We start from the raw sequence: 71,567 nt of genomic DNA on the forward strand, positions 1-71,567 counted from the left end.
ACTTCCAGTGCAGAGTAGGTGGAGTGCAGTCGTCGTTGCAGCTCCAGATCAAGGAGTGCAGGGGCAACGATCTGCAGGGAAGCTGCAGGACGAGCAGAAACTGTGGAACTTGGAGCCATCCGACTTTGTCGAGGGTTTTACATCATCCTCCAGAAACTGAATTGCTGACCGGGGAGTATGGGTCGCAGGCTCAGGAAGTGATGCATAGATGTGGACAAAGCAGTATTAGTCTTGGCAATCTATCTATCTATATATATTCCCAGGCTTTGTCCCACCAAGGTGGGGTAGCCTAGACAGGGCTCACAATTTTAACTCCCTCCTTCTCTTCCCCAAACCCTCCTCCTTCAGTGCGTGTGTGCGTGCGACTGGTCTGAGATCTGGTCTAAGCCACACCACACTGCACCAGGGTCAGCTGCACAGCCCAGTGTGGGCACCTCCACTGCAGGGCCTCAGCCAAGGCTGGTTTCCCCTTGCCGCTTCATCCCAAGACCAGACCTCTACCACACCCATCCATTCATCCATACACAAACTCTCTCCACCCATCCCTGTCCTGAGCAGCCTATCTCCCCTGCACCACAGTCATCCCTCTTGCATTTAACGCTCTCCTTACACCCTCTGTCCATCCCATTCGCGGTCTTCCTCTCATTCTCACTCCACTCACATCAGATTCGTATACCTTTTTCACCAATCGCTCCCTTTCCATTCTTTCAACATGTCCAAACCATCCCAGTGCCTTTTGCTCTGCTCTATAAGCCAACTCTGACATCACACCAGTTCTCTCTCGGATAACTTCATTTCTCACACGATCCATACGCGGCACACCACACATACTCCTCAAACATCTCATCTCAACTACATTCAGCTTCCTCTTTTCCGCCGCTTTCAGACTCCATGTTTCAGCTTTTTTGTTTTCAGACTTCATGTTTTCCCATGTTTCAGTTCCCCAACAGGAACACATGATGACCTGACCACAGAACATTTGGAGAATCTCCAAGAAAAAACTCTCGGAGAACCAAAACAAGAGCTGGGAGCTCCTCTGGAGAGGAGAGGAATGAAGACAGAGGATCTGTGTGGGAATGAGAGGAACTCCAGGGGAACAGTGCAGCGAGGTTCTGGGAGCACAGACGGTGGAGGACATTAGGGTCTGGAGGTGAAGAGGGCTGTGAGAGCAGTTTGGAACGGGAGGAAGAGGAGGAAGAAGGTGTGACTAAGGGGGGGGGGAGGAGAAGACTGTGGTGAGAGCACCCATGTTCTTGGGTTGCAGACAGAGCTGGAGGTTTTTTCTGTTTTTATGGAAGTGTATCATATGGAAATATTATTGCATTTCATAAAAATAAAAAAACGAGTGATCTTTATTCTAACTTTCTGTGATTTTCATTCTGATATTTTAAGAACTACAAAAGTGAAGAACTCCAAACATGGTGGGCTCTGACCTCATCTGTTAATGAAAACTGGAAGATGATCTGCTAGTGTCCGTGTCACAGACATGATTCGTGTAATAATAATAATAATAATAATGGATTGAATTTATCTGCGCTTTTCTAGACACTCAAAGCGCTTACAGTGTGTCCATTATTCATTCACTCCTCATTCATACTTGGTGATGGTAGCTACAGTTGTAGCCACAGCTGCCCTGGGGCAGACTGACAGAGGCGTGGCTGCCATTTCACACCTACGGCCCCTCTGACCATCACCGGGATCATTCATGCACATTCACACACCAGTGGAGCCACACTGGAGGCAAGGAGGGTGAAGTGTCTTACCCAAGGACACAACAACAGTTGGCTGGGGGGGGTGGGGATCGAACCGCCGACCTCTGTAGTTTATGTGTTGGTCACCACATCACCATCTGTTCTGTTCTTCTACTGACTTTATCCACAAACACTACAGAGGAAAACGTTGGATGGAGTTCTATTGACCAGCATGAACTGTTTGTTTTTGTTTTTGGTGATGTAGAAAACGACTTCCAGACAGAGTTTAGCTTGATGTGAAGCTGCAGAAACAGGCAGGGAGCGTCAATAAAGTACAGGAAAACACCCCAGACAACAATAGCAGTAAAAAACTCTTTACAGTATTGTTCAAACTAACTCCACAGAAATCCCTGATATCATCCCTGTCTCTCTTAAAGTGAACCAGCATAAAGTAATGCAGGGGGGTATTCCAGAAAGCAAGTTATGCTAGCTCCCATGGTAAGTTTGAGGCTAAGGAAGTTGATAACCTCAGTTTTTGGTTCCAGAAATGGAGGTATGTTTCAGGGTAGGTCAAGTTGCCATGGCAACTCATGCTCTGAACATAACCTGGTCGGGAGCAGGTTTAGTTGAAGGTTAGTTTGTTTTCAGAGAGGTGAAGCAGCATGGCGTGTCCATTTGAAGATGATTTAGTGGATGAAGAAGCTCAGATAATACTTTTTCCACCGTGAGAGGGTGATAAGACCACATATGGATGTTGGAAAATTCAACTTTTTCACTTTTATCTAACATAGTTATTTGCTTCAGTTAAGATAAATCATTTGTTTGTTAAGTCAATTTAAAAATAACACTCAGCTTTCAGACAGTTATTTTACTTTCATTCAAATTAATTCAATTAAGTAGATGTAACTTTGGTCCTGCTGTTAGAGCGGCACCGCAAGGGATTGTGGGATACTATTTCCTTTGCCTGTCTGGATGGATTTTGGTTTAAGTGTAGCTTTGTGACCAAATGTGTTTAGTTGTTTAGCTGTTTTACTGTGTTGTGCCATGTTTTGCTGAGTTGTTTAGTCCTACTGTGCTTATGTCTCTGCACCATGAGTGAGAGTGAAGGAGAGGATGATGAGTTTAAATAGCACGTGTACAGGTATTAACTGTAATGTCAAGAATGGAAAATTCTTTAATGAATTTGTGCGCAATTAGCTTTTTTTCTCCCGTCCTTTTTATTGTTATAAAAATGAGCATATCTGCCGGCTCATACTTAGACATATGAGAGATCAAGAAATATAAATAATTAAGATGGAAAAATATTAATTGAATTGGAGTGATATGACATTTCGTTAAATAAATACATAAATTATTTATGTATTACGCATAAATAATTTATGTGTATGTATTATACGCATTTATAATTTGAGTTATATATGCGTCACAAGGAAAATGGAAATAAGATCAGAAACTCGTGTGTTTACTTTGTCTGTTCTTCTACTACAAGCAGAAACTCTTTCTTTTGATGATGCAGCCGTGTTACTTTTTTGATGGTCTTATAATCTTCATACGCCATCATTAAAACCTCAGACTCCGTCTCACCGAAGTATAGCGCTTTCTTTTTTTCCACGCGTTTCCAGGGTGACGCCAGAAATCGGTGATCCAGTGAAAATGTCTTTATTTACCTGCTGTGCACGTGCATTAACCCAGGGTTACCAAGTCGAGCGTAATTACGCCAACTCATATCCAGTCTGTTGGAACCGACATACCCAGAGTAAGCGAGTTCAGGCGGATTTCAGCCAGAGTTCAGGGTTAAAGTCAGAGGAGTTTAAACATGCTTCCTGGAATACCCCCCCAGGTTTTAGACGCGTCGCTTTAGGAATTCAACTGTTGTAGTCCCAAAAATTAAAGGCAAAAAAACTGTTTTTATCATCTGAGGAACGTGGAAAAATTAAAAAGTATTCTGTCTAGATCTGACCTGGAAACAGCTATCCAGGCTTTTATTTCTTCTTGTTTAGATTACTGCCGCTCTCTTTTTACCTGTTTTAAGGAACGTTCCCTAAACCGTCTTCAGCTTGTCCAGAACTCTGCAGCGAGGCTTTCAACAGGAACCAGTAAACGGACACACATCCCTCCTCTGCTGTCTGCTTTACATTCGTTACCTGTCAAATTTTGAATTGACTTTAAAATCCTACTTTTAGTCTTTAGAACCCTGCATAGTCAAGCTCCAACGAACTTATCTGATCTTTTAACCCCGTACTCTTCGGCCTGATCCTTGAGGTCTTCCAACCAGAATCTTTTAAGCGTTCCAAAAACCCGCTTTAAGACAGGAGGAGATCTCTCCAGTCAAGCCCTTGCTCCTCGTCTTTGGAACTCCCTCCCACTGTCGTTGCGTCAGATCGACTCCATTGAGTGTTTTAAATCTCAGGTCAAGATGTTTTTATTTTTAGTTGATTTTATTCCTTGTTTTGCTACGTTTTACTGTGTTTTGTTTTATTATTATTATTATTATTATTATAGTATTTCGTTACTATTTGTGTTTTGATATGATTTTATGCTCTTTGCAAAGCACTTTGTGATTCGTTCTGGGAAAAATGCTAAATAAATAAAGTTATTCTATTCTATTCTATTCTATTCTATTCTAGAGAATTCAGAAAAAAATATTAAAAAAATTACATAAAAATGTAAGCAACAATGGAAAACCCTAATAAAAAAAACAGGACAAATGTCATGTTAGCAGAATGAAACGTCACGGATCCAGTAGCTAGCAGTCTGGAAAGATCATGGAGACAGAGTGGAGGATAGTTAGTTTTATTGTCCAGGTGGAAAATAGTGAACGGGAATGGAGATCTGTGGCTGTTGGATTGGAGCAGACTGGGAGGAGGAATCTGTGAATGATGGGAGAGTTACCAAGGAGAGGAGGAAGGAGGCGCAGGATGCAGTCCAAGCAGGTGAGCAGGGTTTTCCTTTCTTTCCTTAGTGGCGTTTAGTCCATGGATGGAGGGAGCCGGCAGCGTGGCGTGGAGGCGTGTCCTTGAGTAGAACCAGACTGAGGCTGTAGTGTGTTGGACCCAGCTTGGCACATGTGATCCTGAAGACAAGAAGGTAGGCGTGAGTACACAGAAAACTTCAGGTGGGAGAGGTAAAACTTCATGAACTTGGAGATCAGCCAGAGTACGAGGCCGAGTTCTGCACCAGAGAAGGTAAACGGATGCTGGTGGAAGCTGGATCAGGCACAGCCTAAATGGAGGTCCAATCAGGAGTGGCCACGCCCACAGTGTAGGTCACAGTAGTACTGCAGAGTAACCAGAAAGGATGAAAACAGGAACCTCAGGATGAAAAGGAGGAAAGAGAAAAAAGGGTAAAACCCGGGACAACATGACAAAAAATTATCTTGAAAGAAACAATAAAAGCCACAAACTTGACCTCATCCACAACGTGATGCGTCCAGCAGGTCACCCACATCGTTGGGATAGACTCACAAAAAAAAAAGAAACAAACAAAAAGGGCGCTTTGTTGCATGTGAGTGCAGTTATTTTTTTTAGCCAGCAGAGGGCGCTATGCGAAAATGTAATGACTTTTTCTTCTTTAAAATATTAATAACATCTCACATGTAGCTTTAAAGAATTTTAAAAAGTGTGGAGCCATCCCTGCCCTGCCAACATCAAGTTTAAAATCATAGCAGCTCAAAAGGTGTCAATGAACTCAAGACTAAAAGGAATACAATACAAATGGTAAATGAGTACAAGTGTAACACCAGCAGATTTAAATATGTAGAACAGAAATATACCAGATGTTTGCCCAAAATATATGGAAACTAAAAGAACATACTTCCACTGTGCATCCAAATGTGTACAAAAATTTTGGGAAGAAGTGAAAGCCACAATAGAGAAAAATACTTTAACATTGTGTTTTATGTCATCAAGATGAGAGAAAAGTTGGAGAAGATGTCTGCCCTTGCTCAGGAGCACATGGTGATGTCTGAAACAAACCAGAAAACCTGGTGTGATGAAGCAGCTCACACCACAGGTCAGAAAGTGTTGGTGATGCTGCCAACAGTGGAGAGCAGTTACTGGCTGAGTGGCTAGGGCTCGATTCAAAAATTGGGTCCCACCACTTCCAAAATCAGAAGAAAAACACACAGTGACCTTCATAGGGAGCATGGCTGATGAGGCAGTGGAAGAACAATATCTGCCCACTCTATCAGCCACTGCTCTAAAACTAAGCCACCTGTCTGAACAACAGCAGCTACTCCAGGTCAGAGCTCTGTGTTCACCAGTTGTGTTCAGTGAGAAACCAGGATGCACCAGTGTCAACACAAAGCTGGAAATTCCCTCAGCTTTACTTAGCAAAACTCCACCCCTCAATGACAAATCTCTCTGCTGGTTCAGCTTAGTCTGTGTTTTCTAAATAATTGGATCAAAGTTTAATTGGCATCTTTAGAAATGATGATTCCTAGGTAGGTGATGGACTCTTTCACTGGAATATTGAAATAGAGAGGATGTCACAGTGTTTGAGAGCAAATAATTCACATTTTTTATGTTTAACCCTTGTGCTATCCTAGGCACTTTAACGTTGGGAGGTGGGTCATCTAGACCCACTAGACAGTGCTCTGAACCTTTTTTCTTCAATGATTTGTGATCTTCACTGGTGTCCATGGATTACATGAAATCTTTCCACCTTTATCCACCTTTGTCATGGTAGGGTGAACACGTCACTGTAAGGGGGGGGGGTCATCTAAGACAGCACAAGGGTTAAGCAGAGTCCAGATGCAGCAGAGTAATTATTGATCAGATCAATAACTAACAGTACCTGAGAATGATCGTTTAGAAACAGTGTGGCGTCATCAGCGTGTTGGCCGATGATGAAGGGGGGGGTCTGCTATTGGGATACCTTTTAGTGGACTGAGTTTTATAGTCAGTGAGGAGCTGGCTACAGAGGAGGAAAAAATAAGGAGAAATGGGCTTCCTTGCCTGACTCCTCTTTTAAGTATCGAGGAGAGGTCCCGGCATGAAGTTTGATGGAACGGTTCCCCGGCATACATCGTTTTAACAGCTCCTCTAAAATGTGGACCAAAACCAAATTCTTCTATGAAGTATTGAGTATGAAGTTGTGTTTAAAGGCTTTGTAAAAGTCCAGAAAAGAATGAAACTTTTGTTGGGGCAACAATCAGAATAATTCATTAAATGAATCTGATATAATTTGAGATGTGTCTATTTCACATCAAGCCAGACTGAGTCTCATCTATTATATGATCCAAAACCTTTTTTATTCTTGCAGCAAAGATTAAGGCAAGTATTTTATGATCATTATTAAGCAGACAGATTGGACGCCATATGTCACTGAGGAGTAAGTCCTTTTATTAATGTAAGGTATTAATGTTATAAGGCCCTGGGATAAAGTAGGAGGAAGGAAATTGTCTAAGCTTTCCAAGAAAAGATGGAGAAGGAAAGGAGCCAGTTATTTGGAGAATGTTTTGTAGAATTCAGAGGTTAAGCCGTCTGTGCATGGAGATTTATTTCATTTCAGGTGTTCAATAGCTAGGGTGTCCAGGGTGTCCAGGGTGTCCCTTGCCTTCGCCAACAAGTGGCCGGGATAGGCTCCAGCAGCCCTGTGACCCCAAAAGGGATAAAATGGAAAAAGATGAATGTTCTATGGCTGATAGAACTTCTTGTATCAATAGTTGCTTGTCACAGGATTCCTTCAAATCAGCATCAATGACTTCAGTTTCTGTGAGAGATTCTAAGAAGAGATTGGTAGTTTCTTCACAATCTTCAGATTCATCACATTTTGTGTAGAAGTCAGAGCAATAACTAGCTATTTTTTAAAGATTATCTGTAACATTCCCATCAACATTTCCTTTTTTATTGAATTCTCCTCAGCTTTTTAAACTGATCCTAAACTGAATCCAAACACCTTGAACTGCAGCCGTAAAGGAAATTCTAAACGTCACTGGATTGTCTTGATTGATTGATGGCGCCCTTTTGTGGTGGTAAATCTATCCAATGTGTTTGTTGAGCGTCTGGCCGGAAACTCAGACGCAGATTTGATGACGTATTTTTCTCCTTTCTCTCTCTGTCAGATCAATGACAGTGTTTATTAAAACATTTAAATTTAAAAACAGAAATCCAAAACATTTTTCAGTCGAATCTCAAATGTTTGCACTTTCAGCCTCCAAAAGAAGCTGCCAACAAGGATGAAGATAACAGAGACCCCTGCCTGTCTCTGTTCTGGTGGTGGTGCCGGACGCACCCTGCCGACCTGCCAGGACCCGAGGACTGGCCTGACCCGCCACCCTTCTTAGCCGGCTGCTCGGTGGAGGCTTACGTTTCTGTTTCCGCCATGGTCGACACATTGGTGAACTCTGACGACTGGCACTTTTTGTTTTACAACTATTAGGCAAGGCAAGGCAAGGCAAGTTTATTTGTATAGCACAATTCGTACACAAAGTAATTCAAGGTGCTTCACAAAACAGAAAAGTGCATTAAAATCACAATACATCATAGAAATAATCAACATAAAATTTACTTTAAAAGAAAAGGAAGAAAAAAAAAAAAAAAAGAAAAAAAAAGATTTAAAAAGAAAGGAAGGAAAGAAAAGTGCAGATAGGACCTTTCAGTCATATACACGGCTAAACAGAAATGTTTTAAGTCTAGATTTGAACATGAACACAGAAGAGGCCTGTCTTACGACTTCAGGGAGGCTGTTCCAGATTTTAGCTGCAGAATATTGAAACGCTGATTCCCCTTGTTTAGTTCTGACTCTGGGAATCAACAGGAGGCCGGCCCCTGAGGTCCTCAGAGTACGAGATGGTTCATATGGCACTAACATGTCAGAGATGTACTTTGGTGCGTGGCCATGGAGAGACTTGTACACAAGCAGAGCTGCTTTGAAGTCTATTCTTTGAGGTACAGGGAGCCAGTGCAAAGACCTGAGCACAGGACTAATGTGATCATACTTCCTGGTTTTGGTCAGGACTCCAGCAGCAGCATTCTGGATGTACTGAAGCTGTTTTACAGCTCGTTTGGAGAGGCCGGTGAGCAGGCCGTTACAGTAGTCTAACCTACTGGAGACAAATGCATGAATAAGTATCTCCAGGTCTCGCTTTGAGATTATGTTTTTGATTTTGGCAATGTTTTTCAGGTGGTAAAATGCCGCTGATGTTACTGACTTGATATGGCTGTTAAAGTTCAGGTCAGAGTCCATGATTACCCCTAGATTTCTGACTTGATTTGAGGGTTTAAGAGACAGAGAATGAAGGTAGCTGCTGACACTTTCTCTTTGTTTCTGTGGGCCAAAAACAATAACTTCGGTCTTGTCTGAGTTTAGCTGGAGAAAGTTGTTCTGCATCCACGCGCTGATCTGTTGGAGGCAGTGGTTGAGAGAATCCACCGGCCCATATTCACCTGTTGTCAGTGACATAGATCTGAGTATCATCTGCATAGTTGTGATAAGATATGTTATTACTGCGTATTAACTGCCCTAGTGGCAGCATGTAGAGGTTGAACAGAAGGGGTCCCAGGATCGATCCCTGGGGCACACCACAATTCAAGCCCATGTAGTCTGAGACACAACTCCCAATTTCAACAAAATATTTCCTGTCTTCTAGATAAGACTTGAGCCAACTTAGGGCAGATCCAGAGATGCCAACCCAGTCTTGGAGTCTGTGCAAAAGGATCCCATGATCAACAGTATCAAAGGCAGCGCTCAGGTCTAGCAGGATTAAGACAGAGACTTTTCCATCATCAGTGTTCAGGCGGATGTCATTGGTTACCTTGATAAGAGCAGTTTCTGTGCTATGATGGGGTCTAAAACCTGACTGGAAAACATCAAACGAATTGTTTAATAAGAGAAAATCAGTGAGCTGTTGGTAGACAACTTTTTCAAGGACTTTTCCTAAAAATGGCAGATTAGAGATAGGTCTGTAATTATTCAGTACAGTGGGATCAAGACCGCTCTTTTTCAGGAGGGGTTTAATGACTGCAGTTTTTAAGGCCTCTGGAAATATTCCAGATTGAAGAGACATGTTAACTATTTGAGTAATTGATGGCAACACACTGTTCAAGACAGACTTTAGAAATCTAGTGGGTAACACATCAAGGCAGCATGTAGACGAGCTCAGACGGGTGATGGTCTCTTGGACAGTTTGGTCAGTGACAGGTATAAAGTGAGTCAGCTTAGAGTGAGTAGGTGGCCGTTCGATAGTTATATGTGTTGTGGAGTTGATGGCTTTTTTAATGCCCTGAACCTTGTCATTGAAAAATACAGCAAACTCATTACATTTAGGTGTACAAACCAATTCTATTGGTAGCTGGGTTGGAGGGTTAGTTAATCTGTTAACTGTTGTGAACAGGATACGAGAGTTGCTGCTGCAACTTCCAATTATTTCAGAGAAGTACCTTTCCCTTGTTCTGCATAAGATCTGGTTATAAGCGTACAACTCCGCCTTATATATTCCATAATGAACCTGGAGTTTTGACTTGCGCCACTTTCGCTCGGCTCTGCGGCACTGTTGTTTCTGTGCCCTGACTAGATCATCATTCCTCCAGGGAGCTTTCTGTCTATGTTTTCTCAATTGAACTTTCATAGGGGCAATGGCATCCAGAACATTCAAGATGCTAGAAGTAACAGAATTCAGCATTTCATCAACATTGGCACCAGAGGTGTTTTCAGGGTTTATCATTTCTACAAACTGTGCCCTAGTGCTCTCATTTATTTGTCTCCTTTGGACAACTGCAGGGCCAGGCGGTGGTTTGGGAGTAACAGACAGGTCAAAGAATACACAGAAATGATCAGAGAGGGCGACATCAACCACACTGACCTTGTAAATATTAACCCCCTTTGTGATGAGCAGGTCCAGAGTGTGCCCTCTGCTGTGGGTGGGGCAACTCACATGCTGAATTAGATCAAAGGTTTCAAGGACAGCATTGAGCTCTTTTGCATTTCTGTCATTGACATTATCAACATGAACATTAAAATCACCTGTAATGACTAGACCATCAAAGTCTGTGCACACAACTGAGAGCATTTCAGTGAAATCATCAATAAAACTTTGGCTGTGCTGAGGAGGTTTGTACATAACTATGCAGAGTAAGGGAGGAGTTTGTTTTAGCTCAATCTTAAAGGACACATACTCAAATGATGAAAACACACCAAATGATAGTCTGCGGGTTGCAATATTATCTCTAAACAGTGCAGAAACGCCTCCACCCTTTTTATTTTCTCGTATTTCCGATTCATGTTTGTAGTTGGGGGGAGTTGATTCGACTAGAACTATGTTTCCTGTGTTTTTGTCAAGCCATGTTTCAGTTAAAAACATAAAATCAAGATTAAAAGAAGAGATAAGATTATTGATTAAAAATGATTTGTTGCATAAAGATCTGACATTGAGTGCAGCAAGTTTGAGATTAGTTTCCTTGGGACTGGTCAAAACCTTCTTGCAAGGGATGTGAACTAGATTTCTTTGATTGGACAGTCTAACTGCCCTTTTTTGCATTCTACGTGGTGCAACTACAGGTATAGCACCAGAAGGAAGCTGTTCATCACAGGGCCCCAGTTTGACATAACCTTTCCTAGGACACTGGGGGCCCGTTTCATCCTAGCTCCGGGGAATAGTACGTCTAGAGGCGCGCAGGAGAGGTTGAGTTGAGGGTAGTTTGGGTGATGGACCAGGAGGAGTGGGAGCTGGACGGGATTTGGGTGAACGACGGAGGGGGCGTGCTGGAGGGGGTTTGGATGAAGGCCGTGTTGGAGGGACTTTGGGTGAAGGATGAGGAGGGGGCGCTGGAGGGGTAGGAGAGCTCCTGTGTGGTGTGAGGCTCACAGGTGTTAGGGGAGCCATCTTAATTCCTGACTTGATGAGGCTATCAAAATGGCTAGGTAGGGCCATGGGTGAAAGTGGGGGGGACGAAAAGGAAAGTGAGTCTTCACTGGGAGTAGATGTAGCAGGGGGCGCCCACAGCTGGTCAGACGGTGGAATTTCTGGGGCCAAATCTGGTGGTTGTTGTGGTTCTGCAGCTGGGTCCTTAGCTGGCGGTAGTTGCTGTGGTGCTGGTGCAGGTGAGTCCTTAGATGGAGGTGGTTGCTGTAATGCTGGTGGAGCTGAGTCCTTAGGTGGAGGTGGTTGTGGTGCTGGTGCTGCCGGATCCAAGTCATTGACCGGTGTTGGTGGAGGTAGTTGTTACACCCCTTTGACTTGGAACCACCTGCCTCCTCACCTCTGCATTTCAGGTCCTTCATCCCCCCAGCAAACGTGACAGATGTAGAAACTTCAAGATCAAACTGATAAGAAGCACAAAGAAAAGTTTCTGTGTTTCGGTGTGTGGCTCTAAACTTTGGAACGGGTTCAGTACTGAGCTCAAACAATGTTCAGATATCCAAATATTAAAGAAAATGTAGAAAAAAACTCTGATTTCAGGATATGAAGATAAGAGGAATTAAGGATCAACAGCTGATTGAATAATTCCATATACATGCGTGTAAAATGTGTAACTATAGATTTTCTTTATTGATCTGCAATGTGTAGCAATAATTACTGGTTTAATGTGATCATGTGTTCTAATGATAATCAATGATTATTACATAACGGTTACTGTTTACTTAAAATCATGAATGAATGTTTCCTGAAGATAATCAATCATTAGACACTGGATTTAGTAACTTGAAAAGAACCTTTTGGATCAGAACCGGATTAAAAAACTGTAAAGCTGTCAAATGAATGAACTCAGTAGGGGGGGGGGGGGGGGGGGGTTGTATAAACTCACTTCTTCCAGATCCTTTTCAAGCAACAAATCAAGCTTGACTTTAGTTAATGATCACGGTATTTAATTAATCAAATGTGATTAAAGTGTCTTTGTTTTTCATCAATGCATTTCACCATTTCTTCAATGCGTTTTTATTGTATTGACTACAATTAATGCTTGAAATGTATCAACCAACCAGTCAAATTAATCAATAGAGAGGCCAGAGCTTTAAAACCGACGTGTTTATTCTCTCAGAGACCAGTTTGCCGCCCAGAGTGAAAGTGAGAAACAAACACATCAAACGTTCACAAAACAAACGAAATAATCTCCATAAAACAGATCATTTAAGGCTTCTAAATGTCAAAAATAAATACACTAAAAGGCGTTTTTTGTAAAGGAAGAAGTTTTGAAGACATAAACTGAGTGGAATAAATGCTGAAAAAGCAGTGGTGCACGGCTCTGGGGGGCATTTAGACTAGAAATGTAAACTTCATTTGCTTCTGAACCCAAAGCAAAGATGTCATGAAAACCAAAGAACATGCATGTTCCAGCACGGCCAGAACCCAGAACCCATTCAATCCGGGCTCTCCATTCTTTATTTACATTCACTGTTGACTTCAATTCTCAAAGACTGCTTGGTTTGGTGCAGAAAACTGTGATTTCAACTGATCAAGGGTGGAAGAAAAAAGGATTTTGTCCATGATTTTTGGATTTGGTTTGGCGCCGTCTATAAACTCTGACGCTGAAGTTGATCCAAACAGCTGACAGGACACAAAGTTTGATCCCAAAGAGAAAGTCTCCGGATAAAAGACGTGTTCTCAGATTTTGAATTTACATTTCATCCTGAATTTAGCATCAGAATCAAACGGTTCAGGCTGAGCAGGAGCTGGTGCCGGTCATAACAGTCACTGATCTGTTGTTAAGCAGAAAGAAATCAAAAACAGTTCTTAAGTTACTGCTGAATGATTGAGCACCATCAGGTCACACACAGAGCTTCATTCTACCAAAAGTCTGCAGTCATCTTTGTAAAAGCATCTTTTCCAGTAACAATGAATAAATAATCCCCAGTGGACACACGTCAACACTTTCAGGCAAAGCAGACAGATCAAACTCAGATGGCATGATGGGAAGCAGTCCTCCTCCTCATCAGGATGAAGAGCAGGCCAACAGGAAGGCGGTGGGAGGACTCAGTGGGTTTTCCTCTTCCTGGAGCGGAAGCGTCTCTGTCTCTGCTTGTACAGATGTCTGAGGTTGATGAAGAGTCCTGAGAGGAAGCACAGCCTTCGTCAGAGTCCAGTGGAGTTTCTCACCAGACAAACATCCTAAAATGTTCCACTTGTTGGATTTGGGTCTGCACACTTTTAGTGGTGCTTTTCCAAACGCTTCCACTGAACTTCCCAAACTAAACATAAACACGTCAGTCAGGCTGTCGGCGCCACCAAATCAAACAACGACACAGATTAATATCAGTGCTGTCAAGCAATCACAATTTTTGATCAACTGATTGATCATGACCTGTAAATAATTCATCCGTTTTATTTGCTGTGAAAGGCATCAGTTTAATGTATTTTTTTAAAAATGTGTGATATTGTGAAACAGGAAAAGACCAAAATACAACCAAAACGTGGCATTCTGAAGTTCCCATCATAACACGGTTCCAACCTTTACTTTTATTGTGAATTCAGAGAAAATTACAGCAACCACAGACTTTGCTGCTTTATGGCTAATATTGTTGTCGGGATTGAGTCTCAAACATCATAAACAAATAAACAGTTCATCCTGGTCAATATTAAAGACTTCCCCAGAGTTGTGCTCTGTAATATCAGACCAGTGTTTTCAACCTTTTGTCAAGGTTCAAGTGTGCCTTGGCTGAAAAAAGTCCCGCGGCAACCAGCATCCATACATTAAAAAGGAGAAACTCATGTCTGTATTGATGTTCAGTCCCTCCATGACCTCACGGATATTTTTGTGATAATTGTGGCAGAAAAAGTTGGAAGTTGCAGCTGTTTTTTCTAAAAGTTGTAATAAAAGTTAAGTTAGTTTTCAGTGATAATTTTACCCTGATAGTTATTTTTCCCTCCAGTTTATTAACATGCAGTTTTATGTAACCTCACAAAAAAACAAATATCTTCTTTCTAGACAGTGATTTATTTTTTATGATCAAAGGCAACTGTAATTTTTGAAAAATTATATGATCACAATATGTTTGATAAATTTACACAAAAAGACTGACATTATATTTATGTTTTCTGTAGCTGCACTAAAGTGAACATGTTGAAGTTTTATTAGTTTTTTTTTTGTCTTAATCAAAGCTGAAGTCTTTGAAAACTTTAACAAAAATGTTTTATTTCTTTTTTGATGATTAAATTGCTTCAATTTAGTTTAATTGTGTCTGTTTCACCTTCATCCTGTTTCTTAAATGTTGTTCTTACTTCTTCTTAAGTTTAACATCTAAAATAATCCAGACGTTCTTAGAAAAGTGTTTCAGTCAGAAAGATGACTTGGAACAAACTCTGGGATGTTTGGCTGTTAAGAAACACAAACCTGGAAGGAGAACTAAACTATTGACCTCTGACCTCTGATTTCATCAAGAAGATTGAAAAACTGTTAAATGTGTGTTTGTTGTGGTTTAAGACGTTTAACAGGAAGACTCATTGTGCGCTGAGACGCTGTCACTTTAACCCAATGCATCATGGGAGATGTAGTGATGTCAGACAGACTCTCTTCTCTGAGCTTCATGGTTTTGTTCACTTGTTCCACGGTCTGACACCGGATTCTGTGGAAAGCTACACCGCTAAAGACGAGCTTTAGCTGGTATTTCTGTTGGAACTGAGAGACTTTATGAGCAGAATCAGAACAAGGAAGTGAAGACTTGAACCACTTCTGATTGGTCAGACTGATGACATGGGATTGAGCCTCCAAGAATGATTGGTGGAGACAGTTAAAGGGGCGGGACTTTTCCGAAAGCTGCGGCTAAATCACGGTACCGTCATTCTTATCAAAGTGTCTTAATAGAATCAAATAAACACAAAGAAAAAGTATTTTATGATCTTTCATATTCCTCACTACTCAGTGTTTTATCAGGGCCTGTTTGGATGAACACAGAGCTGATTTCCTGGAGATGGAAAATGTTTTTAGATCAGTGAATAGACAATTTCCCGCTTTTTTAACACCGGTTAAAAAAGGTTTAGTGAATAAAGTAGGACGAACAGAACAGACTGGTGATGAACTAAACAGATCATGCATTGCATTGTTTAATATATGTATGTACTGTTTTGTAAATATGTAATTTTATTTTTATCTTTTAGGGTGATTTTAACATCCACTCAGGGACTGCAGATGAAAAATAGCCCTTTGGCAAACTCTGGCATATTGACAGAAATGTTTATTAATATGCGCTGTCCCCCTATATTAAAGTAAAATAAAATAAAAATGCTGTGATCATCAGCTAATCTTGTAGTTTTCATGGGCAGATGAGGTCAGAGCCCTCCATGTTTGTAGTTCTTTTTGTAGTTCATATGTAGTTTGTAATTAAATTCTTTCTTTGAGGACAGGGATCCCTGGAACGGATTGACCTGAAAACTCACCTGCATCTGAATTTTGGGCCGACTCCAGTAGCGGCTTTAGGCACGGGCCGTACGGGTGATTGCCCAGGGCGCAAATTTAAAGGGGGCAGCGGCTCAGTGCTTGGGGAAACAAAAGGTAAATGGGGCTTTTCTACCTGCCCAAAGTGCTTTACAGTCACAGTCCCATTCACCCACTGATGGCAGCTCTACTGCCCAACACAGGTGCCAACCTCCCTCCAGAGGCAAGGTGGGGTTCAGTGTCTTGCCCAAGGAAACTTTGACACATGGGCGGGCAGGGCGGGAATAGAACATGGAATATTCCGATCGGAGTTCGACCGCCTTACCGCTGCACCACAAAAACAAATTTGCTGCACTTTTTTTCTTTTATTTTCTATTGGTTTTCTATCATCTATTACTGTAATTTCCGGATTATAAGGCGCTACTTTTGTCACACACTTTCAACCCTGCGGCTTATTCAATGATGCGGCTAATTTATGCATTAAAAAAAAAAATTAATGCATTTTTTCTAACGTCCACTAGGGGCGCTCGAGCAGAAAGGGTAATATATGTGTCGAGGAAGACGAATAGCACGAAGAATGAATAGCAGGAACAGACCCTCATCATGGAAAATGCAGGAAGAAACGCAGATGAAGCAGCTTTCAAGTTCAGAGCAATCGTTAAATCAGTGTGAATAAATCCACCATCACAAACGGGTTTGGAAAAGCCGGTCTGCTGCTGACGGAGAGGACAGAGCAAGAACAGGAGGGAATTTACCTCAGAGTGACACTGATGACAACGAAGGAGAGACTGAGAGAGAGAGGTGAAGAATGTCTGACGCTATTCCAATCCCACACTGAGGAGGAAGACTTCCATGGTTTCAGTGCACAGGAGGAAGATGAAGAAAGCTCTCAGTGACTTTTACGTTCATGTTTGTTAACCAGCCCTGTTGGTGCTGTTACTACCATGTTGCTGCCGCGTCACAGGCTCTGTTTGGAGTAGAGCTGTGACGGTGTGGGACTTTGGATGAAACAACAGGAGTCGCGGTGGATGGAGGTTTTTAGAGGATTTTTACTGTTGGTGTTGCACAAAATTAGAAAAATGTCAAATATGTTTGTAGTAATCAGTGATGAGTTCTATGATTTAGTTTGTAATGTTTTATAGACCTAAAAATGACATTCACAGTAATAGGTTTACAAATCCAATCCTCTGATCCGTTTCACAAAGACACACTCAGGACGTCACACACCAAGAAATGAACTGATTGTTAAAAATTATGCAGCAGTCCAGCTGTAAAAAAACGACAAAAGAGCAAGGAAACGAATGATTTGATTTATTTCTAATTATTAATATTTCCAGGTTTTGTTTTGTTCTGCAGCATCTTCATATTTGTATAATTTTGACATTTTATGGAGAGCAAAATGTTCAATGTTATTTAAGGTTTATCTAAATTTATTCTGGATTAGTATTCCTGTTTTTATTCATATTTGTGCTCAAATAGTTCAGTTTTAAAGGTTTAAAAGTTCAGCTTTAGTCTGTTCAGTAAATATTAATCTTGTTCGGCCCAAAACCTAAATGTGTTTTTGATTAAGTTTGCCCCCCTTTAATACGAATTTATAAAATTCATGCATTTTTCATATAAAATGGGCAAATAAAAAATAGGGAACACAAAAGGATGTGTGTGTGTGTGTGGGGGGGGGGGAGTTACCCATCTCACCCAGAAACATGAGGACCAGGTAAATCTGCAGCGTGTAGGAGAAGCTTAAGGAGCGGCCTCTGAAACCAGGAAGCGGGAGGCTGAACAGACGGGTGTCATCAAAGATGGGGAGGGACTGGATGACCGCCACCGCTGCAGGAAACACACACATCAGCAATGCAGACAAAACCGCCACCCCCTGCAGCAGGACGCCACAAACCTTCAGCGAGGACGGCGAGCGGGTACAGAGGGATCCACAGGTTGTATCTCAGCCACGTTAGGAGCTGCCACTCGGTGTCGATGTAGGCCAGCATGTAGAAGGGGTACCTGAAGATCTCGATGGAGCTCCAGGCGTAGAACACGAAGAAGACGATGGATCTGCTCTGCATCTCCTCCAGACAGCCAAAGATGACAAACAGCACCACGTTCCTCCCAGCAACCTGAGCAGAGAGAGAAGAGTTCTAACCAAAAAACCGGATCCGTGTTCCCAACGGAAAGGTCAAAGGTCAAGGCAAAGAGCTGCAGCATCAGCTGCTGCTTCACACCCAGGGGGAATCTGACAGCAAAGCCGTCTTTCCCCATCAGAGCCTCAATAATCAGCTGCCTGTTTTGAATTCATGTGACGACTAAAGGATGAAACTCCGTTTCCCAGCTGGTCGAAAATAAAATCCTTTCAGCAGTTTCAATCAAACGACCATCCATCAATACAATTCCTGACTCGGATTTTCCAAGAATTCAAACTACTTTTACTAAATTAAATACGATAAATAGTGATTTCACCATAAAATTCTTGGAAAAAAATAAAATAATAAAAACAAGATAAATAGTGATTTTGGGGCTGCTTGGTGGGGCAGTGGTTAGCGCTCTGGTTGGGGGGCCTGACCCAGAACATCAATGGGGGACCTTTCTGCGTGGAGTTAGCATGTTCTCCCCGTGCATGCGTGGGTTTTCTTCCTCCCAGCGTCCAAAAACATGCTTCACATGTTCAGTGGTCACTCTGCAGTGTCTGTAGGTGTGAGTGTGCGTGTGCATGGGTGTGTGACTGTGGCCCTGTGACAGACTGGTGACCCGTTGTGACGTTGCCACACATATTATGCTAAGCAGCTGTTAAGCTGTTAAGTATTTTATTATTATTATAAATAGCTGCTTTTTGTGCTAATGTTTCCTGGCCAGAGCTTTATTGGGACTTTCTGTTTCTAATGAATATTTGTAAACCTGGAATTAGCGGCTGAGTAGCTCGGTTGGTAAGGTGAGCAGCTACCATGCAGGAATCCAGGGTTCGATTCCCGGAGGGGAAGAAACAATGGTACTGGGGGCAATTACCATATCAATGGCGAGCAGTTAACATCACTCAGTGAGGCAAGGCCCTTAACGCTACCGCCTCCCGAGCGCAGTTCAGTTGCAGCTCACCGCTCCCCCAGGGGATGGGTCAAATGCGGAGAAGAATTTCCCCATTGAGGGATAAATAAAGTATACGAAAAAAAATTGCAGCCGGCGCCTTTAAGAAACAGGCGCCGTCTGGGAGGAGTGAGGCTGTTAATGACGCGAGGACAGCGAGGGAAAACACCTGCTGCTTTAAAAAAGGAAAAGACCGGAAGCAGCAGCAACACAAGGGGGGAGCCGTGTCTGAGGACTACGTTGGATGTCCCAGAGCCGCTCCGTTTTCAAGCTCCACATACTGGAGTATTTTTTCCCATTTCCTGGTAAACGGATTATGGCGGCCTTCAATGGCTGTGGCCTTCCCGGGCGTTGGCTGGGTCCTTCGTCGAGCGGCTAGGTCAGATGGTAACGGCTGTGAATTCGGACCAGTCTAGGCTTTAGATAGTTCCAGCTGTTAGATCGGCAAATGTCCTGTCGCCTAGCAACCGTGAGTCCCGAACAGAGAGGAGTCGTGAACCGGGTAAGGAGCTGGAAATGTTCCTGGTTTATTTCACCCAACTGTCAATCTCGGAGGAGTAATTACAAAAAGGTGTAATTATTTCCAACTACGAGTCCTGTTCCACAGTCCGCCATTGTTGTCAGAAAATCTTTGGTTTCAACCACAATGCATCTTGGGATATGGACAGCATAGAAGGAGACCCCCAATGAGTTCTATCACTACAGGAGACATCACGTGATTCCTCATGGGAGGAGAGCACCGCCATCTTGGTGAGGTCAAGTTACTGCTGCAGTGCAGCATGTGAACACATTTATTGCAAAATGCCAGTTCGTTGTGCAAGTATTAACTGCCAAAATCAGAGAAATTAGTCCATGAAGGAGGAAAGCAGAACATTTCACAGGTAAATACTATAATTTTTATCTTTCAATGCTGCAGGGGCTTCATTATTAGAACACATGTTTACATGCATGATGCTGCAGGGCTGTTATCTACGTGCTGCATGATGTACGGATAATTTGCTGTCGACATAAATCTACATTTTATTTTGCTAAACCTGTATACAGTATACTAGGACTAGGCTACTATAGTAACCTAGATTTATACATTTCTGACTCAGTGACTGAACTTTTCTGAACTTAGATTCAGACTTAAGGAAAAAGTGGACCGTAGCTATCACAAGAGCTAACCCAGATGGATCACTGTGGTACCAACTAGTAATACAGTCTGGATATGTTAGAAACATTTTTTGTAACCAGATTTTTATAAAACTGTTCGCTTGAAACCCAACACCATAGCATCTGTGTTACACAAACTGATCACTCACATGAATCAGTAAATATTGTTTTTCTTCTTTTTTTGTAAGGGTAAATGTCATGACGTCGCAGAGCAGAGTGCTGGGGGAGGGGGAGGTGAACTGACAGACACCGTGACAGTAAATCTGTTATTGACTTTTGTCTTAACATTATTTTTAAAAATTCTTGGTAATAATGTTTTTTGTAAGAAGTCCTGCAACTATGTATTTTTTATTAAAGTTTGAGGTTTTAAGGCTGCCTGTTTCTCTTATTTAACAACAACAAATGATGTCAATAAATGATATACATATATATTATATATACATGTATAAATATATATATAAACATAAATATATATATTATATAAAAGCTACTTAGATGCCACCAAAGGCTATAGAAATCATTGTCATGTGGGCGCTGTCGACCTCACCAAGATGGCGTAACGCTCCGCCACCGTCGGCCAGGCTTCTCAAGCGGGCGTGTCTCCTCTAGCGATATAACTCATTGGAGACACCAGACCATCCTTACAATCTGGAAAAAGGATGCATTCGTCTGCCGCATCTGAAGGAGTCGCTGAACTTGGACAGCACTTGTCGCGGCGCTGTGACCTAAGCAGCACAGGAAGAACGCAGCCCCCCGATTTGGACACGCCCACATACCTGTTTGTCACCGCAAGGCGACCAAAACATTATATTTTTGCTATGGAGATAAAACCAACAGAAAAGCCACCATTTTGAACAAAAAGTGTATTTTCCATGAATTTATCGTGTGCAGCTTTGAACAAGGTAACGGGGGGGGGCAAAAGGGGGGAGTGAGGGGCATGTGGCAGCCGCTCAGCCAGTGGGGGTGGGTCGGGGGCGAGGAAGGATAGCGCCTGAGGGCCTTACAGCTTTCAGATGAACCGTTTTTTTCCTTGCTAGGTTTGGTGAAACAGTTCTGGTTAAGCCCCTCCCCCCTCTTGATTGACTGAGGTAATTGGTTCTTTATGTAGTGTTGGTGTGTTTGACATTAGAGGCTCTGGGTTCTGATAAGTTTGTAAATGACCTGTTCTGGTTTCCCTGATCCGTGCAGCACAGAACCCAATAAGACCGGATGCTTACAGTGCTGCTGTTTGATGCCCAACATGTTAAGCAGGAATGATGGTTTTTCGATTCAAACAGAAGGAAAACTGTGTCGCTGAGAAACCTGGTTTGAATCCGTTTGCGGGGATGTTCTGAGACTCCTCCCCCTTCAGAGTCTTACCTGTATCATAGCAGGATATAGTCCTGTCTTAACCAGACCCAACAGGGGGTTCACCACCTCGAACACGGCCAGTATCTGACAGAAGTACATCATGTCCGCCGTGGTGTGGAACGTGTCGTAGAACGAGTCTGTGGAGGCAAAGACAGACGCCGTTAGCCGGCGTGGCACAAGCCTTCATCAATTCCTCCAATCATTTGCAAAACAAATTCTAGCTGCAGGTTCCCGTTTCTATTCAAATCAAATCTGTGAATCAACAAACCCACAAGCCCCTTCTGTCTGTCCGCTGGAGCTCCTGTTTGCTCGCTTTCACTGAACCATCATGCTGTTTGTGTTCGTCTCTTCTCAGCTTGTGCGTTCTCTAGACAATCGAAAACAGCAGCTCATTATTTCTCTGTCTTTACAATTTCAAAGCTGGGAAACTACAAAGCCCCGTCTCAACGCTGATGGAGGACACGCTGTCACAGTCTGAGATGTTTTCTCATCAGACTTCAGCCAAGCATTTTACTGAAAGTGACACTGCAACCAACTCACTGCAGGTGCAACCAGAATGCCTCTTTTTAGGAAACATTCAGTCTCCTCCAACAGTCCATGGGAAAAGCTACCTTCTGCTTCGTCCATCATGGCGGTTTTCTGCGGTCAAACATGGAAACGTCTGCAATGGTTTGGTTCTTCCTCCTGGAGTCTGAATCTGGATTTGTGGTGTTGCAGGGCTTAAGACTAGATCTTGGCACTGGTCGCACCGACGCGTTTACACGTTTTTCTTAGGTGCACCAGTACAGAGGTTTGGTGCACCCACCTTTTTGACCACGTTGCCTTTAACCCGCTGTCAATAAGGACTTGAAAATGAATGATTTAAAACCTGGGGAACAAAAAGTCCTTTATTTGAAACAAAGTTGTACAGGAATGATGTGAAAAAATTGGCGTATAAAGTCCCACTCCAATGAAATTCAGGCTTTTAGTATTTTTCAACATGTTCTTGTGTCATTTTTCTCATGATGGAGAACATTTATAAAAGAATTTTACATAAATGTCTAAAATACATTTCTGGGTATTTCTTTATTTAAACCAGGGCAAAAAAAAAAAGCTCAAATGTGTGACCCAAAAAGAAAAAGGAGTGGACCACAGTGTCCCTGCTCTGCTCCATTCTGATCATCCGCTGTCAGACTGATGGATCCATGAACGTCTCTGTTTTCCTGGTCTGAGCTGGAATCTGGATCAGAACTGGACGGAGGGAAAGCTACGATGTTGCTGCTATTTTTGTTGCAGCAGCAATGTTAGGTTGAAGTTGTGAGGGGCAGTAAGCTAGCAAGAGAGTGAGTAGACAAAGGAATCATGGGATATCAGCAGAGGGTTACACCAGTGCAAACAGTCCCGCCCACAACTCAGAGGTAATGACCTCCTGCTGCTCTGCAGGAACTACGTCCAAGTAAACAACAGTTTGCATAAAATGCATAATCATGATTTTAAGACCAATGGCAACACTTTAACAATGAACAAAAGTATAGTTTGCTTCACTGAGCTGAAATTTAAGCTAAAAAACTGGTGGTTGAAGGCGCTTCATCTCTAATAACTGTCAAAATGATGGACAAACGTCATCATCAGATCAGCGATATCCCATAATTCCTACTTTGTCCTGTTTCATCTTTGCCTCATTTTTAACATTTCATTTTGATTCTGAAAATTACTTTTGTTCTTTTTTGTTTGGATTTCTAAAACGTATGTCTTTTTAGTATTTGTTTTGCTTTTTTTATTGTTCAAATCAAATCAAACTTTATTTATAAAGCACTTTTCATATAAAAATATAACACAAAGTGCTTTACATTAAAACAACAAAATATAAAAACAAGCAAGCATTAATAAATAAATAAATAAATAATAGGGCCCCCCTCCCCGTACCTAGCCCCCCACGCCTTTCACACCTCCCACTCTCTAACTGATGGAAAATGACAATGAAAAATAGGCTGTAAAACATATGCTGAGCACAAAAACATGATGCGGGAAACGCTAGTAATTGGAACCTCCCCCCCTGTGAACAGCCGCATAGACAGCCAAATGAAACATCACAGGCGGGGACCGCTCCACCACAGCTAAGCGGTGATGCAGGTCCCCACCCAGAGCCGCAGCGGCTGAACAGCAGCAGTCCCAGAGGGAGAGGTTCCAGCTGAGGAAGCACCGGAAATAAAAATGAATAAAAATTGAGAATCAAAAAATAAACATATTGATAAAAACGATAAAACATTGAAATAAGGTAAATTAAAATAACACGTTAAAAATCAGGTTCAAGTTCATAAAACAAGATAAAATGGATAAAGAAATAAAATAAAAATAGAAAATACATATAGATAAATAACAATAAATTAATAAAAGTAGTAAAATAAATAAATAATAAATAAAAATTAGCTAAAAGCCAGGTTAAAAAGATGGGTCTTGAGCCTTTTCTTAAAAGTATCAATGCTCTCTGCGGCTCTCAGGCCCTCTGGCAGACTGTTCCACAAACGGGGGCCATAGTGCTGAAATGCAGCCTCTCCGTAGGTTTTAGTTTTTACAGTTGGAATGGTTAACAGACCAGTGCCAGAGGATCTCAGGGTCCGCGAGGGTTCATATCTTACTAAAAGATCTGATAAATAAGAAGGCGCAAGACCGTTAAGACATTTAAAAACTATTAAAAGTATCTTAAAATCAATCCTGAAGCATATGGGGAGCCAATGCAGGGATTTTAAAATTGGGGTGATGTGAGCTCGCCTCCTGGTCTTTGTAAGAACTCGTGCAGCAGAATTCTGGAGAAGCTGAAGGTTCCTAATATTTGTTTTTGGAAGACCAGCAAGCAGGGCGTTACAGTAATCAATTTTACTCATGATAAAAGCATGCATTAGCATCTCCATATTAGCAAGAGAGAGTAGTGGGCGGACTCTAGCCAGATTTTTGAGATGATAAAAACCAGTTTTAACCACCTGTTTTATATGGGGGATAAAAGTTAGCTTAGAGTCAAAAATAACACCCAGGTTTCTGACTGCCTCCGAATGACTTAAGGAAAGTTCCTGTAGCTTCAGAAACTGTTTCTCCCTCTTGGCTTCAGGACCAATAACTAAAATTTCAGTTTTTTCCTGGTTGAGCTGCAGAAAATTATTTGCCATCCATAATTTTACATCTAAAATACAGTTAAAAAGTGCTTCTATTGGTCTTGTGTCATCAGGAGACATAGCTATGTACAGCTGGGTATCATCAGCATAGCTATGAAAACTGATGTTGTGGCTCCTGATGACATTCCCCAGAGGAAGCATGTAGCATTGTTGTGGTCTTTCTGAGGTTTTTTCGTTGAGTGATTTGAACTTCAGGGCCTCCGTCAATCATGTCCCAATGACACCTAAATAACACGGCTTCTTGATATTCTGTAAATCATCAGCGCGATTCCTGTGACTCAGCTGACTCTGCCGCAGTTTCTTTCTGGCTTCACACCGACATGCAGCACATTACCAACGTATAGAGCTGCGGCACAACGCCGCTCTGCTCTGCTGATAAACCCGATTAATACTTGCCAACGGTGCAGTGCTGCATATCGGTGCACGGCTCCTTTACTCCACTTCAGAATCCACTGGAAGGCTGTTGATTGCGTTAACGGTTGAAACGTAACGGTAGATGAAGACTGTAACCACTGCAGCTGAAGCTCTGAGGTTTCAGACTTTTTTCATCATGCAGCCAGCATCAGGCGTGTGTGCACAGGGTGCATGTGTGCACGGACTCAAACCCAACGACTCAGATGTACATTCTTACACACAAAAACAATCCTTCTTAGCCCCTGTGCTATCTTGTGGAGTCCAGATGAGAGGGGTCATCTGGACCCCACAAGGTAGCACAGGGGTTTTTTAGGCGTGTTACACCTGCACACATACAGGAATGACATAAAAATATACCTATATATCCCCAGTGCGACCATGAATGTTTTTTTTTTTTTTTTAGGCACACCACTGAAAAATCCAGTCGCACTCCTGGGGCCTGTGTTGCATTATCTGGATTCTTTAGTTTGATTGATGCAAGAACACCATGAACTGGTCAGTACGTACGGGAAAATGCGTGCATCATCAGGAATGAACGCAAGCCGTGGAAGCCCGCAAAGTGCATTTTCTGACCAACAGAATGGCTGAGTTACAGCTGTTTATTTCTCTATAGAGGTCTATGGGATTTTGGTTTCTTGGAGCCACTTCCTGTTTGGAACACCACGGGGGCATTGGTACTGTAATGGTGCAGTAAAAATGCTTATTCAGCACACAAAAATCTGTGCGTTGATGCTTTGTGCGTGTTGGAACAAACCTTGGCCCAGGATGAAGAGCCGAACAGTCATGTTGACAAAGATCCAGGAGAAACCCAGGAACTGAACCAGGTTGTACATGAACAGGTAACCTTTCTTCAGCCCGAGATAGGCTTAGGAAACGGAAACAAACCATGACGATAAATAAAAATGGTATTTCAGAAACACTAAAACATTAAACACCTGCCAGACGGACTAGCCTTTGAAAAAGAAAAGGGACTCACGGTCTTTACGAACTCTGGACTCCACATTTATCTTGCTAATCTTTTGCTCCTCCTGAAAGAAAAACTTTGGTTACTTTCTAGCACAATGTTTCAGACACGTTGCCATGACAACACAGATATAGTCAGTGATAAAATGAAAGTTGTATGTAAAGCCATTCAAGAATGGGTGAATTTTGGCCACATGACATGGTTCCGGTTACATTCAGAGTCTTCACAAAGAGACCACCTGGAAAAATGGGCGTGTCCTCTTCACCAACCTACTGATTGCTGCTGCTTTCAAAGAAACCCTGGAGGTCCCCTTGGTCCTTTGTTCCACTAAGCCACCTGGTGTAAGGTAATGCTACGCTCAGGGTTGTTATCCTGTTTGTGTTTTTCCCTGTGGTGTTACAGTTCCACTTTCCACTGTGACGGATTTCAACAGATTTCCAATCATTTCAAATGTGGCCCTTTGCGTCTGCCTCAGTGTTGGGTGGGAGCACGACTTTAAAATGCAACTTCATTGTCTTTTCCAGACATAGATGCTAGATCCAAGAGCAGCTGCAAACCCAGTTGTGGTGGTGGGCTCAGCAGCAGCATCTGCTTCTTCACTTCTGTCCGGCAGCAGCCCGTCAAGGAGGCAGGTAAAGATGCCGGTCAGAAGGGCCGGCCCGTCACGCCTTTTTTTTCCGCTAAACACCAGCTTTTAGCCATCAGCAGCAAACCATTTTTATCACATTTAAATAATATAACAGGCTTTGAAGTAACACTCAGGGTTTGACTTTGTGCCGTCTGTGATGGGACGTTGACACCAGACATGCTATATGCGGTTTGATAAACGTACATTCAGCCCGTGGTGTTCACAATGGACAAGAAGGGAGGGGCTACCGTCTGTATACCTTGTATACACATTTGTTCTCTTGTTGTGTACTGGAACTCTGTTCATTAAATTGCAAAATGCAAAGATGCGACTCATGTGTCACTACCAGAGCCGACTCCCCAACTGGTCAAAGTTCAGCTGTTCAAGCAGTCAAAAGCTCAACTGATTGAACTTTCAACGGGCTAAAAACGCAAGAGTGTGGAAGAGTTTTCATTGAAAGTGGTCGCTTGAACGCCAGCTGTGTGAACGTAGTTTTAGGAACACTATTGGAACCCCTGCAAAACATCTGGACATCTTCAGCCGGAGGCATGAGCAAGGAGCACCTCTGGTTCAACAGGTTCCAAGAATTCCAGACTTGGACAGTATTCCCCCCGTATTCCTGGGGGTAAGGGACCAGAGACACCCGCGAATACGGAGAACCCCCTCCCATCCACGCAGCCGAAGAATGTCCGTCAACGATCCTTACTCATCAAAAATCCAGCTGCTGTGGTTTGCTTTCACTTCTGATGCACTTTTTCTGGGTTTTCTACCACCTGAAGCGTCGAATTTTTCTTGACAATAGCCAGGATTTTCATGCTTTAAGCTCTTTGGTGATGTTAAAAACTCACAAGTAGTTATGTTAGCCAGTGATGAAAGTCAGGCAAGGAAAAAATCCCTGAACTTTTCTTTGAGCGATATGGCGGGCACAGAGCGAAATTTTGGAAAAATACGTGGTCTTAGATGCATTCTGGTGCATTCTGGCAGCTAGTTATTCACTTCTTTATCAAGAAACTAAGACTAATTGGAGCATCATGATTTGTCATTCAAACCCCTAGTTTGACTCTCCATTAAGGACTTGCTGGTCCTAAAAAAGAATTTGGAAAATTGCTCAAAGTAACACAATCCTACAATCTACGCTTTTCCTTAAAGCTGCAAAACATACAATTGCTAAAATATAGTAACATCAAAGCCCCAAATGGCAAAAAGAACACCAGTAACTATGATATTCTATGAAAATACCTCAGTTATTTATACATTATTTCTGCTTTAGAAATGACTGATGTACAACATCCACTTGCACTGTTTTCTCAAACTATAATTACATCAAAATATGGGATCTGCTTTAAACTATAATTCTATAACATAATACATCAATTCTTTAACACCAATACTAAGTAATCTGGGAAATATCAAAACAAACATACAAACTAAACTAAACATTGTAAACATTATTTTTTAAGGGAGTGCGGGTCCAAACCATCAAATACTTATAATTAATGTTAACTATACTGAACTAAATCATGGTAATTAGGAAATACAAATAAATTAGATAGAGAAATGTATTCAAAATAAAAACTGAAACTCAAAACTAAAATTGAAATTATTTCAAAATGTGGTTTTGAGATTATTTTACACAAAAAAGTATTTGACCTACACTACCTTAAAAATCTTTTTTTTTTTTCCAGCCAAGACCACTTCAATTTGTTTTTTATCGTCTTCTCACAACTGAGGTCGTGACCACGCTCAATAATGACGATGCCTGCCATTATTTTAACACAAATTTGATCGCAAACTCTTCAGATGTGTTTGTGAAAGTTTAGCGTGGGTCCGCCAGTTTTGGTCTCTAGGGAAGCAAGTCACGCTGACCACGTGGTGCAGACAGAGCCAATCAGACCCGTCGACGCATCCGAAAGCAACTAAAACGTCCCGTCATTGGTCAATTAGGCCGGGAAGACGAAAGATGGCCACGACCATAGAGGAAGCGATCTGCGGAGAAATATAGAAAATAAAGCTAAAATTAGCTGATTTCAGACCATTTTCTAATCCAGAAAGCGATTTGTCCGTAGAGATCAGGTCTTTATTTCCCGGAAAGTACGTTCGGTTTGCTCAAAAACCCGGATTTCCGGGAATTCCCGGAAGACTTTCATCACTGGTTAGCTAAACGTTGAACATGTGTAAAGTTTTCATTTTTAAATGAAGTGGGTCTGAAGTAACCTGAGCCTGGAGCTCCGTCTCTGCATCGGACTCGTCCAGCCAGCGGTCAAAATCCGGCGCCAAGAAAAGAGGCTTTTTCTCCTGAAGAGTCAACCGGTCCCACCAACGCACCCTCTGCTTTCGGATCTTGATGTCCACCTGGCGCTGAGTGGATTTGTGGTCAATCTTAGAGAACAGAATTAGAAAAGAAACGCGTTTTTGTAACGTATTTATGCATACGTGAGCACCCCGCGTGATTGACCTTCTGCTCTCACAGACACCTTTTCCAGCTCTGCAGACACGATGATTAGTCGGCTAATTGAATCAGGCGTGTCAGACCAGAGGGAAAAAGGAAAAACCTCCCCTGAGTCCACGCCTCAGTCTGGTGGGTTTGGTTTGTTCTACTGCATAGGGCTGGGTTGATAAAATGGAATAATCGATCTGAATCGATCCAAGCTTAATAGATCAAAAACCGATCCATAAGAGTAGAGATTGATCTTTTATGCCTTTCCTGTTCCGGTGACCTAATGCTACTAAGCTTTAGAACCAATGAGTTATATCACTAGAGGAGACATCACGTGGTTCCTCATGGGAGGAGAGCACCGCCATCTTGGTGAGGTCAAGTTACTGCTACAGTGAATGCATTTGAACACATTTTTTGCATAATACCAGTTCATTGTTTGTGTTTCAACTGCCAAAATCAGAGAACTGAGTCCATGAAGGAGGAAGTATATCATTTCACAGATAAGTATTATAATTTTTTTCTTTTAATGCTGCAGGGGCTTTATTAATAGAACACATGTTGACATGCATGATGCTGCAGGGCTGTTATCAACATGCTGCATGATGTACGGAGAATTTGCTGTCGACAGAAATGTACATTTTATTTTGCTAAACCTGTATACAGCATACTAGGCTATTATAGTAATATAGATTTATACATTTCTGACTCAGTGACTGAACTTTTCACTATTCAGACTTAAGGAAAAAGTGGATCTTAGCAATAAAAAGAGCTAACCCAGATGGATCACTGTGGTACCAACTAGTAATACAGTCTGACTGTTCAAAACATTTTGTGGAAACACATTTTGATGAGAGGCCAGACTGTTTGCTTGAAACCCGACACCATAACATCTGTATTCCACAAATTGATCCCTCACATGAATCAGTATAAATCTATAATTTTTCTTTGTTGTTGTTATTTTAGGGTAAATCTATTGTTCACTTTTGGACTTCTTTTGAATATTTATTATTATTATTATTATTATTAATAATAATAATAATAATAATAGACTTATATTTTATTATTTATTGACTTATTATGTATGTATTGCTATTATTTATTGTTTGTATTGACTTACTATTGATTTATTATTATTATTATTATTATTATTATTATTATTATTATTGACTTATTGTTGGGTTTTTCTAAATAATTTAAATTACATGTCAAAGAGGTCTAAAACTCCTAAATGTTTACAAATAATTTATTTAAAATTCTTTGTAATAATTTTTTTATTTGTAAGAAGTCCTGCAAAAATGCCTTTTCATTAAAGTTTGAGCTTTTAAGGCTGACTGTTTCTCTTCTTTAACAACAACAAATTATGTATCTATATATATATTATATATATAAATATAATATATTTACATATATGTATAAATATATATAAATTGTAAAAACATATATAGTGTCATGATTTGAACTTGTTGTCTTGTTTTTGGTCCTTGTTCTGTCTTGTTTCTGTTTCCTGTTTTATTTTGAAAGTATCCTGTCTTGTCTGTTTTCTTGGGTTTTACTTCCTTTGGTCCCCATCTGTCCTGATCATGTTCACCTGTGTCTTGTCTGCCCTGTCTGTATATAAGTCTTGTCTCTGCCTTCCTCCTGTGTTGGTCCATTATTCCTGTTCTGGTGTTCATGCCATGTCATGCCCTGTTCCTCGTTCCTTGTCCCTCGTTCCTTGTCCCTCGCTACGCCACAGTGAGTTTTCGTTTGGTTTTTGTCATCCTGCTCTGCAGCGCTTTTGTTTGTGTTTGTAATTAAACCCCTTGCCCCGGAACTTTGTGCCTCCTGCCTCTGCATTCTGAGTCCTACCGGCTCTCGAGCCACCCCTCCACCGTGACATATAGTATATAAAAGCTACTTAGACACCACTAAAAGCAATAGAAATCATTGTCATGTGGGCGTCGTCGACCTCACCAAGATGGCGTCGCGCTCCGCCACCGTCGGCCAGGCTTCGAAAGCGGGCGTGTCTCCTCTAGTGATATAACTCATTGTTTAGAACAGTCATAGTGTACAACTGTAAAACTGCTAGACACTTTACAAAATACAATCAGAAGGTTCATGGAATTACATACATTTAGAATATAATTTTAACAATAGTTGCAGTAAAACCAAAGTTTGCTAGCTTTATGCCAATGTATAATGTAATTTCCCATAGGACGGCTAATGCTAACGCTCGACATTGCTGACTAATTGAACAGCTTTATTTACTCACGGGCAGGAATTGTCCAAACTCTTTTAAGGAAACCTTTTTTAAAGTAGACATACGTAGTCTAAAGCAGCGTTTTTTTTGCTCAAATCTTCTGGAATAAAGTGTACTGCTATAGCGAGAGCCCCAGCCGGAGCCCCCGAATGGAATGAAAGAATTGTGAATGGTGTTGATTCAGGCTGTGGTGAATGGCATAGATTCTGGAAATGATTGGTGATACTCAGCCCTACTACTGCAGAAGACTGTTCCCTCCTTTCCACTTCTCCACTGGTAAACTTGCAGCATTAACCGATTGGGGGATTGAGATAAAACTTGATTATTGGGATTCAGGCAGCAAACATTAGCTTCTTTCAGACTTCTCTAGATGTTCTGTTTCGTAGATATTGGATTATATTAAATTCTTGCAGTTCATCATTGAAGGATAGTGTTCTAAAAACGTTTCACTCTCTTTCAGATTGAAGAGCAGTCCGGTTTTCCTGGAGGCTCCACCTCCTACAGACCAGATAGAAATAGTTTTTAATGTTTGAATGGGAATAAAATACCGGCTTGTGTGATCTCAAAGTCTTTGGATTTATTGTGTTTAGTTCTCACAGCCAATCATGCACTCACATCCAAGAGAGGCTAAAGGAAATTGATAAGACACAAAGCAATAGTTGTAAAAAGATCAATACCTCGGGTCTGACAGGTTCCAGGAATTCCAGACTGAACTTGTACTCGTTATCCCCTTTGGCTCCGTGGCCCAGTGCTGTCCAGAAACATTCTTTTAGCATCAGTTTGAAGGTTTTAAAAACAAGAATTTTGCCTTGAGCGAAACTTGAAAGACAGCAAACCTCTGAAGTGAAGCGTGTTGTTTTGGTTCAGGCTGATATCAAGATTCTGAAAAACACAACAGGAAGTGGTCATATCCAGGAAGTGGAACGCTGGACATCAACATCAGGAGCAACTCAAAGGTTCAATCCAACAAAACGACATCCGTGCATTTGAATGATGATGAATGTAAGCAGTTTGAATCTCACACTGGGAACACAAAAGTTTATCATTCATAAACTGTAAAGATTTGCCCACTGAAGCAGCTGGAATACTTGGCAATAAAGATAGAAATCTCAACAGATATCGATCTAAATGTACCAGGCTGCTTTAGACCACCTTCAGATCTTTCAAGGTCTGTCAAAGCAAGATCAGCAGGTCAGCAACATTCAGAACATTAAAGCCGCAAGCGGCGTTGTATGGCCCGCAGACGCAACCCGCCTTCCACGCCCAACTCTACTCACAACGCCTACCTCACCGCCCTAACAGCCCACAAATTAAAAGCTAGTCAAGGCTGCATTTGCTAATTATGCTAACTATGCTAGCTATGCTAATGTGGCTTAAAGTGCTAGCATTGCGATCAGCATCATCAACTCTCTCAGAAAAACACATTGTTCAAAATGCTAATTATGCTAACTATGCTAGCTATGCTAATATGGCTAAAAGTGCTAGCGTAGTAATCAGCATCATTAACTGACTCAGAAAAACACATTACCTAAAATGCTAATTATGCTAACTATGCTAGCTATGTTAATGTGGCTAAAAGTGCTAGCATAGCAAGCATCATCATCAACTGACTCAGAAAAACACATTCCTCCATTGGTGAGAGCTATACGTCATAAGTTAGTAAAAAAACACTTTTTTAAAAATGGCGGCTTTTCTGTTGTTTTTATCTCCATAGCAACCATTTTATGTTTTGGTCCCCTCAGGAGGACGAACAGATTGACGTCAGTTTCGGACATATCGGTAAAAGTAAACTTTTTGTCGTCCTTAGCAACAGCGGTTTTATGCAAACCACGCCCACATTCCTTATATGTCCATATCCAGTTTTTTTCAATGTATGCAGTTTCAGGCATCATTGCATGCATTCAAATTTCACAGTAGTCCTTTGAAAAACATAGGAGTTATAACAGTGCGCCACTTTGCTAGCTCGCCACGCGCACGCCGTTTAAAATCTACAACTTCTAATTCCAAAATTTTTTCCACAGTAGCTTGCCATTGATGCCCAACCTTGGTTATTGGTTTCGTTAGTCGATTCTCAAAAAAAAAGTTCCGAATTTTTTCGTTTTTGCCGAGTCGGCACATTTTTTTGCGACGGTTTTTTGCTTACCACGCCCACATTCCTTTATCGATCTTGTCGTGCGTAGCATCGTTTTGTTCAGCGCGGGCCAAGGAATCGCATATTTCCTCTTCACGACATTCCGATGAAAAATGTGCGAGCTAGCCAAGATGGCAACGGTTGCTAGCTCGCCACGCGCACGCCGTTCAAAATCTACAACTTCTAATTCCAACATTTTGTCCATAGTAGCTGGCCGTTGGTGCCCGAAAAGTTACGAGACGATTGATGAAAATTCCAACGACGAGTTTTCGTTGGTATCTGGTGCTAAAGGTGCTTTTTTGAGAAAATTCCAGATGGCGGCCTTTTCCCAAGGTCAAAGGTCAACGACACTTCTGGGGTGTTTGTAGACTGGAGCTGGCAGCAAGTGTGTGCAATTGCGTGAAAATCGCTCAAACAAAAGCGTCTTTTCCCCATATTGTGGGAAAACACGAAAATCGCCAATTCTCAGAGTTCGCCACAAAATGGCCGCCAAGCCGTAGGTCGTGTGGCCGTCCCGTAATGATTTCAAAACATCTTTGGGATATCCCCGACACGTGTGTCTTGGTTTCGCGGCTGTATTTTGAAGTACATTTTGTTCGGCCCCATACGCGATTTTCGGCCCATTCATTTTTTTGACGGGATCGCTGGCCGTGATGTCATCGTCTTCGGGGGGGTGACGTTGACTTTGTGGAAAATTCATTTGCAATTTATCCCAGGTGTGTGCACATTTTGGTGACTTTTCGAGCATGCGGCGGGGGTCAAATTCTCGCTGAAAGGCGGCGAAGTCGTCGTTCCAACTGCGAAAACAATATGGTCCTTGCAGTCAGTGACTGCTGCTGCGGGCCATAATTAAGAAAGAGATGTTCCTCAATAATAAATAAACATAGGCAGAATTTGATTTAAAAACAAAACATTTTTGGAAAACAATAAAAACTATCTACAAAGGATAAAGCGCAGTCCTTGCCAGCTTATGTTATAGACAGACAAAAGATGTTGAACCATTTTATCAAGTGGACCCTAGGGTTGTGCCGATGGACGATACCATGTGCCTTTCCATCACGATGGAAAGACACAATCTGGACAATTCCTAGAAGTATAGAATTTCTTATCTGACTTTCAATCAGGATACAGGAAGATCATTTTGATGACGATTTAACTTGCGATACACAAACAAATAGCAAAACGACTAAATACGTCGTTTCCATTTCATTGCAACAGTTTAATATAAATAAAAGTCAACATAACAAATTACATTCCAAAAGACCCTCGTCTACATGGGAGGCAGACATCTAACATCAAAGGGGACCACCCGATTGGTCAAATGCATTAATGGATTTATTTGATTTGTCAAATACATCAAGCTGCCATAGGATTGCTTTAGCACATTCAAGGTTACCATCTTTACAGTTTTTGCGAGATGTGTTTTTGCACAGCTTGATTTTGCGATAACGACACATTTGTGATTTACTGTGCTGGGCTAGCCCTAATCAATTATTTCCAGGATTAAATAGATAGAACAACACTGGTGCATTCAAGGCACACTGTTGCACACAGTTCTATGCAAAACGTTTCAGGAACAAGCAAACGGAGGAAACGGACGCTGCAACCCGAGCTTTCAGGTTGAACAGGTGGAAGACGGCTTCAGGTGTGATGGGACCAGCAGGAATGAGAGGATGTGAGGCTTAGGCTACGTTCCCACTGCAGGCTGAAACGACCCAATTGCGATTTTTTTTGCCCCCATTTGACCTGTATCTGATCTTTCCATGACAGTCTGAACGACACAGATCCGATACGTATTCGATCTTTAGAAATGTGACCTCCGTCTGAACGGCCACATGAATCCGACCCGTACGCCATCGGTACACTACAAACGTCATCATTATGCGTTGAAGCAGGCGGGAACGAGAACATGAACATCAATCATGGCGGACGATGCTGCTGAGACAGGTCACTGATTGGATTCATATTGGGGGTGATCATTCTATTCAGGCCAAACTCCAGGACTCTTATCGCAACCAGGCGGTTTTTGAAAATATTTCCAGCGAAATGGCAGAGCGTGGTGTTGAACCTTTCCAGGGATGACTTTTTTTCTTTCTCCCCTTTCCGACCGTGGTCAGAAGCGCGGGGGACCCAAGGCGGATCCTCCTCCTCCTCCTCCCCGTTCGTTCATCCGTTTGTCACGATTCAGCGGATCATCACGCTGCGAGAAACCCTGGTCTAGGAGGAACACAGGCCAGACAGCGCATGCTGGCCAAACTACTGACTGCATATGAGAACTGGACTGAGTGAATGAGACTTCCTCCAGAGAAAGTGGTTTACTTCCTGCTCCAACCAAGTGAAGTCAATTCAGTCGCCATGACAACATGACAGATAATGTCATGTTGGAGCCAGATGTTGTCAGTAAACATTTGTTGGTCCAAGTAGGTCCAAGTCAACATTTCTATGGCAACTGTTCTCACCAATCAGGAGTGAGCTTTTTGGAAGGCCACTCCCCTACCACTTCAAAGCAGGCTATACAAAAATCTGTCAATCAAAGGTTGAATATTTTGACTAATTTGAACTAACAAAAATGTTTTTTTCTTAAATTGAAGATTATCTAGAAAATGTTGACAAATGTATCAGATCAAAGAATCAATAGGGGGACTGAGTAACAGCTGTTTATTTCTCTGTGGAATGGGAATGTTGGCTTCTTGGAGCCAGTGGGTACTTCCTGTTTGGAACACCAGGGGGGAGGGGGTCACTCAGTCCAGTTCTCATATACAGTCAATGGGCCTCACCCATCTGGGCTCTCAGGACGAGGTGTGTCCGGTTTGTCATGGCTTGACAGTTTGAAACTTTCGCTTCATTTATAGAAATTCAGCTGAACTGCTGATGCAAATCAGACTGAACACCTGTGCAGGTGTGCAGACAGGTTAGATATCCCATCATTCATGCAGGAAAATGTAAAGTTACAACAAAAACAAGGATGTTGAGATGACCATTTCCTTCTAACTGAACACAAATACAAACATGTTAAAATTGCACATGTAATGATAAACGGACATCCTTTACTTCTTGTCTTCACTGTAACTTGTCCTTTGATCTTCTGAAGCAAACCATCAATAAACTTCAGCTTATCCTAAATTCAGCTGCTGGCCTTTTTACCAGAATCAAAAAGGAAAGAACCAACAGTCCCATACAGTCCCCAATGGTTCCCCAGTCCCTAACGGTCCACAACCATCCCTAACAGTTCCCTACAGTCTCTTAAGGCCCGTTCACACCGGGACGAATTTTGCCCGCGATATTCGCCGACGTTTAACGCCTCGTGACTAAACAAAGGGCACCAATGTGAGTGTGCACACCGAGGCGAAAAAACGCCACGCGTCAAAGCGTCACTTTTTAAAAAACGCCTCGGGTTCGTTCTTTTGGTTCGACGCGCCGCGTCTAAAACTATACGACCAATGAGAATGGCGCTTTTGCACACGTCTCTGGACCTTCTGAAGTTACAGTAAAAAACAACTTGGGGGCGCTCAAATATCGAACTGCCTTGCTGAGCACACATACCAGCGAAGAAGATAGACGCCGAGTAGCGTCTACACTGCCGCAAAGAAATAATGACGGACATTCTCAAATATCCCTGAACCAAGTACCAGTTGGAGCTACTGATGCTTGAAATATTCATGTTTTCTTTGTTCGATTCTGACAAGCGCGTAAATACTTGCTCTCTTCTTCTGAGTGAAAAGCGACTTTAAGAAGCGTAAAGTTGCGCAGCGCCACCTTGTGTACAGGAGTATTTCTGTTTTACATTAAGCGCCATCTAATGTCAGGGAATGAAATTGCATGTTCGCTCGGCTCATCGTCAGCGAAAATCGCCTGGGTGTGAGAACAAAAAACCGTGTTGAAAACGCTGGTGAATAACGGCTGGCGAATATTCGTCCCGGTGTGTACGGGCCTTAAGAGGCTCCAACCATCCCTAACGGTCCCCAACAATCCCTACCGGTTCCCTACAGTCCCTACCGGTTCCCTACAGTCCCCACCTTGCCTCTAGTGGAATGTTGGCGCCAGTGTTTGGCAGCAGAGCCACCATCATTGTGTGAATGGGACTGTGACTGTAAATCGCTTTGGGCCTTCGAAGAAGGTAGATAAGCGCTATTCCAGTATACAACATTTTACCATTTACGGTCATGACATCACAAATGTCCTCTTTGTCTGCCATTACATGCAAAGTCTGTCACGTGAAGCACTACAGGGTTTTGGGTGCAGTTTGTTGCTACTGCCACCAAGATCCCCAACTAGAACAACTAAGTTCTTTTAGGACAGGAACTTCTTCAATCCCAGTAGGCGGGCACGCTGGCACCGTCTCTCTTTGCGCAGACTAAATTATTAAAATGACCAGTAATGTGAAGGAAACCAGGAGCTAAACCCCTGAGAGCCGGTGAGCAGTTTCTCATATCTGCCTCACAGAGGACTGGTTTAACTCTTCATCATCTTAAAAACTATGTCCACATGACTGGCAATTTAAAGAGGGCGATAATTGAATGAAAACAACAGACAGAAAGGGTCCCTGAGAGCTGAATGTGTGAATAAATATCGACTAGTCTCTTTTTTGTCCAGTGCGGGGATCCGTCGGAGCTCTAAACAGCCTTGAACGCGGACAATTAGCTTACAGTCAAATTAAAACAAGCACAAAACGCCTTTCCAGGTGGACATTTCAGTGACATTCCTGGTTAACAGAGGAGAAGCCAACATGAGAAGTGATGATGATGGAAGCGATGCGGATGCTGCTGCTGGAGGAGCGGCACCGGCAGAGCTCCGTCCTACCTTGGCATCGCTGAGTTCCACCCGCAGGAAGATCTCGCCGTGGCGCTGAGCCCAGTACACGTGAGGGGTGAGGATCTGCATCTTCACTGCCAGGTCCTGCTACATACCACAAACACCAGAACGCTGCTGCAAACTTCAAAATGAGTCCAAGCAAAGTGCACACCGCAACGCACCGCGCCGCGCTCACCGGGGACTTCCGGCCGAGGCTCGTTTTCAGCTTTTCACAATAAGAGCGCATCATTACAGAGGCTAACATTGCATTCAGATTTCAGAGATTTGAATAGATCACGTGTCCCTATCAATCAGAGGTACCCCACCCTTTTTTTATTATCAGTGATTTTTTTTAAAGGAAGAAAGAAAGAAAGAAAGAGACAACAGGAAAGATGATTCTTCTTTAAACTAGATATTAAAAAGATGGGGTTTATATGTTCACATTGATATTTACGTAATTCGTGACCACGTTGTTACCCCGCAGTTTAAGTCACGGACTTAAAACCTGGATTACTAAACTAAGTTCCACGGGTCTCGAGCTTCCGATAACCGACGTTCTTGAACGCACCACAGTACTCGATCGCCTCCATTCTGGGAGGACTGCTTCCAGACGCGTTCAGGTAAAATCCCGTCATTTTGCCTTTTTTGTGTGAGCCGAAAACCAATATAGTAGTGGACATAATCCCGAGGATTCCCGTTAAAGCGGTTGATTCCAGAGCGTTACTTGACTTTTGAGAGTTGGATGGCATTGTTTGTGTGTGATTACAGAACTACCGGGATAACGCCGCCTCCGGTTTCAAAGTGCAACTCCCGGAAGATTGAACCGTTTGTGTGAAAGTTCACAGGGTGAAAGTTGACGGTGGAACAGAGACGTTTTGGATCACCGACCACAGCGCAGCATCCCTGCTCCTGTTTTCTGTTTGATCTGTTCTCAAGGACTCTACGTCAGCGGGGCTGCAGTCAGAGTTGTTGGAAAGACAAAAACAAGAAAAATGCAGCTCGGAAAAGAATTGCAGGACTCTGCCGGTACCGGGACATCTGCGGCCAGAACCACCGGCCGCCGGAAGAACACCGCAGTTATTTACGTGACGTTTCTAATCCTCACTCTTGATCTGAGCATGATGTTTTTGCAGTTCTCCGTGACACCAGTAAGTATGTGACGTCAGAAGGGAAAGCTGAAATGTCCGTGCAGGCCGTGAACTCACCCAACGTACAGGGCTGATGTGAAGAAGATCTTTGTTTTTTTTGTTTTTCTGGCAGCTTTTTTCATTAAAGTCAGAACAGTTATGTAACATTATGGGTGGACTCTTGTAGTTGTTAGATAATAGCCGAAATAAATCAAGCAAAGGCTTTGAAATGATGCCTTTATTGTGGAAAAGGCATCGACAGGACAGTCTGAGTCCTCAAAGTTGACAGAAAAGTTATCTAAGTCTAAAGATGTCTGACCTCATCCTCTTATTCAGACTTCCACAAGAAGATTAATGAAGTAAAAGTGAACCATAAGGTGATTATGCTTAGTTTACACTAAGAAGAAAACTCAAAGATTAACCATCAAAAGTTATGAAAACGGATCACATATAGAAAAAAGACTCACCTGCTGTCAGGTAATAATCCCAGAAGTTCAAATCATGTCATGATGAAAGCCTAAGAGAGAAACAAACGGCAGCAACAAACAAATTGTTTTTAGTGTCCTGTTAAAGTTGCTGAGGATTCTGGGAGTTTTTTTCCACATTATCAGAGCATAGTAACTAGAGATCGAGTCACTTTGATACCCCAGGTTGGAGCACGGCCTTGGGCTGCTCAGCACGGTGAGCGCCTGTCAGCTAGTCCAGCCACAAATGCTGCTCAGCACAGCGTTTAATGGCTGAGAGCAGCGTCCTCAGCAATGGTGATGAGCATCGGACGCTGGATGGCTGCATCCTTTGGCCCTAATCATAGGCCTTTTGTTCAGCTGCTGATACCCGCTTTGGGAGTCTCACAAGCCAGGCAGGCTTGATGGGACTCCATCTTCAGGTTGACTCCATCTCGACTTTTGGCGACCCCCATTGGGTTTGTAGCTGGCCCAGTAGGTACCTGAGACCCTAAAAGCACAGATTTGAACTGCTTTTTTGATGGAGGTTCAATGGAGAGACTCAATGTCTCCAGCCTTCCTGAGGTAAGGGTTAATGGCCGACAAAGTGTGCATTATTAGCATTAACGCACGATATGGAAGCCTGAAAGGTTCCGGCTTCCATATCGTGCATTCATTTCTGATAATGCACACTTTGTCTGCCATTCTCCTGCTAATACCATGGTCACTTACAAAAGAAATAAATATTCCACCAGTTTTTAGTCCTTCATTCTTGTTATCTTTTCAGTTGATCGCTGAAGGTGGACTATTTGTAACGTGATGCGGCGTGCTGTCACGTTACTCTGACAACACGCCCCTTTGCTGGCTCAGCCGGCGCAGGCCTTGAGTGCAGCGGCAAGGAAAGCGATATCTATGCTGACGATCATGATGTGTTAAATAAAGCATCAGATCATTTCCTGCCCTGTGTCGAAGTGTCCTTGGGCAAGACACAGAACCCCACCGTGCTCCTGGTTGTTATAGGTTGGCGTCAGCGTTTAGCTGCGGAGCTGCCATTAGTGTGTGCATGAGTGAATGGGACTGTGACTGTAAAGTGGTTTTGGCCTTCTAAGAAGGTAGTAAAGCGCTATAAATGCTGTTTACCACCAGGTAGGGATTGGTTGAAAGCACTCCCCCTCTTGTCTCTGGGTGTCCCAGGCTCATGGCCAAAGGTCAGATGACACAACCACAAAGTCAGTCATTGACCTCCTGTCTAGGGTGTTCTGGTGCCATGTGCACCGCTGGACACCCTCATGCTCAAACATGGTGCTCATTAGGGACAAACTGGGGTTGGCATTGATGTCAAACATCATTCCTATCAATCACTCCCTTTCAAGAATCACTGTCTCTGCTCACGTTGGTGATGAAGTCTCCCTGTATAACAGTGGAGCTCCTGGCCGGTAGCAGCTTTTATTACTCCTACTTGAGACTCTAAACAGGCTGGGGGGCTAAGAGTCAACCCACACGAGCCAGCATCCTCTTACAATAGACAACACAGCGGGGGATTCCAATTCCTTACAAGTAGTTCAAGTCCAAAGTGTTTGAGTGGAAGTGAGCCCAGCTATCTATCTCTAGGTGGGACCACTCAGGCCCCACACAAGCTGAGGCTCCAATCTTCTCAGTGAGGTGACATTTTATGTCCGATGGTTAGATTCCATTTCTGTGGATGGGGCCCTTCTCTTGGAGGGGGTCTGGCCCTGTGATCCCAACCCAGCACCTGGTCCCAGAATGAGGCCATAGTGACATGATTCCCAGAGATGCAGTGGACCTCGTTTTTAATGAAGCAGCCTCAATAATTGTTTTGATTTTTTTAAAGGTTTATTTTTATTCCAGTCTAACTATTTTTAGCCCGGTAGCAAAAACTAATTACAAATGAGGTCCTTTTTTTGGAGCAGAAATCTTATTGTTGAAATGAAACCTTTCATGTTACGAAAGGTTTCATTAGAAATTAAGAAACTCTCCAACTTTTCTAGAGTTTAGGTTTTACTTCCAGAGGTTGACGTGTGCGATGCTGCATCTGATATGTTCATCTCTATTCATTACAGTACTTGGCGAAGAAACTTGGCTTTGACACTTTATGGTTTGGTTACCTGCAAACTACAGTTGGTGTTGCTCAGCTGATTGGGGGTCCTGTGTTTGGAAGGTAAGGGCCCGTTTCCATGGATACGGTAATGACCTGCCTGCTGTGTGCTGCTGCAGACGGTGACTTGTGCTGATCTTGTGACTGTTGTGTTTCTATCCTCAGGTTTGGAGACCTTTTTGGAGCACGGGCAGCCTTGACTCTCGTGTGTTCTGCAAATGTTGTTTTCTTTGTGCTGCTGGCATTAGCCAACCATCCCATTTTACTTTTCGTTCACAAAATCCCCACCATCTTCATGCACATCGTGCCTGGTGAGCATCCTTCATGTTTCATGCAATCGAGGAAAACTTGAGTCTCAGGACGTTTCATCTTATGAGCCAGTACTCACACTTTACTAATGACTAGAGTGAGGCGTAAGGACACTGTACAAAAGCATCACCCATAGGTCATAAGTGCGTTCAACTTCCATTAGCCTTACGAATACTTCACGAAACACTTACCACACGCACAACAATGGTACGTTCCACTTTCATGATGTCCGTTGAGATGGTCGTACGAGCCTTGAGGGAACTGCAGGACACGCCTGTGCTCCCCTTAAGACACAGCCGCCCCTCTCTGCGACCCGGACAACCCAAAAACGGCTCAACCCCTGAACAGGGTGCACAAAGGTGCTAAGGCTTTAGGTGTGGAAACATTCCTTATATCTATGCAGTTGAATAAAACCCAGTTTGGCCCCCAAATGCCTGCCTTTGATCTGACTGAGTTTCTATTGTGTTGCTGTAACGGATAGGCGGGACTTCACGCGGTCTCTTTCTGTCTGCAGCTTGTCAGATGGTCCTCACGGATCTTTCAGAGCCGGAGAAGCGAGCTGATGTCTTGTCAAAGACAGGCCTGTGTTTCGGCATCAGTCTGATCCTCGGCTCCACTTTAGGCGGGCAGTTAAATGCGCGCTTTGGGTGAGTGTATCGCCTTGTTGTTTATGTGTCTAATGTTGTTACAACAATACTTTGAAAGATGGGATACTGCCAGTTTGCCAACAAAATGGACTAGAATTATAATCATATTATCTCATTCTCATCTGGAAAGGACCAAAAGTTTTTGTTTCAGACACATGAAACTATAGAGCCTGGATGCAATGGACCCATTCATAAAGCATTTATACATCCTTTGAGCTAGCAATGAAAACGTGTTTCTGAAGTTAGTAGTTTAAGGTAATGTACAGAAGTTGAAATAAACCTAATTAACCTTTAATGCCTCTAACAGAGAAGAAGTCAGTTTTGTCAAAATATAACATTAAAAAAATATTGCTACATTTTAAAAAACGCTTCACTGAACAAGGCAATTTCAAAAATGTGTTTCTGTTACTAAAGTTGAATAAGTGAAGGAAAGTAATTATTGATATAATGACTTCAATGCAAGTGTGTCCTTAAAAATTTAGCTGGACACCACAATTAAGCTGTTTTTAGTCACTGGAGAAAGGTGTAATACGGAGCCCTTGACCTGACATGGGTAAAAAAATTATTAAATCCTTACCACAAATGAATTGGTATCATGTGTCTAATACACAGTCTTCAGCTACAAAGCCTTTTGTAAAAGTTGTTAATTTTATTTCTGTACTTCAACCCCAACATGCCTTGAAAAAGCAAGTTTATCAATTTTTGAGGTAATACATATTAAATTAATGCATCAAACATTAATAAAAATATACATAAATGACCCAGACTAGCATGTTTGGACCACCTTAGCACCCACAGCCTGATTTCTCTCTATGAAAATGTGATCACTAACCTGTGAAAGGAGATTCCTCTCCATCGGATTATTTTCCTGTCCTGTCCCTTCATGACTCGTTGTGTGTTTGGACCTCGTCATTCCTTCACTAGACTCGGTGCACAGTGATGGCGCATGTGTGTCGCGTCGTATGTCACGTGACGGCCAATCCAGTGATATGTATCAATATATATATAATTTTAGCTTTGAGATTTAGATTTCTTAGAGTTGATAAAGAAACCTGCGAAGACGATGGAGATCCAGCAGGAATGTCATTAAAACTGTGCTTCACTTTAGCAAAGACTTCACTCACTTTGTCATAGATTTAGATCACATATCCAAGTTATAAAGGAGATTTTAAAGAAGATCTATAGTCTTTAGCCCCAAACATTGTAATCAAAGGTTCATTAAAATATTCTTATATTTCTTTAAGCATGAGATGAAGAATTCAATGGATTCTGCTTAGATTTGGAACCACTGATTGGCTGAAAGGCTAAATGGTCCTTGTGGCCTTGCCTGGACAGGACTGGCAACCTGTCCAGGGCAAACCCCGCCTCTGTAGGTGGAGCATCATCCAGCATCCCTGCTGGAGACCCTGCTGGACAGGAGTTAGCAGGTGATGGATGGAAATGGAAAAAACGACACGCTGAACAAATGAGTGGAGGTTAAAGGATCTGAGCACTTTGATTGCTTTCATTCACATTTTATGAAAAAAGGCCAAACACAAATAAAAGCAACCTTTATAAAGTACATCAATGTTTGTATTTTTTTAGCTTTTTGTCAGAAAGACATGATCCTCCCCACTCTCCGAGGTCCTCCAAAATAAAAGCAAGTTGTGTGTTTTCCAGCTAATGCTGCTTTTCTCCGACAGGGAATCGTTTACAGCATCTGTTGGTGCTGCAGTGAGTGCCTTCAATTTGCTTCTGGTTTTATGCTTCATCCCAAAATTTACAAAGACTGAGGCTCCTAGAAGCAGTAATAAAAGTAAGACACTCTCTGTACTAACACCCTGATTCACATGAGGCCGACGCCGTCCTGGAAAGTGTTAACGTGGCGTGAAACGCACTCGCTGACGGTTTCTAAACAGTTGGGTTCAATAGAAATCTGTAATGTGAGTTTTTTTAAATGTTGGTCCTTGTTTTCAGAAATGTGTAAAACTTTGACTTAAGGACTCGGACATTAGCTATTGGGAGCCATCCAGAGCAGTTCGTTTAGTGAGGAGGAATGGAGAAAGACATGCTTTCCATGAACTCGTGTGCTGTGATATCAGTGCAGTGGGAAGGAAATTGTTATAAGCTCAGACTAGAAAAGATTCTGCAGTTCTTTCCAAGATTTCCTTCGATTTCTCTGCAGCTGAGAGCCAAAAGCAGGGCGTCTTCAATGTCAGAGAGATCACACGGCTCATGAAGTATCCACGGGTGATGCAGATCTTTCTCATCAAGGTGATAGGAGGTTTGCCAGCAGGTGAGATTGAAGTTCCAGCTCTGCATGCAGGTGTTTCTTACTGACAGTCAACGGTCTAACGTCTCTCTTCTGAAGGGATATTTCAGGTCATGTTCTCTATCGTGTCAATGGACTTTTTCCAACTGCAGCCAGAGGAGCACAGCTACCTGATGGCCTTCTTTGGGATTGTTCAGATGGTGAGAAAGATTTGGTCTTTTGGTGGGCGAGTTGCATTCTGCAGCACCAGAAGGGGGCAGTAAAAGCAAGTGTTTGTGCAGGTCATTCAAGGAGCTGTGATTGGTCGACTTGCAAACAGATTCCCTGAGAAGACGCTGCTGCTCTTGTCCATCGGGGTTGCTGCTTTGGTGGGCTTGGTTCAGGTGCGTGAATCACACAGCGACATTTTCCTTTCCAACCAATGCATGTGTAGGAAACAGGATTGCCTGTGCTGGCAGTGAACCAGCAGCTGCTGGTTCAGTTCAACTTTCCCATTGGCTGTTGTTTCTCAGGCCTGTGTGTGGAGCTCCTGAAAACTGAACGTAGGTGCCAAAACTGAAGGTGTGTCTATTTAGTTGAATGCAAGTGATTTCCTGTTTACACTGGTGTGGTGGGCGTGTCACTAGATAGCAGTGATTAGAAGTGGATTCACCTGTGAGTCGAGGATGTATGTAGTTGTAGAGTTAGATAAGTTTATTCTTCTCTATGAGTTCTGGTAAATCGCCTGTCCGTCCTGGGGGAGGATCCCTCCTTCATGTGGGCACCCCTGAGGTTTCTTCGTTTTTTCCGGAATCCGAGTTTTTCCTTACCGCGAAGGGGGGTCTAAGGGCAGGGATTCCAGTTTAGTTTAGTCAGTTTGTTAGTTCAATTTAGTATTTTCCTATTGAATTCTATGTATTTACAATCCTTTTGATTTTATGTTTAACTTTTTCAATTATCGATACGAAGCCCATCGAGACGACTGTTGTTGTGAATTTGGGCAACACAAATAAAATTGAATTGAATTGAATTGAAACCTTTGGATTACCAATTTCAGCATCCCCTTTGAAATCGCTTTATAAATCGTCCATTACTATTTACACCAGGGGTGGGCAAACTTTTCCACAAGGAGTTGTGAAGTGCTGTATGAATCAAGTTTCATACATTTATGATCATTTAAAGACGATAAACCAAACTATACTCCATCTACCATCTGAATGTGGCAGCAGAAATGGAGACTCATCAGACCAGACAAGGTTTTTCCATCTTCTATGGTCCAGTTTTGGCGAGTCTGTGTGAATTGTAGCCTCAGTTTCCTGTTCTTAGCTGACAGCAGCGGTACCCGGTGTGGTCTTTTGCTGCTGTGGTCCATCTGCCTCCAGGTTGGACGTGTTGTTCTTTCAGAGATGCTCTTCTGCAGACCTCGCCTGGAACCAGTGGTTCTTTGAGTTCCTGTTGTCTTTCTATCAGCTGGAACCAGTCTGGTCATTCTCCTTTGACCTCTGGTGTAAACGAGGCATTTCTGTCCACAGAACTGCTGCTCTCTGGATACTTTCTTTTTTTCTGACCATTCTCTGTAAACCCTGAAGATGGTTGTGGGTGAAAATCCCAGTAGATCAGCAGTTTCTGAAATCCTCACACCAGCCCATCTGGCACCAACAACCACGTTCAAAGTCACTTCAATCGCCTTTCTTCCCCTTGCTGATGCTCGGTTTGAACTGCAGCAGATCGTCTTGACCATGTCTACATGCATAAATGCATTGAGTTGTTGACGTGTTTGGCTGATTAGAAATTAGCGTTGATGAGCAGGTGGACAGTGTACCTGAAAACGTGGCCAATCAGTGTCCAATGACTGATCAATAGCTGGTTAATTCTCTATAGAAGTCTTTGGGATTTTTACGTTCTGTTTGGAACGCCAGGGAGGAGGGGTCACTCAGTCCAGTTTTCTTATACAGTCACTGGGTACCACTATGGCCTCAAATAACAAAAACTAATGAGCATGACAACTACATTTAAAAAAATCATCTGTAAAACATACAGACACTGGTGGGTATTTGCATGCAGTGGAGCCACTACACAGAGTTGAACCCGTTCATCAGCACATCCACATCCTCACCATCACAAATGGCATTTACAGGTTTTGTTTGGACCTGCAACCACATGATGGCGTCCTTTTCCTTTTCATTGTTGACATGACGTAACTTGACTTTCTTTTTTCCTTTAGGCAGCAGCTTAGCTAATCAGCTACTTTCATCAGATCTTTTCTGATCTTTGCTCTCCTGGTTACTCAAACAAATCCCTTCATGGCTCTGATGGACAAGAAAACTACAGTTTTCATCCCCTCATCATCCCATATGTACATTTGTTGTTATGGAGCATTATTTAGGTTTTGCTCTACAATAGAGCTGCCAAGGCGCCGCAGTGCAGCAACCTTTTGAACCATCCTTCTATACAGTAGTTTCATCGCAAGAGCAGATCTGTTTAACATGCTTGTTCCACCACTTTGGTGCTCTTGAGCAAGGCATGTGACGCAAACGCCTCCAATGGAGCCATAACTTTGAAATCCAGTTGAACGGTTTTAATAATGTCCTCTGGTACATTCTATGGGCCCCTTCGGTGTCTCCTGTCATGAGGACTCCACTCTTCATCCCCTTCAAAACTTCGAAGAATCATTTGTTTTCATTTTGAATGATGATCTGCTTGTTTTTTCTGCTTTCTCTTCTGGTTCATTCGTCTTCTTTCTGCTGTCTCTTTGTGAAAAACTCTGTGATGTTTTGGACAGTGAGTTTTAAATAAAGTATTTAGAAATGCCTCTTTCTTCCCTGTTGCAGACCTACATGGAGACGGTGTTCCAGCTCTGCATCTCCATCACCCTGATGATGTTCTCGCTGTCTGTGCTGAACGTCATCACGGACAGCATCCTCACCAAAAGTGTGCCTTCCTCCGATTCTGGTGAGCCCCCTCCTCACCGTCACATGTTGCACGGTAAAGCTGCTAAACACGGCTGTGAAGCTGGACCTGCTCTTAGGACTGGGGGCAGATCTGTAGCAGCAGAAATCTCACCAAGTAGACGTTATGCAGAGAGCTGTCAGTAGCAACTATTGATGAAAGCAGGAAGGGGTTGAACGTTCTCCTCTCTGTCCTCAGGAACCATGCTGGGACTGTGTGCATCTGTGCAATCCCTGATTCGCACCATCGGACCGACTGCTGGAGGCTTCCTGTACGTGAATTATGGCCTCTCCTCTCTGGGCCTTCTGCAGCTCATCGTGAACGGAACCGTGTTTGTTTACCTGCTGTCCCGACGCCTCAGGAATTCAGCGAAAGATGACTGAAACCTGTTCTTTATGTCAAGAAAACATCTTCCAAACAGTCGTTTGTTCTTTAAAATGCAGGACATTCAATCCAAAACTGAAATCAGATCAAATCATAGGAGTTTGTTTCAGTCTAATCTTCTGTTTTACAAGTGAACGCAGGCCAGACGTTGACCACTAGATGGCAGCACACTGTTGATTGTGGCTCCGCTGTGAATCAGTTTGCTGCTCTCAAGAATGAATTGAAAATGATATGGACTGAGCAAAACCCATTCCTGAAACATTCTCAGATTTATTGTGAAAGGAATCTTACTTGAAATGTTATTTTTGGTAAATCTCTTGAAAGTTTATTTGTGTAAATTTCAGTGTAAGTAAAGTTTCAAAGTGATGTGAAAGTCTGACAAACTTGTTCCAGATGACAGCAGCGTAGTCTTTAGGGTGTTCATGCACGTTTCTGCAGAGCTCATCAGTCCCAAACTGCCGTTTCTAAAACACTTAGCTGTAATTTCAAGATAACAATATTTTATAGACATTCGTTGGACAACAATGTAAACCCATAATCAGTCTTCAAACCGTTGTTTTCTTTGTGGAAAATATAATCCCAAGTTTTCTCCTATTTGTCAGTTTATGATCATTTCTGAATTCTTCCAAATAGAACATATTTTAGATTATTTGTTATCATTACTTAAAGTGATCTCTTTTCTTATAACATGACCACTTAGAGTTGTAATGAGCAACACGACTCCTGGATTTATGTTTGATGGAAGCCAGACGTAAAGACTGATTGACGATCCAAACGTGTCGGTTCACATCCGACCGGGCTGGAAAGAGCAGCCATTCTAAAGTGATAAATTTACTCTCAATGCGTACAATGAAGATGATGGACGTTTCAGTCTTCAAGATGAAGGTCTTTTTACCAAAGGCTGGATACCTGAACCCTGAAAGTTAAAGAAGGCTGAGGTTCAAGTGCAACTAAAGGCTGGCCAGAAGGTTCCTTGTTTCAAACCCTGGCTTCTTCCCACAATTTGGATCATCCGCTCCCCAATCCTGGCCTCGAGGACCGATATCCTACATGTTTTCCAATCAAGCTGCCATTGAAGCTCCTTATTGGCTAAACACACCTGATCCAGGCAATCAGCAGCAAATCAGGCAGGATTTCTGGAAAACCAGCAGGACGCCGGCCCTCCAGGCCTGGATTCAGTGTTTTAAAGTGTTTTGGCAGATTTTTACGCCGGATGTCCTTCCCGACACAACTCTGTGCATTGTCCGGGCTTGGGACCGGCACAGGGAGACCCAGACTTGGACCCCTCGTGGCTACACAGTTTCCTCCCCAAGACCCTCAATTGTACTCTATAAAGTATTTTTATGACAAAAAGAAGTACTTCATGTTAATAAAAAAATACAATGAAATCCTGTCTGTGCAGCAGATATTTGTTACTTTCACAAAAACCTGTGTTTGAAATGTTTTCTGCACTAAGCCCAGACAAACATGATTTTATTTGCGCAGTGGGGGGGGTAGACCATGCTTTCTTGTCACAGTCCCATTTGCACTGATTACACTGGCACCAACCTATAACCACCAGGAGCGATGTGGGATTTAGTGCCTTGCCTAAGGACACTTCGACACATGAGAGGGCAGGAACGGACTCAAACGATCAGAGGTTGACCACTCTGTCAGGGTTCTGACTTCTTCTTTACTTCAGAGAAGAACCACAGGAGATGAGAACTTTTGACTTCTGCAGAAGGAGAATTGGTCTGTGACAGCACAAAGCTGTAACAGAGGAGTTCTGCCGTCCCAGTTGATCCAGTTTTATTGGTGGCTGGGGTTGATAACATAAAAGTGGGTCATTCAATCAAGCAGTACAGGAACATCATATTCCTGTATAGTCAGAACTTTTTACGTCATTGTTTTCTTACTGAAAGATAGAACTGAGACAATCAATTTAACCCTTGTTCTATCCTAGGCACTTTAACGTTGGGAGTGGGGTCATCTAGACCCACCAGACAGTGCTCTGAACCTTTTTTCTGCAATGATTTGTGATCTTCACTGGTGTCCATGGATTACATGAAATCTTTCCACCTTTATCCACCTTTGTCATGGTAGGGAGAACACGTCAACGTAAGGGGGGGTCATAGGATAGCACAAGGGTTAAGGTGTTAATAGAATGTAAGCAAATGATAATTACATAACCCTAACACACTTTACCACGGCAGCCCTCATTGGCTCAGATTCCATCAGTGTAACATGTCATTAAACAATTCACATGAACAAGGAGAATTTTGCATTTGAATTTTACGTTCTGTGTAAAACAGACCAAAGACGAGACACATTTCCTGTCCTGACGAACGCTGACAGCTGAAGTCTGGTCAAAGGTTCAAGGCCAAGCAGGAGCTGACGTCTTTTAGATGGATTACTTTCATGAAATAAAGGGTTGCTGCAGACGTGTAAGCTGCTGTCAGAGTGTCTTACCGGATATTTCAAAATAAGGTTTATCTGCGTTTGACGTTCACTCATGGACACCGTGAATGATTGAGGTACCGTCAAACCAGCTGACAGCTTGTTGGAGCTTCCGTTGTAGCTCATAGTCACTGGTTTCATTTAGTACTCGTCTTCAGAGTTTTGTCTCTTTACCTCAGTGTTGACCGGTCTGGATCAGAAGTACGAAGAACTATCTTTACTTTGCTGTTTTCTGGGTGGGGTAAGGTGAGGCCTTCTCCACCAGGTGGATGTAAAGAGGACTGACGGTTCTGGAAGGGACTTGGTTGTTTAAAGAGACTGGAATAGTTCTGCAGCAGCTGGAAGCGGGTCAAAGAGGCCAAAATCAACATTGGTCTTCATGGCTTTATTTCTCTCTTTTATTAATATGTTTTATTTTGTTTTCAAATAGACAAAATCACAGGCAAGCAAAACAAACAGTTCAGGTGCTGCTTCGACCATTACAAAACAGAATGAAAAAATAAAAGTATATAATTGCCAGTTACCTTCTATTCAATATGTATCTACAGGCCGTCCAAATAGGGCATAAAGAAAAGAAAAACCACGGCATTTGCTTTTGGACTCATTGAACAGAAGACAAACGCTTCATTTCACCACCTTTCCTGTTTTTGTGAGTGTTTTAGAAAAACAAATACAAAAATGATGTCTCACTACAGAGCTAAATAATTGTAACTTTCTGAAAGTGATTTAGAAATGGTGTCCAGATTTTATTGTGAGCATTGACTGAGATCCTGACATGGGGAATTTTTTCCGTTTGGATGACAGATAGCATGTCAGTGAGCCACACTGTAAAGCAGGGAGGAGCCGGAGATTTCCACTCTCGCAAAATTCATCTTTCTGCAGTCATCCACCCAGGTTCTAGTGGCTGCTGCATGACAGTCTGTACAGACGTGGGCAGCCATAAATAGATAATAGCATCGGGTGGAAGTCAGCAACCATGGGCTTTGGAATACCAGCACAATATTCTATCCCAAAATCCAGCCAATGAGGGACAAGACCAACAAGCATGAGCCAATGTGCCTTCAGATGTTTGGCATTTGTCACAAATGGGAGTCATTGATGGATATATTTTGTGCAGTTGTACTTTGGAGTAGTGGAGCCCATGGATGATTTTAATTGGAATCAGTTGGTGTTTGCTGACAACAGAACCAGAGTGAATCTTGGATAAACACTTTTCCCACATTGACTCTGAGATTTCTATGCCCAACTCTTCGCTCCAAGCATCTTTCATATTTATTACTCAGTTTTAAAAGAGGATTACACGGATAAAAACACAGGCGCCGGTCTCTGCACAACTGCAGAAGCGGTTGGGTTAGTCTTAGTTGGCAGGTTTTGGTGAGCTGTTAAGACGGACTGCGCCTTTAATGTGATCAGCCTTCTCAGAGGGAATCCTATCATCTGACTCTCATCCTGCACGGGGTCATCAGGCGCAGGAGCCCGAGCCTTTCAGAAAGCCACGTTTGATATCAATAGAAATCCTCCAGGCTCCGCCCCTTCCCCCCAGCTCCATTCTCAGCATCTGTCTCGTCATCCTTGATTTCCCTAAATATTCTGTTAGACCAGAAATCAAACGGGGAGACTTCTCAACGCTTATTCTAATCAAAGTATTTCAAAACAACCCCTTTCATGCTAAAAGCAACGTTTTTTGAGAGTCTAAACATTTAGGACTTCTCCTGTTTTTTGATATTTTCAAAATAAAAGCAGATGTGGTAGCTCGGACGTTTCTGTGTCATGTGGGGAGGGCTGTGGTAGCGTGAAGGACCCAAAATGCAGAGGCGGAAGCACACGGTTCAAGGGCAAGGGGATTTAATCTAAACAGAAGGCGCTGCAGAGCAGGAAACAAAAAACAAAACTCACTGTGGGCATAGCAAGATGAACAGGGCAGAAGACTTACATGGAAGAGACATTGCGACGTTAATGGACCAGCACAAGAGGAAGGCAGAGACGAGGCTTAAATACAGACAGGGGAGACAAGACACAGGTGAACATGATCAGGACAGATTGGGACAAAGGAAGTAAAATTCGAAAAACATGACAATACAGGAAACCTTTCAAAATAAAACAGGAAACAGAACCAAACATGACAGAACAAGAAATAAAGCAAAAACCAAGACAAAAGAAACCCAAACCATGACATTCTGATCACAAAGATAAAATGCCTCAACTTCTAGTTTTAATTTAATTTGCTTCTTTAGTTACAGTTACAAGTAGCGATCTAAAAAAAACTAAATATAACTATGATGATAAGTTCTGGTCAACAGGACTCAATGCTGATTTCCTGGATTTTTATTGATCTTTTAGTTACAACGTGAAAAGAAGCGTTGTTCGTTGAACATCTTCATCCAGTCTTCATCAGGTTGTTTGGACCCTCAGCAGCACTGAATGTTCAAAGTGTTGCTGCTTGTTCCTTCCCATAACTCCAGCCTCTCTGACTGACACGTTATCCTCATCTGTCACATTTTTTCTTTGATTGTTAAAAGTGACTAAACATGGGGAAGTTTGTGTCGAAACAGCTTCAGGATCCTCAGCTCAACAGGAAGTGGGGCCACGGGTTTTTCCATTCCTGGTTTTCTTGGAAACAGAGGTCAACGCCCGACTCAGAGGTTGGAAGGCGCTGAGGATGGGTTGGATGGAGGAGTGACACCGTATCGGTGCGACCGCGGGGGGCAGCGCTGACCACCGAAGGGGGTGCTTTGTTACACCCACTCTTTGAAGCCGAGGGAGCGCGGACAAAAGTGCTGTTGACGCTGCTGACAGGGATCTTTGGGTCCTCTGAAAGTTTAATGTGATTCTGCAAGCGACCCACACCCGCTGAGGTCAGAGATGAACACAGCTCCGCTATGGCCCAAGGTTGTCTGTAGGAAACTAAATGCCAGTTGGGGGGCCACCAGGCCTGTGTCCTCCCCTGTGGCATTGATAATGAGGCATCTTTCCCCACATGCTGCCTGAAGAGGCCGGGCTCACTGTCGCTCTTTAGAAGCATGCCAGGGACCCGACCTGAAGCCGAGGAGCCTGAATGTTTCATGACTTTCTTACTTCGTCTTCCTCTGGAAACGTACTCATATGTGGACATCTACATGTGAACGTCATGCTTTCCCACAGGAGAATCTCCTTCCTTTAGTGCAGTAACCACGACCAAACATCAGGCTTGATATGAAGCAGAACACGCTAAGCAGTGACAGCAGGTTTTTATAGCCAACCCCCCCCCACCCCCACTGAGCTGGAGGGGTTGGCAGCAGCAATGAAAGGTGATCTTGTAGGGTTTTGTCTTGGTGTAATCAGGCAGCGACATCATCAATCATGATGGAGGGAATTACAGTGGGTAACAATGGGAGATAAGATAATGAGTGGGGCCACGCGGACCTGGGGAGGGACAGCTCGAGTTCCCATCCTGATTACTTAGCAGCAGCGGCTTGATGGGTCCAAGCAGTCACGACGCTGCCGGTGCAACTTCAGGATGAAGAGAAGGAGCCACTGATTTACCATACGGTCCAACCTTTTGGACTTTTACAGTCCATTTGGAAATGGAGGAAAACTGGATCCGTTTTCTGTAGAGTTTTACAATGATGCATTCCAGAGCAAACGGGTCTGAAGGTCATAGAGGTCAAGCATGTGGTGAAGATACCAAACTTCACAGATCTGCTGGTTTGCAGCAGCGAGACCACCCACTGCTGTAGCACATTCAGAAATCCTTCTCACATGTATCATATATGAGAAATTTGTGTTGTTGCTCCCAAACGCTGATGATGTCAGCGTACAGATGCCCCTCCTTTAGACTTTTTGTGATAACAGTGTGAGAAATTCATCATTCATTAAACATGTCAAACATAGTGTAACAGAGTTGATCCTGATGGACACAAGGCAAACATTTGCATTACACAACCCCCCCCCCCCACACACACACACACACACAATTATTGAAAGTAAGATCTTAACCCTCAATCACCATTGGTATCATCTTGGAAACACACATTTATGAGACCTCTATCTCATTAGCGTGATCCGAACTTTCCTTAGAAACCAATAGTTACAGATGTTCGTCTGTTTTCTGCCCTGTACTTCATCATCATTCCACTAGGGGCAGTAGAAGGGCTTTTCCTGCTGGTCTCCACATGGCTGCTTCCAATACGTTTCAAAAACACTTGCTGAGAATAGTTCCTCTTCTTCCTCTTTCGGCTTCTCCCATCAGGGGTCGCCACAGCGAACAAGTCGCATGGTAAACTTGGCAATGTTTTACGCCGGATGCCCTTCCTGACGCAACCTTTCTCAAACCGGGCTTGGAACCGGCACAGGGGTAGAGAAGGGAACAGGGAGCAGCCCGGAGTCGAACCCTGGTTTCACGGACGGAAGGCGCCGCAAACCAGCACGAGCTAAACCGGCTCTCACTTGCTGAGAATAGTTCATCTATTGTTATTCAGTTTATAAAATTACTACATTCTGTGTTGAAGAATGCAAAATGCCTACAAAATACCTGCATAAACATGAGGATAATGCCCAACGAGGTGTGCATTATCAAACATTAATGGACGATGTGATGTTGGATTCCATATCACCTGTCAAAAGGATCCATGGAAAGATGGCGGCGGAGGAGTAGGTCACGTCAAACTGTCTCCCCCTGAAGTCTACCTTGAACAGATACCCACTCTCAAACTGCGTTACAGAACAAAAGGGTAAATAAATAAATAAATAAATAAAGGAGTCCTGAAATGCCTAAACCAGCAAAACAATCTCGAGCTGACCGTGAAGATGGCACAGCTTCAACAGCATCCAGTATGTCCCATGACACAAGTGCTAATGCTAGCGCTTCGACAAAACTCGACTCGCCTGCAAGTTACTCGGAGTTTTCACCGGAGGCTCTGTTAAAAATTATTTCTACAGCCGTTGCAGAGGAAGGACAGCGCACTCTAACGTCTGTCAAAGAGTCATTCGACAAGTTTGAATCCATTCTGGATGCCAAGCTGGACAACATAATTAAACGCCTTGATAGTGTTGTAGCTACAACCGACTCGCTCAAAGCTCGCCAGACCGAGTCAGAGTCACGGATCTCTGGGCTGGAGGACGACATCGCTCCGATAAAAAGGAAACTGGATGAACTTGAAAAAACAAACAAGGAGCTGACCAGCAAAGTGATGGACCTAGAAGGCCGGTCAAGACGTGACAACGTCAGACTGTTAAACCTCAAAGAGTCCACAGAAGGCAGTGACCCGGCTCTGTTTTTTGAAAAGTTTATCCCTAAACTCCTGAAATTGCCGGTAACCTCAGTTACCATCGACCGCGCCCATCGGGGCTTTGGAACACCTGCAGATGGACGCCCGCGCCCGGTGTTCATCAAACTTCAACACACAAGAGACGTGAGGATGATTCTGACTGAGGCAAAACGACGGGGGAAAATAGCGTATGAGGATTCATACCTGCAGATCGTTCCCGACATTCCACAAAGCGTTCGTATCGCCAGAAGAGCGTTCAACTCCGTGTGCGCGCACCTCATCGAGAGGAATATACGCTTCCAGATGGCTTATCCAGCAACATTGTCCTTCACAATCAACGGAACTAAAAAGACTTTCAGAGACTCGAAAGAGGCTGAACTATTTCTGAAAATTGCCCACAAATGAGGTACTGTACTCCTACTCCAACCTCAATAATAATCTGGTGAGTAAACATCGCAGTCATCAATGACTAATGTTTGTTAAGGGTATTGAATGAATTGCACTCCTCGGGAGACAGAAATTTGACTTGAGTTTACTTTAATGACTATGGTAATCTTTATGTTTCTTAAATTTTTTTACTTATTTTTTGTTTACTATGTTTGTTTGGTGCGGGAATTTGGGAAAGTGTCTACACAGAGTCTTCTACTTGCAATCTGGACATCATGTTTTCCTCAAACTGTATGGGGTTGATAAAAGTAAATTGTTGTCTTGAAGAAGACTATTTTGAACATCACTATCTAGGTGCAAAACTGGGAAATTTAAACTGTGAATATTATAATCCAGAGGATTTAATAAAAATTAACAGTAGCTTTACCTTCTCCTCCTTGCATCTAAATATACGCAGTATTAAAAAACACCATGATGACCTACTTTCACTGCTGGCAACAATAGGTCACAATTTTGACATAATAGGCTGCAGTGAAACCTGGATTAATGAAGCTGCTTATTTAGATCTTTACAACTTAGATGGATATACACTGTTTTGCAAAAATAGAGCTGGTAAACCTGGTGGAGGAGTTTGCCTGTATGTGAGCTCCTCATATTCAGTAAGGGAACGAACAGACATTATACTGGATGATGGTTTTTCTGACTCAATATTTCTAGAACTAAAACATAATAATGCAAAAAGTATTGTTATTGGAGTAATATATCGCCCACCAGACTCTGATTATGACATATTTAGAGACAAACTTGAAAACATTCTTCTCCACATAAACCAAACGAACATAAATTGTCTTATTATGGGTGATTTAAATATAGATCTATCCAAGGACAATAAAACCAATAATGACTTTATTAATACTCTTTTCTCCTCATCCTTTTTCCCAAAAATCAATAAGTACACCAGAGTTACGGAAAAAAGCAAATCCATTTTGGACAACATGATAACTAATACAGTGAATATTGAATATAAATCAGGGGTTGTATACTCAGACATTACAGACCATTATCCTATTGCATGCTATATGAAACTAAATAAAAAACCGTCAATCCCACGTACAAGGAGAAAAGTGAAAGTTGTAAACACTCAAACCTTAGCAAACCTAATCAGTCACCTTCAGACCAAAAGGTGGGACGCAGTATTCAACACCACAGATCCAGAATCTGCATATAATTCATTAATTGAAGAATTAACTGACTCAATTAGTATAACAATCCCAGAAAAAACAATTAGACAAAAAGACATAAAAGTGAAACCTTGGATAACCAAGGGAATACTAAATTCTATCAAACAAAAGAATAAATTGTACAAAAAGTATATAAAAAAACCAAATACCCAAAATAAATCAACTTACATAAAATATAAAAACAATCTAATAAAACTATTACGAATAAGCAAACAAAATCATTTCACTACACAACTGAAGGTTGCATCTGGAGATCAAAAAAAGTCTTGGAGGGTGTTAAATGACATTCTCAGCCGCAGAACAAAAACTACAGTCATCCCTGATGCCTTAGAGCAATGTCAAACAAACAATCTCAGTTTACCCGATATTTTTAACAATTATTTCTGTTCAGTTGGGAAAAGTCTCTCTCAAAACATTCATCCACCAGGTGGTGCAAATTACAATGCTTATCTTCAGGGAAATTACCCAAATTCATTCTTTCTAAAACCAACCTGTAAAACAGAAGTGGTGAATATTATAAACAAGCTAAGATCGTCCTACACAGTTGGTGCTGATAACATAAGTAGTAACATCATCAAAGCCATAGTAAATGAAATTGCAGAACCTCTCGCTTACACCATTAATCTTTCTTTAACACATGGCAAAGTCCCAAAAATTACTAAAATAGCTCAAATAATACCCATATATAAGTCTGGGGACAAAAATGATACTAAAAATTACAGACCCATATCAATACTGCCAACTCTTTCCAAAGTATTTGAGCGAGTTGTGTACTCAAGATTATCAGACTATTTTGTAAAACACAATGTATTAGTGCCACAACAATATGGCTTTAGGAAAAACAGCACCACGGGTATGGCTATCTTAGATCTTGTAGAAAAAATCAATGACGCCTTTGAAAGAGGTGAATATGGTATTGGGTTTTTTCTGGATCTTTCTAAGGCATTTGACACTTTAGATCATGAAATCTTACTCAGCAAATTAAGGCATTACGGGGTCAGGGGATTAGCGCTCCAGTGGTTCAGGAGTTATATCTGTGGAAGAGAGCAATATGTAAAGGTTAAAGAACTAAAATCACAAAAACTCAACATTCAAACGGGTGTACCACAAGGATCCATATTGGGACCACTTCTTTTCATAATTTATATAAATGATTTTGTTTTCTGTTCTGGAGCCATCCACAAAATACTTTTTGCAGACGATACTAGTTTATTCATGTCACATAGAAATATCGACTTATTGGAAAAACTCTTAAATGAACAACTAGTAAAAGTAGATACTTGGTTCAAATGCAATAAATTGTCATTAAACACGAGCAAAACTTTTTTTATCATATTCCACACATCCAGACACAAATCCACCTACAGGAAATTGAACATAAATATAGATGGGCAATCTCTTCAACAGGTGGACTCGATCAAATTTCTTGGAATCCACATAGATCAATTTATAAATTTTAAAAAACACATAGATGAACTAGTTAAAAAATTATCCAAACTTGTTGGTTTATTCTATAAGATTCGGCACATCCTCCCATCAGATGCATTGCTAACATTGTACAGATCCCTGTTTGAGCCCCACCTGAATTACTGTAACATCATATGGAATAACACATATTCTACCTACACGGCAAAACTCCTGATTACACAAAAGAAAGCAATAAGAGCAATAACCTGGTCCACGCCAAATTCCCCAACGGATCCACTCTTCCACAGATACAGCCTCCTTAAGTTACCGGAACTCAACACGTATCATAATGCATGCACAATGTACAGTGTTGTTAATAAATTAAATAGTCGTTTGTGTGACCTCATACCACTTTTTTTGCCCTCTTATCACCATGACACCAGGGGAAAGCATATGCTAAAAGGCAAAAACAGAAAATTAAAATGTACAAGCTTCTCTGTCTGTATTAGAGGTCCACAAACTTGGAATATTTTAGAAAATGACGTTAAACAGTCTGCAACAATGTACATGTTTAAAAGGAAACTGAAATTGTTATTATTGTCAACATACTGTGAAAATGCTGCTCCAACCGAAACCATCTATTAACGTGTTTGTGATTTCTTTCTGTCTGTTGACACTTATATGGCCACACGCCAGAGTTTATGTTGTTCAAATTCATTGTCCCTATTGTCTAACACTTTCCACTATATCACCATCATTTCTCGCATTCTATTAGTATATTTTATTTATGAAATTATTTTCTTTTCTTTTCTTTTCCTTCCGCCACTTATCTTTTGTATTTTTATGCTTGTCTAAAATGCTGGACCCCTAATAATAAGCAGCTGCTTCTGGGATGTCCATTTTTTCCACATTCTGTATTGTGAGATTTGTTGCTTTCGATGCATTGTGGAAAAATAAAAATAAAATAAAATAAAAAAAAAATTTAATAAATGGGCATCACAAAGTGCTCCAGAAGCTCGCAAAAAAATAAAAAATACATGAAAACAAACAAAAGCCAGATTGTGTCAAAGTTTTCTTTTTTTAATTATTTTAAGACATACAAAAATAAATATTTACTTTTTTTTTTATTAAACTTATTAAAAACAGTTTTTCTCAGTCTGTCTTTGAGACATTTTGTTTAAATTTAGGTTTACACACAATTGATTTAGTGTTTGACATGCTTCTGGCCCTCAAAAAAAAACACAGTCATCTCCTTTCTCTAGTTTGCTAGCAGTTCCAGATTATCGTCCCCCCACCACAGGCCTTTTTGTGCTCAGTGTTTTCATATAATTACTGCAGAGTAATCTGAGTAGGAATTTGACTTCTATTGTACATAACAGTCTGAGGAGAGCATACTCAAAAGGACATGTCATTCATCTTCTAGGCCGTTTTGTTCCTTTCGGGGTCGCGGGGCTGCCGGAGCCTATCCCGGCCTCTCATGGGTGATGGCAGGGGACATCCCGGTTGGGGTACCAGTCTGTCACAGGGCCACAATTACACAACCACACACACTCACACCTATGGACAATTCAGAGTAACCAACACCCGGGACTTGTACCTTGCTTTGAGGCAAGAGCGCTAACCACTGCGCCACCGTGCAGCATAGCCTTGGGGTCAGGGTTGTTTTTATCATTCTTTTAGTTTTGTGGTTTTTACTTTAATCTCTATCGTTCTACAAAATGTGATCAAATTAGGAAATATTCCAGCACAGATGTGACACTCTATAAAGTCAGAATGCCCCTCTTGCATTATGGTACGGTCCACCATGTCTCACTGTCTCCCAAGACTGACACTATTTGTTTTTAAGGAAGCGGTTGATGGTTCTGCTGGACAGTTGACCTGTCCTGCTTGTAAAGTCTTTCTTCCATCATTTGCTTTGATCAGCAGTCGGGTTGCTGTCTGCCTCTGCCTGGAGGTGAGCGTCACGTGTGCATAGCGTGAGCTGCAGGTACTGCGTCCTGTCTGAAGACAAGCGGCCCTTCCTGGGCGTGAATGGACCAGCTCATGTGTGCGTCAACCCCGCTGAGCCCCGTCCACACTCTCACTGCTGGACATGTGCCGCGGCTCCTTAATCCCCCGCTGACGCCTCTGCAGCGGCGTTCTGCACGACTGGAGATGAGCAGAGCGCTGACCTCAGAGGGCGTTAGACAGGATCTGCTCCATGACACCACACCACATGGAAGCTGCGTGTTAGCTGATTAATTTATGGGATGGCAGCTATGGTGGATCAGTCTTCCGGATCACACTTATGGAAATTCATTGTTTACTTCAGGATTAAGACAGTTGAGGATTTAGGTGCATGAGGGTTTTTCAAACAATACGATGTTGATCATTTTAATTATAAATGAGCCGATTAGAAAACAATACAGTTGAAGGCGGGAAAAGTGTGCCAGGCGGAGCTTCTGTTTGAATGAAAAGGTGTGAGCTCTCCATGTTGTTGATGACTCATGGAGCAGCATCTGTGTTCTGCAGAAGTAAATCTGTCCTTTATTGGTGGCGATTAGTAGCTCAAAGGAAACGTGGCATGACGTAACCCAGAAGGTGGGCTGCTTATCGGCATGTCAAAAACCGAAAAGACACAAAAAATACATGAACCAATCACATCAAACTGTCTCCTGTACCACTGCTTGCATAGCTTCCAACTGTCATTGAAAAGTCAACACTGTCAAAACTACAAGAAAGGAACGCTTTAAATATTTGAATTTCTGTGTCATGATTCTATATCAAAAATGGAGTTTCACATTTTAATTGACAGACATGTAACTATGTCCACACAGTGAAGAAAATGTATTTGTCTGTCACAGATTCAACAAGTTTGTCCCACTTAAAAAGATAAGAAAAGTCTGTAATGTTCAACAGGTTCATAGAAACACTTCAACTGTTGGAGACAGAATATAAAAAGGAAACCAAGAAATCACATTGTTTGATTTTTAAAGAATGTATTTCTATAATACTGCAGAAAATAAATATTGGGCTTCAACAAACCAGAATTCTCTTCTTACTGACCTGTTTCTTCGTTTTTAAGAAGCTCTTCAAACCCCGCCCTAGTTACCTGCATAAATGTCACCTGTTTGAACCGGTTATCTGTATAAAGACACCTGTCCACACCCTTAAACAGTCCTCCAGCCTCTCCCCTCAAGATTGTAGACCTGAACCAGACTGGGATGAACCAATCGGCAGTAATCAGCAGCTTAAAGAGAACTGTTGGAGCGATTATTAGGAAAGGGAAGAAATAGAAGATCACTGACAGATAAGATCTGCCTCCACCTGGAGATCCTTCAAATTTCTCACCTGGTGGAAAGAAAAAAAAAGGTCTACAGAACGGTGAGGAAATAGTCCAGAACTACACAGAGGAACTGACCTGAAGAGAGCTGGGACCCATTAGCAAATGTTACCATTGACATGAAGTCTGAAGGTCCCCCAGCACAAACCAGCACATATCCAGACCCATCTAAAGTTCTCCAGAGACCATCTAGAGGATCCAGGTGATGACTGGGAAAGGCCAAGTGGATGGAATGGATTACAATGGAACTCTTTATTTATCTTGCCAGGAAGTCCCTTGAGGTAAAATCTCTTTTTCGAGAGAGACCTGAGCAAGTTTGAAGGGAGAGGAACGTTGAGTCCAAGAACACCATACCCACTGTGAAGCATGGGGGTGGTAGCATCATGCTTTGGAGCCAATTTTCTGTAAAGCAGGCGTATGAAAGCCTTAGTCAAATGCACCTGCACAGGGGGGTTGACCGATACAAGTAATGTAGGTTTTTGGGTTGCCCAGTCTGTGGAGCGTCGTAGAGTGGACCAACTGCATCCTAATGCTGCATTCATGCCATCAGTAGCGGTTTCAAGGCCCGTACACACCAGGACGAATTTCGCCCGCGATGTTCTCCGACGTTTAACGCCTCGTGACTAAACAAAGGGCACCAATGTGAGTGTGCACACCGACGCGAAAAAACGCCATGCGTCAAAGTGTCACTTTTTAAAAAACGCCTCGGGTTCGTTTTTTTGGTTTGACGCGCAGAAAACTATACGACCAATGAGAATGGCGCTTTTGCACACGTGTCTGGAGCTTCTGAAGTTACAGTAAAACACAACTTGGGGGCGCTCAAACATAAAACTGTCTTGCTGAGCACACATACCAGCGAAGAAGATAGACGCCAAGTAGCGTCTACACTGCCGCGAAGAAATAATGACGGCCATTCTAAAATATCCCCGAACCAAGCACCAGTTGGAGCTACTGGTGCTTGAAATATTCATGTTTTCTTTGTATTATTCTGACAAGCGCGTAAATACTTGCTCTCTTCTTCTGAGTGAAAAGCGACTTTAAGAAGCGTAAAGTTGCTCAGCGCCACCTTGTGTACAGGAGTATTTCTGTTTTACATTAAGCGCCATCTAATGTCAGGGAATGAAATTGCATGTTCGCTCGGCTCATCGTCAGCGAAAATCGCCTGGGTGTGAACACAAAAAACGTGTTGAAAAACGCTGGCGAATAACGCCTGGCGAATATTCGTCCCGGTGTGTACGGGCCTTTAGGCACGGGCCATACGGGCCATTGCCCAGGGCGCACAATTAAAGGGGTTGGCAGGTCAGTGCATGGAAGAAAAGAAAATTTGCGCCACTGTTGGTTTTCTATCATTTATTATATCAAATTTCTTAACAGACTGAAACCTGTGAATTGGTGCCCCTGCAGCTGCACGCTCCTGTCTGTGAGAAGGAGCCCAGCCTCGATTGTGCAACACCTGGATCATTCTTTAGATGACTCAGCACATGCTAATGATGTCATTCTTTATTAACTATTGTAGACATTAATATTACGTGTCTTCATTTTTTATATAAAATGTATTTTTGACGTCTGCCTGTCGTTTAGTTGGTGTCAGTATTTGACATAAAGACAGCAGGAAATGCAGGAAAACAGCATTTATGATATATAAATAAACTATAGATCATTTTTATGAACGGATGGAGGGTTTTGGAGGATTTTTACTGTTGCTGTTGCAAAAATTAGAAAAATGCCAAATATGTTTGGAGTAATCAGTGATGAGTTCCATGATTTAGTTTTTAATGTTTTATAGCCCTAAAAATGATATTCACAATAACAGGTTTTCTCTGAAGCATTTCACAAAGACCCACACAGGACCATAGACACACACAGGACCAGAGACACACACAGGACCAAAGACCCACACAGGACCAGAGACCCACACAGGACCAGAGACACACACAGGACTTTCAGAGTCTCTTCTTTGCATTTCACTCCTGTAGCCCAAGAGGGGAAAAATGGAAATAAACTGGAGGATCTTGTTATTATTGTTTTGATGAAAATAATCCAATCCAATCCAATCCACTTTATTTATATAGCACATTTCTCAAACAGGCAGTTTCCAAAGTGCTGTACAGTGACCAAAAACCGGACAAAAAATAAGATAAACATCAAAAGCCCATGCAGTTGGAGCGATCGCACCTGCTACGACTGCACCTGCTACGACTGCACCTAATACGACTACACGTGCTACGACTACACCTGCTACCACTGCACCTGCCACCACTGCACCTGCCACCACTGGACCTGCCACGACTACACCTGCTACCACTGCACCTGCCACCACTGCACCTGCCACCACTGCACCTGCCACCACTGGACCTGCTACGACTGCACCTGCCACCACTGCACCTGCCACCACTGCACCTGCCACCACTGCACCTGCTACCACTGCACCTGCCACCACTGGACCTGCCACCACTGCACCTGCCACCACTGCACCTGCTACCACTGCACCTGCCACCACTGGACCTGCTACGACTGCACCTGCCACCACTGCACCTGCCACCACTGCACCTGCCACCACTGCACCTGCTACCACTGCACCTGCCACCACTGGACCTGCCACGACTGCACCTGCCACGACTGCACCTGCTACGACTGCACCTGCTACTACTGCACCTGCTACCACTGCACCTGCTACCACTGCACCTGCGGTGGCTCTCTGTCTGCCTGGCAGCCAACCGCCCGCGCCAGCAAAGCGAGAGCCGCTCGCTACACGGTATACTGGGGGCAAGAGATCAAAGATAGCTGTCCCGCATTAACCCACAAGGTAAAAAATAAAACCAGGAGACCTGATTTATAAGTATTGTCTTGATGAAAATAAAAAAATATCATAAGGTTCAGGAGGCCTAAGCAGGCTGGCCCCACATCCTGCAGCGGGTGCCTGTCTGGCCGCCAGCTCACCTCCCGGGAGCCGGCACATGTGTCAGGAAAATCTTGATGTGACGTCAGACTGGATCTTTGAGCACAGACAGCGATTTTAGCTACAGAGCAGAGAAGAGCTCTGAGAGAATTGCGTTAGGATTTTTGGATACACCCAACACACATAAAAATGAAAGAAGATGCCATCCACTTTACAGCGTAATTACTTATGATCATGAATGGAGATTTATGCAGCAATGCGTACAATACACACTTGACAGGACAGCAGTCTGTCAAGAGTACCTTTATCTAAATATCTCTAGAATCCCTTTCAGGGTGACAGGGTTGCTGGTGCCAACCCAGAGACTGTAATGGCTACTGTGTACAAAGAATACACACTGAAGAGGTTTCCAGTCTGTCACAGGGCCACACAAACACACCCAAGCACAATTCAGAGATGCCAGTTAACCTATGAAACACGTTTTTGGACTGCGGAAGGACGTTGGAGAAAACCCACACATGTACAGGGAGAACATGCAAACTTCACACAGAAAGGTCACCAGCTGGGATTTGAACTAGAGGATTTTCGCTGTAAGACGAAAGAGCTAACCACTACACCACTGTGCAGCTTCTTCGTCCACAAATAACAAGTCATTACAAATATCTACAAGTATCAAATACTTTGACCAATATCTAACTGGGGATACACGGTCTCAGAAACTTACATCAAAACAACAACCTGACATTTTTATATGCAACTTCATGTGAGAGCAGAATATTCATTCAGAGGAATCAGAAGAGCACATCCTAATGTTTCAACTATCTTACAAATCAGAACGTAGGACAAAAAATCCCCCAACAATTCAGATAGCAACAGAAACAGGGGGCAACAGACTGGCAAAATATTCAGGCAGCACCCCCCCTTTACCCGACAGTAGCTGGGTTGGAACCAGCAACCCTGTGATCCCAAAAGGGTTCAGTGGATTCTGAGCATGAATGGATGGGTGTAAGATCGCAGTGTTTATTTTATATCTAGGAAATGGTTTTAAAAAGTTCTTCAATAGAAAACATTTCCAAGATTAAACGATCACAAGCTCTTCATGCAGAAACCTTCCAGACCACTGTCGGTGCAGCTTACACAGTGACGTAATAAAGGTGTCTGAGATGTCCAACAGACATCCACAATAGATGTGGATTAGTTATCAAATAGATATCTTGTTCCTGGTGTGAAGAAACTACCCAAATGGCATGTTTATAACGCACAAGTCATGATGGGACCACAGCACGATTGGCTGTGGGAAAGTCGTCTGCTAGAGATCTAAACAGCGATGTGCAATTGGCCTCTTTGAATAGGCGGCCGTCAAAATGCATATGTGTAGCTGTAAACATCAAAACACCCATGATATAGATATCTAATAGGTGTTTTTTCTGTCAAGTGGGGGATGGTATTGAGCCCCTTTGCAGTGAAACACTTGCAGAATTGGCCGACACCTGAACGTCGTCTTGTAAAAGAGCCGATGTCTGTGATATTTACTCATGTCATTGATTTCCTCACTCTGATTATCACAGCATTTGGCTGGCAGATGGCGGGTTGGTGGTAATCCCATCTGCCCCACGGACTGAACCTTTGAACTCCTCCCAGTCTAACACGCAACACCCCCTTTACCAAAATCTTTAACGGGCTGCACGGCTGAAGACTAGCCTCTCACTGGTGAGCAATGGCTGTGTCAGCAGTCAGTAGATGAGCCTGGTTGAGGGGCTGGAGGGGGGGTTATTAGGCAGGTGGTGGTGGTGGTGGTGGGGGGGGGGAGTATTAGTGTCCCACTGATGCTGAAAAGGCTCCATTGTTATTAAGAGAATGTACTGTAAACAGTGTAGCTACTGTAACTGTACATGCTGCCGACAACAAGCCAAAGCCCCAAAATCTGAGCCGAAGACAAACATTTACGTGAACAAAATGTTCCTTCATCTAAAAGAATCACTTTGAATTTGACAGCTCTTTTTTCCATACAATAAATGACAGAAGGTCAATCAGCAAATGAACCATTTCCTCTAGAAATGCCCCCCCCCAAACACACACACACAAACACACACACACAAACATCCTGTCCAGCTCAAAGGGCCACGCTGTTCGGAAAAAGGCTTTAGTCTGTAAAAACAAAGCAGCGGGGCCGTGTCCAGGCAGAAAGAATCGTCACAATGGTCATTTCAGTTACCTCATTTGCTGTAATCTTCTTGCCTTCTCTGTGTTTCAAAAGACCCTTAATCTCATCTAAAGTCATGGGACCTAATCCTCAGCAGCAGCAGCAACAGTGGTCGAGGTAAATTACTTCTTTGACTGACAGCCATCTGCTGGACGTGTGTCTAATTAGACTGTTTTACTTACTGGTTGATGCCGAAAGGAAACTTGGATTGATGCGTGTCAGCGTTCGGTTCACGTTTAAGGTTTCTCTGGAGAGGAAAGTTATTGTCAACCTGCTTTTGTCTAAGCTTTATGTTTTAAATGATCATCAAACTGAGGCAATGAAGATTATTACATTTTCAACGTGTCTTCAGCCCTGAAGGCAAAACACCAACTTTTTCTCTTAGCTTCTAACTTTTGAAATGAATATAATTTTAAGATCAAATTAAAGCATGCGGTAAAGAGCTGTTTATGTTACACTGTGTGCCGTAATCCGGGGAGGTAACGCATGAGAAGTAACTGTACCTGGAACTTGTAATCCTACTCTTTGACAACAGCTGACATTGAAAAGGATTACTCAAATCTGATTAAGGTGATTCGACGTTGAACTTCACCCGGGCGGATCGATCCACAGCAGCAAGAACCAACATTTCAGAACACAAACACCTGCAGCTAAGCAGCAAACAGGGTATGATCTGAAATCATTAAGAACAATGCAAAGTCTTTTTTTGCGTCTACCTGAAAAACACTGTTCAAACGGGGGGGAGAACGCCTACATTTCATTTTCTTTCATGTTGAGAGCATCCGCCCACCTGAAGATGTCCAGAGTTGACAGCAGCTGCTCCTCTGGGAGGATTTTACCAACAAACTGGTCAAAATAAAAAAAGCAGAGGAACCTTTTAACCTTTTTTTACAAAGTTATTTTAATGCATGAGCTAGAAAGAACTGTTGAGGTCATTTCTATTAGCGAAGGGACTGGGATTGAACCAGCATGCACTGGGGCGGGGTTGTGGTTTTCACCAGAGCAGGAGAAGCAGCAGAAAACGATGGAATATTAGAAAAAAAGCAATAGATAGAAGGCTGTGGATCAAAACGGCATGGTTGTGGATTGGTAAACAGATTGCCAGTCCACCTCTGCCGTCAATCAAACACATCATTTAAAAAAGGAAAAGCTGGAGGTGGGGGTGGACGGGGGAGTGTTCCAGCAGAGACTGTGTAGCGATGCCCAGAGGTCGATCGTTAAAACGATTCGTCCAACATTTTCAGCCAGCAGGTTGGACGTCTTTGACAAGTAAAGCACAAGGACATGATGGACGCCACTCTGGAGGGAATCAGTTCAGAAACAGAGCAAAATCCAGCTTTTATTTTGAAAGTCCATTTCCATTCATCAGCAAGTTCATTTGTATTTAGTTTGGACTTAAATATTTAACTCCAAGCTAAATGTATAAAGCTTAATATTTCATTTGAACTCAAATATTTATTCAACAAATAAATGTTTAGTTATGAAGCTTAAATGTTTAGTTTGGAAATAAAATATTTAGTTCAGATCTAAATAATTAATTTGCAAACTAAACATTTTACTTTGTAAAATTAAATATTTATTTTACAAACTAAACGCTTTTTTGTATATAATTATAACATGTTTTTACCTTTAAATTAAATATGTAGCTTAACAAAACATTTATGAAGTAAATGTAACATTTATAAATGCCTTTTTTTGTCCTGTCCAGCAGCTGTGCACACAGATGGGAGCTGAAGGCCTCTTGTGTTGGACATGTTTTACTCCAACAACAAGGGTTATGAATCTTCTGACACGCTAGGTGCATATTTGAATAAACCCCTTTTGTAATTTAGACTAAACTTTATTTATATTAATCATTTTTGTAACACTTTTTCGTTGGACCAGACAAAAAAGAAAAGGAGGGAAGAAGATGGGGGGATTCTAGAGGGGAGGGGGGTAAATCATAAAGCAGCATAAAGCAACAAGTTGCTGGATGTTTATAATCATTTACAGTTAGGTTAAGATGTAATACAAGTCTAAAAGGGGCGGGGCCTGTGCACACCCATTCAAATATTATAAACACACCTGTTGGTTCTAATATTGTTCACGTACAAGCTGGTAAACATGGACATGATACAACTACCATTCGCACACGCATATGCATTTAAACCTACACATGTGAAACATCTCATTCAGTCAAACTATTTGTGCAAAGGTGAGATGACACCTGTGCTTGAGTGAGTGTTTCTGTTCTTCTAAGGTGGATGATGGGATGTAAAAAGAAGAAGGGAGAGATGCACATCCATCTTTGCTAAAATTCGGATGTTGTTTGTTTTGTGGGAGAAACAGAAAAAGGCCGACTCAAGAATGACATCATAAAATGGGCGGCACCCACAAGGAGAGAAAGGCGGAGCCTCAGAGATCAAGTCTGTGGATAGAAAAAGACTCAGGAAAATAACTAATATTTTAAAAAAAAGTATTCTTTTGTGTGCCAAAGGTAATATATAGTGATATGTATGGATATTGCTTACTATAAAAGGCTCAAGAGTAGCATGAGATAGAACCTTTACATTTTCTTGTGTAGGACCTCTGTGGCAGGGTCAGAGTCAGCTCGCACACAAATGTCTTTATCAAGACAAACGTTGTTTCACAAAACTGCCACTTGCATTAAGATTTGAGCAAGCAGTCAGAAGTGAGCCAGATGTAACATCATCTGTGCATGAGACGGATTCAGCTGGCTGTGGGAGGGGCCGAGTCACAGACTACAGGATCTCTTGAAAGTAGAGAATACAAACAATATGAGCTTCAAATTAGAATCTCAGTAATTCATCAGTAAGGCTTTAGAAAATGTAAGTGGACTCGTGACCCTTGCCTGTTGTTCTTTTTTAAGAAAAACGTTTGGAAATCTGTAAACAGAGTCTCACGTTGCTGATGCTACTGACTCTTTAGTGTGCAAATGAAAATAGATGACAGATGCAGTTGGGCGTTCTTGTTGTGGTTTTGATACAATGAACAAGCGTTGTTTGCTGCTGTTAGATGCTGAGTGAACGTGGATCTCCTAAGAAGAACACTGAGCTGCATCAAGAGGATCAGCTGAGCTTCAATCTGACATTTATCTCTCAGCGTCTTTCTGCTGATGCTAGCATGAAGTTGCTTTAGGAAGCAGCTGTTTGCTCTCAGAGAAATAGGTCAGGACTGTCAGAGTGGACATGTGGCCTGCCAGAGAGCATCTGCAAGTGGCCTCCATGTTGGATGTTTGTCATTCTACGAAGCCTGTGATCTGACATTGTTATAAAAAAATCAATAATTTGTTCCCACGAAATAATTAATTCATTCCTACGAAACAATAATTCACGTGATCAGTCATTCATAAAGACGGATGGCTTGCTGCTTGCCCATGTAATATTCTGATACACATTTATCCTGTTGTATTTCAAGGCAAGTCAACTTTATTAATAAAGCGCTTTCAAAAACAGCAGAGGCTGACCAAAGTGCTTAACAATGAAAGATAAAACAAAACAACAATCCAAAATAAACAAAAATATACAAAGTAATAAAAATCAATGAAATCACCAACTCAGACTGAGTTAAAAGTCAGAGAGAAAAAGGGAGTTTTCAACTTGGATTTCAAATCATTCATTGACCGGGCCTGCCTAACCTGCATAGGCAGTGCATTCCACAAGCTGGGCCAGCAACAACAAATGCCCCATCCCCTCTGAGTTTCTACCCTGTCCTTCATCCAGAAGCAGCTGGTCAGCTGATCTAAGCAAGCGGGAAGGGGAATGCAGCTGTAGCAGCTCAGAGTAGTAGATTTAAAAACACATAAAAGAATTTTAAAACGAATTCTAAAGTGGACAGGCAGCCAATGGAGAAGCCGGAACTGGTGTGATATGCTCTCTCTTCCACGTTCCA

The 71,567-nt window shown here is 42.4% G+C and overlaps 2 protein-coding genes and 1 long non-coding RNA gene across 6 annotated transcripts in view; 2 read left to right on the forward strand and 1 right to left on the reverse strand.

Moving 5' to 3' along the window:
• Positions 1-12,644: 12,644 nt before the first annotated feature.
• On the reverse strand, positions 12,645-39,941 carry LOC101155409 (very-long-chain (3R)-3-hydroxyacyl-CoA dehydratase). 3 transcript variants are annotated; one of them, XM_020711151.3, is made up of 11 exons: positions 39,925-39,941; positions 38,340-38,438; positions 32,245-32,290; positions 32,086-32,159; positions 28,947-29,111; positions 26,117-26,168; positions 25,895-26,005; positions 21,587-21,714; positions 17,895-18,114; positions 17,696-17,827; positions 12,645-13,679 (listed from the first exon to the last, which is right to left on the reverse strand). In XM_020711151.3, exons 2-11 carry the CDS (start codon positions 38,418-38,420, stop codon positions 13,603-13,605), a joined length of 1,086 nt encoding a protein of 361 aa, XP_020566810.1. In that variant the 5' UTR covers positions 38,421-38,438; positions 39,925-39,941; the 3' UTR covers positions 12,645-13,602. The 3 variants fall into 3 exon arrangements, with proteins under 3 accessions (XP_020566810.1, XP_078801017.1, XP_078801016.1); XM_078944891.1 differs by lacking the exon at positions 39,925-39,941 and adding an exon at positions 38,899-38,916; XM_078944890.1 differs by lacking the exon at positions 39,925-39,941 and adding an exon at positions 38,527-38,669.
• slc67a1 (solute carrier family 67 member 1) lies at positions 38,611-49,923 on the forward strand. 2 transcript variants are annotated; one of them, XM_011486316.4, is made up of 11 exons: positions 38,611-38,950; positions 39,099-39,478; positions 41,982-42,079; positions 42,182-42,327; positions 42,840-42,972; positions 44,655-44,767; positions 45,137-45,247; positions 45,323-45,423; positions 45,505-45,606; positions 48,034-48,154; positions 48,350-49,923. In XM_011486316.4, the coding sequence occupies exons 2-11, from the start codon at positions 39,323-39,325 to the stop codon at positions 48,532-48,534; spliced, it is 1,266 nt and encodes a 421-aa protein (XP_011484618.1). In that variant the 5' UTR covers positions 38,611-38,950; positions 39,099-39,322; the 3' UTR covers positions 48,535-49,923. The 2 variants fall into 2 exon arrangements, with proteins under 2 accessions (XP_011484618.1, XP_078801015.1); XM_078944889.1 differs by lacking the exon at positions 38,611-38,950 and having other exon boundaries at positions 38,980-39,478.
• Positions 49,924-67,604: 17,681 nt separating this feature from the next.
• Positions 67,605-71,567, forward strand: part of LOC144991107 (uncharacterized) — a 5,778-nt gene continuing 1,815 nt past the window's right edge. The window contains exons 1-2 of the long non-coding RNA XR_013655008.1: positions 67,605-67,793; positions 68,247-68,342. This is a non-coding gene — a long non-coding RNA (uncharacterized LOC144991107). The remainder of the gene's footprint in view (positions 67,794-68,246; positions 68,343-71,567) is intronic.

The sequence above is a fragment of the Oryzias latipes genome, chromosome 3, assembly GCF_053564925.1.
Source record: "Oryzias latipes strain Hd-rR chromosome 3, Olatipes_Hd-rR_3.1".
Lineage (NCBI taxonomy): Eukaryota > Metazoa > Chordata > Actinopteri > Beloniformes > Adrianichthyidae > Oryzias > Oryzias latipes.

What these genes read in the sequence shown, in the direction of transcription:
- LOC101155409 (XM_078944890.1), bottom strand. Translation starts at nt 38,595, where the DNA reads ATGTTAGCCTCTGTAATGATGCGCTCTTATTGTGAAAAGCTGAAAACG. An exon ending in TGGAACTCAGCGATGCCAAG is followed by an intron (nt 32,291 to 38,339) that starts GTAGGACGGAGC and finishes TGTGTTTTTCAG; the next exon opens with AATCTTGATATCAGCCTGAA. An exon ending in GCTCTTCATCCTGGGCCAAG is followed by an intron (nt 21,715 to 25,894) that starts GTTTGTTCCAAC and finishes TTGCCTCCACAG; the next exon opens with ACTCGTTCTACGACACGTTC.
- slc67a1 (XM_011486316.4), top strand. Translation starts at nt 39,323, where the DNA reads ATGCAGCTCGGAAAAGAATTGCAGGACTCTGCCGGTACCGGGACATCT. An exon ending in CTTCATGCACATCGTGCCTG is followed by an intron (nt 42,328 to 42,839) that starts GTGAGCATCCTT and finishes TTCTGTCTGCAG; the next exon opens with CTTGTCAGATGGTCCTCACG. An exon ending in TCTTTGGGATTGTTCAGATG is followed by an intron (nt 45,424 to 45,504) that starts GTGAGAAAGATT and finishes GTGTTTGTGCAG; the next exon opens with GTCATTCAAGGAGCTGTGAT.